At 39.7% G+C, this 72,089-nt stretch overlaps 1 long non-coding RNA gene across 1 annotated transcript; it reads right to left on the bottom strand.

Moving 5' to 3' along the window:
- Positions 1–15,092: 15,092 nt before the first annotated feature.
- On the bottom strand, positions 15,093–22,125 carry LOC135175072 (uncharacterized). Its single transcript, XR_010302204.1, has 2 exons — positions 22,088–22,125; positions 15,093–15,790 (listed from the first exon to the last, which is right to left on the bottom strand). It is a non-coding gene; the product is annotated as an uncharacterized LOC135175072 (long non-coding RNA).
- Positions 22,126–72,089: the final 49,964 nt, after the last annotated feature.

Below are 72,089 nucleotides of genomic sequence, written 5' to 3'. Positions count from 1 at the left end.
CTGGGTCCTGAAGTGTTTGCATTACAAACTTTCTGGTCTTTACAGAGTAGAAGGTAGCATGCAGAGTGCAAGCATAAGAGGAACATCACAGCTGCATGAATCAAAAGTAGTCTCCTTTTGTATTTGTTGTTTGCATCCCACAAATTTTAAGCCTAGCTGATGATTTTTGAGCTTCTACCATCTTTTGCTGATTGTGATAATTCATAATACTTGACAACACAGAAAGTTTTCTATAGTTTATCATGACTGTTGCAGTAATGATGCACAATACCCTGTATATAAGTATGCAATTTTGGATATATAGATATGTAAAATACAAGACCAGAGAGCTTAAGTATCTGTGGATTTATAGAGACTGGATGTACACACCAAGAGTGTCTCAGAAAAGTAAGGATTGTTTTCTAGTAACAGCTTCCTGCCCTGATCACAGAGCAGCTACAGAGTATGTAGGTGATTCCAGAAGTCTGTATTGAGTGAGGGCATCAATACAAAAAATCCTCAAGGACTGAAAGAAAGTTTCCTTACTCATCTACTTTTGTAGCAGAATATTACCGGGGGGGGGGGGGGGGGGGGGGGGGGGGAAGAAACCAAACCAAAACCAAAACCAAACAACAAAAGAACACCAACACCACCACCAAAAGAAACCGTAGAATGATAACGTCCAGAAAGTGCAGAGTGAAACACTTTAGCATGATTCAGTGACATCTTTAATTGTTCAAATGAGGACAAAATATAGTGATACCCTTAAAATCCTGATGCCAGTAGGAACACTTTGCTAAGGTGTTTATTGTAGAAATCTCCATAATGGTTCCCACAGAAAATTCTGCTTCATGGAAATGCTGGAAAGACTATGGTTACATTTTGCTGGCAGCAGTCAGCTGACAGCTTTATCAGGTTTGGCCACTAAGAGTACTTTCAACCAGTGGCATATCAATTGTACACTGCAGTCCAACATTACACTTATGACATCTCCCTTCCCACCAGGGTTATTTAATCCAGCCTGGTTTTACTGCACTTGTCCCACTTACTTCTCTCTTCCTCTTGTAGGTCATATTACCTATACATTGCAGCTTTGTGTTGCATCTCACTTTCCTTCTTTGGTCAGGAACATGTTTCTCAGGCACTCCAGCTAATTTTCCTTGTATTTGCCTGCTGTAACAAAGATATTTCACTCTTAAAGTACACACTAGCTGTCACTTGTATCCAGCACTCTATTCCTCTGTGGAGGACATGTCACCCATGATAGCTAAGCCAGCTGTCATTCATGCACAGCACTTCCAACTTGATATCTAGGACATGTCACTCATACACTTCAGCTGTCCCTTACACCAGATGTCCTTTAAATCTAGCACACTATTCCTCTATCTACTAGATGTTTGTGTTCATTACAGCTGTCCGTTTTCCCTATCACTTTCCTCTCCTGTTTAGTAAATGTCATTCAATTGTTCACTCCACCTTCTTTGCTAAGTAAGTAATCCCTTTTGTACCTATATGCTAGCCCCTTTTAAAATGGTATTTTACTTGTATGTTATGGCTGCCTGTTGCACCTAGCACTTGGGGGAAGATTTGAAAGAGTGATTTAGAGGCCTCAATGAATCTCTAAGCATGTAGTTTAATACTTAGTTATCATTACCATTTACAAATCCCCCAATTCAGCAGATGTCTATTACAAAGTTTTCTCTGATGAAACCCTTTAGGTATCAAGTTTTCAATAGCTGAGTATGAGCAAAATGTCTCTTGCTTAGGCAGTGCTGAATTTCTTGAAGCTCCAATTCATGCTTAGGTTCACAACAGATTCACAAATGGTGTGCTTCACCACCCTTCTTACTTGACAGATCCACCACAATGGATCTTCGATGAGAGATTGGAAAGCACAGATTTAAATCAGGCATATATACAAACTCTCCTTTCTCCTTTACCTTCTTCAATTTGTGATTTAATATGAGATCCTTCCTGCAGTGGAAGAGTATCAGAACCAAGGAACGACACTGACTTTTAATCCTGTTTAATCCTTTGTATTTTTTTAACACAAGTGATTAACTGGAAGTGATAGGGTGAGATGTGAACGTCTGACTTGCAGATAGCCTTGTGGTTGTAAGCTCAGATGAGCTAAGGTTTCTCAAGAACTTTGCCAAGGTCTCTTGGCTTCATGCCCTCATCGTCAAGTGATACTAGACTGGATTGTGTTTTGGGGTTTTTTTTGTTCCTTCATCTCTTTGTCAGAAACAAGTTGCATCATTTAAGTACTTCACTTAAATGCCGCAACTGCTGAGACAGGTCAGAACTAAGAAAATTGTGAGCAGACACCTGATAAAAAGAGACAATCCCTTTCAATTTCACTACTCTTCTTGATATTTCCTGCTATCTAGCTTCTGGTTCAGTTTCCTTCCATTGACATAAAGCATAATGTGACTCGGGGAATACAACTGTCTGGCAATTTTCTTGAAAATTAGATGTCAGAGTGTCAAGCCCTTCTTGAGAATTTAACCCTTCATCCACATTGTGAAAATCATTGCACCAGGAAGGCTAACAATAAAGAATAACAGTTTGGTGCACCATAATTTCCAGAAACTTCCTCTTCCACACTGATGAATCCTTCCCTGTATGTTTCCTTGCCCAAAACTCATAATTTGAGATGTGACTGTGGTTTGGTTCTTCTGTTCAACAAACTGGAACTTCATTTAGCAAGTTGAATGATATCATCCTGATATTCAAGCTTTCATTTCTAAAGTCCAATTTTCTCTGAGTTTTCAAATGTCTCCTCACACTCATTTTCTTCCATTTTTTATAACTTCTTTAAATATCACTTTAAAAAAATACACTGACCTTCTTTATCAGAGTACTGGTCAGAAGTTGCAGAGTTTTAACTAGGCTCAGAAGAACAACCTCTGTGGCAGCAGGCTATGAACTAACTTGTGCTGTTCACAACTGGGCCCTGGCTCAAGTGGTCCAAAACAAGTGTTAGCACTCCATAGTGTGCCAAAAATTTGTCCAGAGATTGGAGCATATGGTGTCTCTGTCAAAATGTGTTTAAGAAATACCATCTGCTGCTGTATGGAGGAAATGGAGGGTTTGCATGGAAGAAGACATTGCTGGAGACACAGGTCAAGAGGTACTCTATGAAGGAGTTGCTCTATGCCAGAGGAGGTCACCTCTGAGGGACCAAGGTACACAGGCAACTCACATAACGATGGTGAATGAGGAATTTCATCTATGGGTGGCCTGTGCTGGGGCAGAGACAGACCTGAGGGGCTGCATCTCTGGGCAGTCCATGCTGGAGCAGAGCAACGTCATTAAGAAAAAAGGATTTGCTGAATACCACCATCAAATAGAGCCTCCAACCTCCTCTACTCCAAAACACCTCACCAAAAGAACTGAGATAAACCGAACACAATTCGCAGCAAAAACAGGTGGAGCTGAGGCTGGGAAGGGAGGAAGAGAAGTGTTTGACTGAAGCTGAGCCTGCTGAAAGGGAAGGGAAAGAGTTTACTTGATTGTCTCTATTTTTTAATGGTGCCTTTTTTTCCTCAATGCCTGATTCAATAACACAAAGTCTGTGTTTCTTGTCAATAAATGAAATCAATTAAGATTCCCAGATTCAAGATAGTTTTGCTTGTGTCAAAGAGAATGACACATTTATGTGGCAAAAAAAAGTGCACAGTTAAAAGAAGAAAGTCAATACTTCCCCTTTTTAATGGGAAATATCCTTCTATGTGGTTGATTTCTAGAAAGTTACCAAAGGACTTAGCATGGCCAAGATCTGAATTTCTTTGTGCCATTTGTGATTGCAGAATGTTATATGCTTAGAAACACAAGGGCACACATGCTGTCAGATACTAAAACATCTGTATTAGTGTGGAAGGATCTTGTGTAATATTCTGACAAATGTAGATGCCCATGTTGTTCCTGAATGAAACATGGCCTTGATAGGTTCAGTTTCATGCAGCATTCTCAGTATTGCCTGCTGATATCTATAGAACCGTAACACACATGAAGGCTTTGGGATTTTCGTGTTGTCAAAACCGCCTTTGAGAGTTGGCATCTAGATTGCCATTTCTTAGCTCTGATTTTTACAAGACAAAGCTTCCCACTGCACTGTCCCAGGTTGAGACTATAGGGTTAAAAAAATCTTCTGGGAACTAGAAGATTGTTATTCAATCCCATAATTCTGCTATCTCTTTATAGACTCACAATGAGGTCAGTTTGCTCTCCTCTCCTCCTCCTCCTGCCCTGTGTGTGTGTGGCAGAAGCCACTCTATCAGGAAGAACATGTAAGCAGTAGGCATCCAGAGGCTTGTTTAGGCCTCTTTGGATGGCAGAGGCATTGGTGGGGGGAGGATTGGAGCACTGGGGAGTGTTAGATTTAGTTTTTGGGATGGGGGAGAATTCAAGGGGGGGTTGCCAGGGATGCCGTAATTGCTTTGTAATGTCTCTCTCTGTGTCTCTGTCCAAATATAATTCTGCATTTTTTTTCTCCAATTTGAGAGTTTAATTTCTGTTTGCTATCTTTAAAAACCACAACATACAAGGAAGCCAATGTCTGTCTTGGTAAGGCTTTCTTCTGATGTAAGAAGCAGTGAAAAATGTTTACACTTGCTTACTGGTTTTGGTTGAATGTGCCCCTTTGCAAATAAACCTCCACTTAGAACACAGCACAACTTATCCTACAAAAACGGCTTCAAGATTTTGCAGTGAAAGCACTTGCTGTGTAATCAGGTTCCAAAAATTCCCCAGGGAACACCTAAGAACTAGGTGGTGTCATATCTCTTAACATCCTCATAAATGGATAACATTAGAATTATTTCACTGAATATGTTTATGGAGAATAAGGTCTCTGCACCTGGGGCGGGCTCTCCGAGGTGCTGACAACACTACTGAAGCTGATTGCCTTCAAAACAAATACATATGGTTTAAGTTTATGTCTGGCTGTAACTTACCAAATACATTTACAGGCTCAGTCTTGCAACCTGCTGCGCGAATACAATTGTATCCATATGTGGGCTATGGCAAAGGAGAAAAGACAAATGATCTTCCTTAGATGGACTTCTCCCAGATATGCAGTAAGCAATTAGAGATGAAAACCCTTGCCCCTGTGTTTGTCTTTTCCTCACACTGAAGGTCATCACACTGCTGCTGATCTTTGGCTGGCTATCCCTTCCAGGGAGGAACGTGCATGCCTCACAGTGATTTTTACACTGTTCCCTCATGGGTTCCATTTGTCACCACCAGAGATTACTATCTTCCTGAAGCATGTTCCTTGTCTACCAAAACCAGAAGCGAGTTCTGCTTATGTTAGGAGCTGCTTTGACAGGCCTTATCAACAAATCACAAGGGTTGGTCACTGCCCCAAAGTTTCAGTCTTGGTTCAGTAGTTTTGTTGTTGTTGTTGTTGTGTGTTTTTTGTTGGTTGGATTTTGCATTTGGGGTTTTTATTTCTTCCTCTAAGGAAACAACCTTTTCTTGACTGTAGATTTTCCCTACCTGTCATCTCTGCCAAATTAATAAATTGGACACATGCCAACTTTTGGGGTGCACTTGAGCCTGTTAACAACTTTCATTATCTATGTTGTACTAAGCACAGCAAGGACCCTGTCCTGTCTGGGGCGAGATAATTTGAAAGGATAAAATTAGTCATAAGCCTTGTTAATATTAGTAAAAATATGCAGATTCTAATTGTAGGGCCAGTACTTGACCCTGCAAGTTGCAGATCACAGATTTTTTCTGCCTTTGATAATGGTCTTTCTTAATGTGTCTTGCAATAATTTCTCTGCTTCCTAGCTACTCTTAGACAAAATTAAGATGCACCTGAATGTTTAGAAATGGTGTGCATCTGAATATTTTAAGGAACTATCCAAAGAACTTTTCAAACTTAAGTAGATAATGTACATAAATCTAGGGATTCAGAGACTAAAAATAACCAGGAAGGAAGAACTGGGAAAATTCTGGGCAATTAATTTTACATAGATTCTGGGCATAATATTCAGGCATACATGGGAATCGATATGCGAATATTTAGGGAGATTCCAATTAATAATTAAAAGTAAGCTTATTAAAAATAGTCAAGTCTTTTTTAAAATCTAATCACTTTCTCTGTTGTAATTACTGACCCAGATATCACCATTTATCCGTGCAAATGGAGTCTTAGGTCCATATGTAATGGTACTGGAGTATAAGGGTCTCTGCATAAACAAAAGGTTCAATCAATGTGGAACAAGTCATAAAAATGAAACCTTCGTGTATAGGAGCACCATGAATATGGACTGAAGTAAGACATTACACAAAGTGCTACCTCATACAGATATACTGACTTGGAGATAAATACTCATTAAAAGTGATAGATTTCAAATAGGTTGACAAAAGCGAGAAGAAAGTAATTACTAGGGTAAGGCTTCTCAGGGGAGAGCATTATCTAGGAATGTCAGGCAGCATCACTGTGGTCACTACTGGAATCCATCTCATTTCTAATGATGACTTTGTTATCTCAGCCATGGAAAGTACAGAAGCTTCGCTAATTGTGCTTGGGCACGAAAGGCAAATTTTTTAAAGGATTAAGGGGAGTTGTCTTGTCCATTTTGCAGATGCAACAGATATTTTCAAAGTTAAAGGTGACATGCCAACAAACTGTTCTCCCTTGACACCACAGTTAAGTACCAAAGTATTTTATAAACACGTTTCTGCCAAGAGCATTTTCAAAGCATTTATTCTATGTTCTTGTGTTCAGAGAAAGTACTGATGCTGGCTAACAACTTGCTTCAATCTGTGTTTCAATTTGAAATGCATGAAACCCACGGATTTTTATTTTTTTAATGTAGGGAAGTGTGTCCTTTTGGACTTAATACTAGAGATATCATAGAATATATCATAGGATCAAACAGTTTGGAAGAGACCTCCAAGGTCATCCAGGCCAACCTAGCACCCAGCCCTAGCCAGTCAACTAGACCATGGCACTAAGTGCCTCATCCAGGCTTCTCTTGAACACCTTCAGGGATGGTGCCTCCACCACCTCCCTGGGCAGCCCATTCCAATGCCAATCACTCTCTCTGGGAAGAACTTCCTCCTAACATCCAGCCTATACTTCCCACAGCACAACTTGAGACTGTGTCCCCTTGTTCTATTGCTGGTTGCCTGTCAGAAGAGGCCACCCCCCCACCTGGCTACAACCTCCCTTCAAGTAGTTGTAGACAGCAATGAGGTCACCCCTGAGCCTCCACTTCTCCAGGCTAAACAACCCCAGCTCCCTCAGCCTCTTCTCATAGGGTTTGTGTTCCAGGCCCCTCACCAGCTTTGTCACCCTTCTCTGGACATATTCCAGTACCTCAACATCTCTCTTGAATTGAGGGGCCCAGAACTGGACACAGCACTTAAGGTGTGGCCTGACCAGTGCTGAGTACAGGGGAAGAATAACCTCCTTTGTCCTGCTGGCCACACTGTTCCTGATGCAGGCCAGGATGCCATTGGCTCTCTTGGCCACCTGAGCACACTGCTGGCTCATCTTCAGCTACTATCTATCAGTACCCCCAGGTCCCTTTCTTCCTAGCTGCTCTCCAGCCACTCTGTCCCCAGCCTGTAGCACTGCTTGGGGTTGTTGTGGCCAAAGTGCAGAACCCTGCACTTGGCCTTGTTAAATCTCATCCCATTGGCCTCTGCCCACCCATCCAGCCTGCTTGCTCTCTCCCTGCTTGCAACCTGGTATCTGTCAAAACCCCAAGCAGGTATTGGAATATAGATATTTTGGGGCAGCAGAGCACCTATTGAGATGAAAGTTATTGTCTCTCAGCAATAACAGGCAAGTATGACTGATGTATCAGGTTTCTGAAGCACACAGATTAAAAAAAAATAAAGTTATGTACCTGAAATGTGGTTTATGGAGAATTTAAACATTTACACCCAAAATGAGACCTATTAAAAATTGTTACTTCTGAAATTGATTAAACTACTATGTGTCAGTCAGAAAGTATTATAATTGTCCATGAGCAGAACTCTGTCCAGCTTGAGTGGGCTAAGTACATTAGTCCATAACGTTGATCTACAATTCTAAATTGATGAATAAATAATAAATCAGAGTCCACCAAGCTCCACATTGTCCCAGTTCAGAGTATCTCTTGAAGATATTTCAGCATAACAAAATGCACAGTGACCTTAGACATTTCCTACAAAAGTTATGGACAGCAGAGGGGAGGTGAGATCAGAGGAGCACTCGACATTATAGGCATATAAAAGTCTAATGGCTGTCCTATTGTCTGCAATCCTTCTCTCTCAAGAAATTGCTATATAAATTTGCTACTCAATTGAAAACTCTGCTTTAGAGCAGGAGGAGAATTTCAGGCTGCCAATCTCATGTAAGCCCTGGAGCCAGTGCCTAAGGTGAGAGGGTGGTGGCACTTGAGGTACGACCATATTTCATATTAGCTCCCTTGGGTTTGGGCCCTTGCATTTCTTGGCCCTCCTCTTACTTGATAGTCCTGTAGTTTTGATATAATTGTTTAGTGTCCAACTCTGAATTCAGCACCAAATGCAGACTCAAGAAACCACTTCATAGAGGGTAGGTGTATAATCATAGAATCAACCAGGTTGGAAGAGACCTCCAAGATCATCCAGACCAACCTAGCACCCAGCCCTAGCCAGTCAACTAGACCATGGCACTAAGTGCCTCATCCAGTTTTTTCTTGAAGACCTCCAAGGACGGTGACTCCACCACCTCCCTGGGCAGCCCATTCCAATGCCAATCACTCTCTCTGGGAAGAACTTCCTCCTAACATCCAGCCTAGCTAATAGGTCAATAGCTATTATGGCTTAGTTAAGTAATTGTTATACTTCAAGAATGGATTTGTGTTGATTTTTTTCCCCACCCCTTGGTACAGCTAGGATAAGTACTGCTTAACCCAAAGCCTTCAAAATGTCAGCTGTGAAGACAAAAAATGTAGCTATACAAAGGGTATGGGCTGTAAGAGTACTTGGAAGTTTTGAGGCTCCATAACTCCATGTCTAAGTTATACCCAGCTGTTGAAGAGCTTGATCAACAAAGCTCCATATATCACATCAGTGCATGTACTTGAAGATGCTTCTAAATTTAAGCGAGCATATGGGATGCTGAAAGAACAGATAGAGGGGTCCTGTGGGAATTGTTCACTAATGTTTCATGTCTGGAAAGTATCCAAATGCCATTGCAGATGTCACTCTTGGGCATCTTTCTGTTTAGCACTAGAGTTAAATCCTCACAAAAGACTGATATTCTACATTGTAGCTCATATTGTTTTAAGTACTCAGTTACTTATACTGAACTACTGGGCTCCAGGTTAAAGATGCAGAGCTTTAACACAGACTGGTGCTGACATCGCTGTAGACAATATGCTCAGTAGATAGCTCTTCTAATTTAAGAAAAATGGTAAATGGATTGCCAGGGTGTAAGATCTTCTTAGCATATCCAGCAGCCATCCTGGCATCCATGAAGAAATTCACAGGTGATAACCTCAGCAGCTTGAGCTTTAAGTGCTAACCCTTAGCAAGCAATCTGAGCATATAACTTGAGTTAGGTACCTATAGTGGCAGTTAATGCCACTGTACTTTTGTGAATAAATGCCTGAGTCTCTGAAAGAATGTTGGCCTAAGCCAAAACACATCTTCAGAGTTGTTTTCATTGGCCACTTCAGCTCTAAACATGACAATTTTCAACAACTCTATTTACCATGCAATGCAGTAGGTTTGATTGTTAAGTAACATCCACAATTTCCATCATTCAAAAAGGGGTTTGAGCATTGAAGCAGGCAGGACTGTACTTGCCTACAATCAGGGTTTAAATTACATGTAGCACAACCAAAAGTTGAAACTAAATGCACATGAGAAAAATTTAAAGTAGCAGAAGTGTCCAACTCCTTTGCAAAGCAAATGACTCTTCAATTCTAGTGAACTTTTCTTGTGCTAATTGCTGTGGAAAAATGAGTGGGATATGAACTAGGAAGTTGGAAAAGATATAACACCAAACAGCAGCAAATGGCTGAAGTCTGTTGCAAATGCCAACACAAATGCCTGAAGCAAAGTTGCATTTGAGAGAAGGGTGAATAATGTCTTCAAAGGAAATTACCAAAAAAAAAAAGTAGATGATTGCTACCTGAAAAGTAGCAAGTCTGAAAGAGAAAAAAAAAAAAAAAAAGAGGAGTGACAAATATGCATAAGAAGCATGAAAATCATTAATGAATAGGCTGGTCACAAATGGATTTGTGCCTTATCATTGATTGATTGTTATTAAATGAATTATACTAAGACTGCAGAATAAACTCAGGCCCTATTTCACCACAGAGGATCTACAAGGAAGAGGTACCATTAAGAAAAGTAGGCACCAGGAAAACCTGATGTGTGGATTTTGCCCTATAGAATACTGGGGAATCCATGTGAGAGAAACCAGTAATGCAGACAAGATTCCCTATCATCTAATAAAACTGTGCTCTCTTACTGTAGAGCTCTGTTCTCTGTGAAAATAGTGTTAGTGACTCTCAATCTTTTCTACCCAATCACTGATTTTCACCAGTCATGTAGAAATCACATTCTTCCCATGAGTCTATCCCTTTCTCAGATGTGGCCAAAACTAGAATTGCCAGCAGATTAGAGAATTACTGGAGAAGGAGCAGACAGACAAAGGAGTGAAGACACGTGGAACCTGATGGGATAACATCCATTCCTCAGAAATCCAGGTAAAATCCTGCAAGAATCAAATTATCATAACCTGTGGAGAGATTTGCCTGTTTGTGTTTTTCTCGAAGTCACTTAAGGACAGTCTCAAGTTGTGCCAGGGTAGGTATAGGCTGGATATTAGGAAGAAGTTCTTCACAGAGAGAGTGATTTCCCATTGGAATGGGCTGCCCAGGGAGGTGGTGGAGGCACCGTCCCTGGGGGTCTTCAAGAAAAGACTGGATGAGGCACTTAGTGCCATGGTCTAGTTGACTGTCTAGGGCTGGGTGTTAGGCTGGACTGGATGATCTTGGAGGTCTCTTCCAACCTGGTTGATTCCATGATTCTACGATTCTATGATTTTATGATTTACAGGAAGTATTGCACCCATTTTTAAAAGAGGTAGAAAGGAGGATCTGTCAGCCTCACCTATGTGCCTGGGAAGATCATGGAACAGATCTTCCTACAAGATCTGACAGGAAGGTGATTCCAGACAGCCAGCATGCCTTTATTAAGAGCAAGTGCTGCTTGACCAATCTAGCAGCTTTCTACAGTTGAGTGATTACATCAGTGAACAAGGGAAGACAATGGGTGTCATCTGTATGGATTTCTGCAAGGCTTTTGACATGGTCTCCCACAAAATCCCTCTCTCCAATTTTGAGAGATATAGAATTAGATAGATGGACTGTTCAATGGGTAAGGAACTGGGTGGATGGTCACACCTAGAGGGTAGTAATCAATGGCTTAATGTCTGGATGGAAGTAGGTGAGAAATGTTGCTACCTAGAAGGTAAGCAAAAATTGTCTTTAATGAAGTAGGAAACCCAAAATAATTTCATATATGAAAAAGCCCTGTGAAATAAGAGCAGCCAGAGAGGTGTCACTTAGAAGGCAAGGAGAGTTGTTTGTTTCTAGCACAGTAGTTGAAATTCCATGTCAAACTGTGGACTCTATTCAGTAAAGCTAAGTATTGGACAGACATGATGTTTTTTTCAGCAGAAGTGTATTAAGTTTGAGGTAAGATACATTGTGAAGATGAAGCCAGAGTAAATTACTTCCCATTTTAGAAGGCAAACCTGCCTAGGAGAGCATTATTCTTGTAACAAGTTAATGAACAATTACTGTAATCTTTTCCAAAGGTTTTCCTGGAAAGCAAACAAAGAACAACCACCTGAAAAAAAAGAAAACAACCCAACCAAAAGAAGCAAACAACAAAACAAAACCAAGCAAACAAACGAAAAAAAAACCCTCCCAAAAAAATCCAACTAAAACCCAACCAAAGTAACTAAGAAACTGGGATGGGAGGAGGAAAGGAGAGCGAACTGACCTTGTTGTCAGTCTATAAAGAGATAGCAGAGTTATGGGATTGAATAACAATCTTCTAGTCCCAGAAAAAAAAAATTTAACCCTGTAGCCTGAACCTGGGACAGAAACAAAACAGAAATAGTTTTCTAACATGCAAGACATAATCAGGAGCAGTTGTTTGGAAAAGTGGATTTTGTTAGCAGTTTATATCTGAAAATATTAGGAGACTCCAGACTAGGATCAAAAAAACATTCTTGGCAGACCTAAGCACTCAAGTGGGAAGACTCAAATGTGCATGCTCCAAGCTGAGACAAGAGCAAACTGTAGTTTACAAGCCATTAATTTTATCCACCTTCAGATAAATCTAGTTTCACTCCTAGAGCACGTATTCTGACTTATTTTCATTTGAATGGAATGCAGCAGATGTGCCCCTAAGCTACCCCATGGTGTCAACCCAAGTGCACTCTGCAAGGATAGATGTCAGGCTATCTTCAAATATTGGCTCTCATTTTGGACTAGAAGACTTGTGTAGGCCACAGCCTTAGAGACTTATCTTAGAAACTTGTGCTAGTTTGAAGCAGGGTAGAATGTTTCGGTGAGAAGAAGTAGATCATAGGCTGTGAAAGGAAAACAATGGTGATGTCTACTGCCCTCAGAGTCTTGCTGAGATGTATGGGAACAAGAAAGAAAAACATTAGATAAGCCATTTTTGCTGCACTCTCTGGCTGAGCTGCATCTCTCTAACCTCACCTGCCACTCACCTTTGCTTCTTAACCTCTTGGCTGAACCTCTATTCTTCCTTAGGACTGGGCTAAGGTTGAGAGGGGCAGGGGGAAGGTGCAGGGGTGGTTGAGAGCCCCTCCTGGGGACTCAGGTTTCTGGGAGGGGAGTTGTGTTTCTGTATTACCTTTTACCTTGTATATTTCTGTCTATAACTGTATATACTGTAAATGTCTGCTTGTATATTGTGCTAGCTGTAAATAAATAGCTTCATTTATATTCCCAGAACTGGCTGAGACTAGTTGGGTACTTCTAAAAGTTGGGGGGGTGGGGGGGGGGGGGGGTAACACCCAAACCATCACAAAACTTTAGATATCTAACTTTCAGGTATGTTCTCTTTAAAATATGTCATGCCAGATAAGGCAGACCAAGAGTTAAGAGACAGGAGCATGGCAGCTGTGCAGGGCAGAGTGGCTCTGGGCATGCACACTGAAGGGACACTGGCATCTAGAGAACTTTGAAACTTCAAAGGATGTACTTGGTGAGTTTAAATATCTGCAAACTACTGTGTAAGGTTTGGTTTTCTTTTAAACTGAAAAATCTGAATGTATATATTTCTTTCAATGCCATCAGAGGCATTAGACATTGATTCTGCATCTGGAGCTTAGCTGCACAATTATTTTTATTCACATCTCAGATTGGTTTATAAAACCATTTGATATCTTGTGTGTGGATAGGTTCTTAGTGATTTTAAAATCTATAATCTATTGATACTTCAGTACTCTCATAAAGCCTTTCTAATTTTCTTCAAATTGGTCTGAAAATCTTGGTTTAAATCATGTTTCCTTTCCAGAGCTGGCTTGACCCAAGAATCTTCCTGCCTTATCTATGAAAAAAGCACACTACAAGACACTCACTTAGGCAGAAGTGCATAAGCAAGTTGTTTTCATGTACATTTTTTTTTTTTTGTTGGTAAGCCTTCACAGTATCACCAAGGTTGGAAGAGACCTCACAGATCATCAAGTCCAACCCTTTACCACAGAGCTCAAGGCTAGACCATGGCACCAAGTGCCACGTCCAATCCTGCCTTGAACAGCCCCAGGGACGGCGACTCCACCACCTCCCCAGGCAGCCCATTCCAGTGTCCAATGACTCTCTCAGTGAAGAACTTTCTCCTCACCTCAAGCCTAAATCTCCCCTGGCACAGCCTGAGGCTGTGTCCTCTTGCTCTGGTGCTGGCCACCTGAGAGAAGAGAGCAACCTCCTCCTGGCCACAACCTCCCCTCAGGTAGTTGTAGACAGCAATAAGGTCACCCCTGAGCCTCCTCTTCTCCAGGCTAACCAATCCCAGCTCCCTCAGCCTCTCCTCATAGGGCTTGTGCTTGAGGCCTCTCACCAGCCTCGTCACCCTTCTCTGGACACGCTCAAGCATCTCAATGTCCCTCCTAAACTGGGGGGCCCAGAACTGAACACAGTACTCAAGGTGTGGTCTTCAGCAAGTGTACCTCTTGTTAACTAATTAGTAAAAACACTACAGCCCTGTCAGTGTCCCAAAGTTGTTGTTGACCAGCAGAAATACTGATTGAAAAGAAAGGAGGAAAAAAAAAAATCAGCTCAAGGCAATTGGTAGCCCACAGTCTTGAAAGACTGCTTGAATTCTATCTCACAACCACAAACAGTGGGTGCTAACCATGGTGGAGGCAAGCATTGGATGGCTGGAAATCTACTCAGTACCTCATATCACTGCCCGCAACACCACCCTGGGCCTGCAGAGACATGCCCTGTGGAGACATGGTACTCCAGAGAGAACTGAGTCTGATAATGGGACCCATTTCAAGGACAACTTTGTAAGCAATTGAGTAAAAGAACATGGGCTCGAGTGAGCTTACCATATCCCATACTACATACAAGCCACAGGAAGGATTGTCACAAAGGCCTGCTGAAAACCACCCTGAAAGCTAGGGGGGGAGGAACTTTCAAGAACTGGGAGAAGAACCTAGCAGAAGCCACCTGGCTTGTGGATAGCAGGGGATCGGGCAACCGCACTGGTCCTGCTCAACCTGCCCTACTGCCTATAGTTGAGAGAGATGGAGTTTCCATGATCCACAACAGGAATCTATTGGGGAAAACTGTGTGGGGTTCTCCTGCTTCTGAGGGGGGGAACAATACATTTTTTTGTATCTTGCTTCCCCTTCCCTACACCTCTTTGTAACTCCCCTACCTTACATACCTTCTATCTATTGTTAAAGTGTTTTCTCTTTTAACTTCCAAATCAAAGACAGGCTATTCTATTTGGGTTTCTTACCCTTTTCCTCTCTACATCTAATTCCTTTCTTTCCAAAGGGTGGGGGGAGAGGGGAAGGCATCTGTTGCAAAGGGAGAAATAACTCATGAGAGATGATATTTTTTCCAAAATGAATAATGTTTATTAATTTTGATATTCAGAACTCTCACCACCCCCAACCACTAATTTTAATGATATTTCAGTTCTTACAGAGTCATGGAAACATTCTATGGATAATATCTAGAAATAACCAGCAAAAAAATAAACATTAATTGAACTGGAAGATTCCTGCAGTCAAATGCCACTTGTCCACTAGATGGACTCAAGGAGCTCTGTCTGCTTATGGCAGAAAGCAATGGAGAATGACAGAAAGACATTGAAGCATTGACTCACAAATTATTATTACTAGTACTCCACTCGTGAGGGTTAGCCACAGTCCAGACAGAGCCCAAATGCTTTCAGGGGACTCTGTCCCATCAGATGTTGAGACTTAATTCTTCCCAGGGATCTGGAGAAAGGAGGCAGACAATGTTCTTGTCTCCTGGCTCCTCTGAATGACCTGTGTATGGCCAGGACTTCTAAAGAGGATTTTCAGGAGTAGAGACAAGATGCCATGCGATGTGCAGTCTCAGCACGATGTCAGGCTGACCACACAGGACGATCAGATGAAGGCATCCAGGGTCTGCTTCTGGTAACTTGCAACAGTGGGATTTACCAGCAAACACAAGGCAGTAGGCAATTGCAGCAGGCAGCAGCAGAATGGCACGTTGTTCACTTGCGCATCTCCTTTTGTCAGTGTGGTCCAACATTAATCACCCTTTGGACACAGAATAGCCAATCAGGATGGCAGTTAGCCAAACCTTGCTATATTAGGTAAAGCCACAAGCTCATTTTTACCCAAACCTGGGAAAAAGCACAGGCCCTGCACTAGGCAGGCGCAAGCTAAGTGTGTGTACCTTGTTTACCACAGGACCCTGGGCAGGCCAGACTCAGTGGCTCCAGGTTCTTTTGTGTCCTTTTCCTGCACTTAGAATCATGGAATCAAACAGGTTGGAAGAGACCTCCAAGATCATCCAGTCCAACCTAACACCCAGCCCTAGACAGTCAATTAGACCATGGCACTAAGTGCCTCATCCAGTCTTCTCTTGAACACCTCCAGGGACGGTGCCTCCACCACCTCCCTGGGCAGCCCATTCCAATGCCAATCACTCTCTCTGGGAAGAACTTCCTCCTCTATGATAGAGCAGAAAAACATGCCTAGGCAAGGCAGGACATGTATAAGCCTATTTTGGGCTTATCAGGCCTACCATGACAACATCCTATTACTGTATTGGTTCTATTAGCTATATTTTGAGTCTCTGGAAAATTTAAACTAGAACCAAGACACTTGGCAACTCCTAGTCCCCTTTCCAAGGCTCAATCAATACAATATATTCTCTCCAACCCTATACACCTTTCCTTTTTTTTTTTCCCTTTTTGATAGAATAGAACAAAGAGATTTCTATTGATAATTGGCAAGAAGGCATTTTAGGCAATCAGAGGTTTCTGAAATTATAGACTTAAAAAGGAGATCTGTATTTTAACATAAAAGCCATCTGAGGCCTTTTTGTCTGAAAAGCTTGGGAAAAATCAAAACTATCATCCTCCTTGGAAGTTTTTCCAATATCATTAAACATTTATTTCAGCATAGCAGTCCTGCAAAACAAGCGGTGATCTTGTGGTTAAAGCAGAGAAAGATACCATCTGGGTTTCATTTGCAGCTGTGCTACTGACTTCCTTTGACACCTTGAACAAGGCATTTAACATCACTATGGCTCAGCTGTAAATGATAATTAATTACACTTGTGTCCAAAAGCTCCAATCAGGATGAGACCCAAACATGTCTGCTCTCATACAAACCAGGTCTGACAGTGTCTCTGCCCTGAAGAATCTAATTTAAAACAAGATGCAGCAAGCAAATCTGACACAAAAAGAAAGAAGGGAATAGACAAGCTGAGGGTAATGAAAATAAGATAATGAGGTTACTTGGGGAGCCATTACAGGACTTGAATGTTCTAAAGCATTAATTAATCGATTAATTAATTAAAATTAGCTCTCCCTTACTGCAACATAACCTCTTCACCATGGATTTTGTGTAGATGCCATTGTAGAAGAAAATCCTCAAGAATTACGTAAATGAGGGTAGAGGTCAAGGCCTTTGGGTTAGGTCTGACAGGTTAATCTATACATCAGAGTAGTACAGAAAGAAGTGTGGAGCTGCTAAACAGAAGTTCAAGCCTGACATCCCTAGGGACAAGAAAGAGCAGAAATAATCACGTAAAAAAGGGCAATAGTTTTCTTTTTTTTTAATTTGTAAATAAAATGCTTACTACTAGAATGTATTTGCTTTTTTGTCTTGCAGCAAATGCCAAAACTGAACAGCAATAGTGCAGATGTCAGATTGAGCTTTTTTATTTCACTTGTCGAACTGTGTCATCTTCACTTCCCCAAGTAGCTGATAACAAGCAAAGATGTTAAAAAAAACCAAGCAGCAAATCACCAGCGACTTGTGCCTTTTCTTTCACATATCATTGCCATGCTTTTCCTGGCAAAAGAAATGAAAACCAAGGACTTGGCCATCAGCAATAACTTATTTTTCTTTCTTGTATGTCTGGTTTCCCTGCTATTTGAACACCATCTTCTCTTATGGGTCAGCTCATGTCACAGAAACGTTTTCCCTGTGTTCCTGTTGCCTATTTTGAATGCCATTTTATTCCTCTGAATTACTCTGACTTTACTTATTTGGCTTCAGTATTTTTATTCTGTTGTATATATTTACCATAGTTTGATCTGAGACCAGAAGATTATCTACGTTACCCAGGCATATGAAACAGGCTATATAATTTCACTACGTTTATGTCTGCAGAGGGGACCAGTGTAGCAGGCAGGTGGACAGAGCAGAGAAAGAATCCAGATGTGCCACAGTGTTAATCTGTAATAGGTAACTGGAGTCCTGCAATTTGGTGGAGCAGGAAAATCTGTAAAATAGGAAAGAGCTTTCTCCTGTCATCAGCTGCAAAACAGATACAGCAAAGTTTTCACTTTCACAAGCGTAGCTGAACAACTAGATCTGTGCTTAACATTCATATGATTGTGTGCAGCAATAGATAGGGTGGAGCAGATTTGAAAACAAGACTGCTCTTGTTCCTAAAAAAGAGGTTTAATTTATTTGAAATGTTAAAGTAGGGCAAAAAGAATTTTCAGAAACATTCACAACCTTAGATATGGGGAGCTTTATTGGAAAGGCCAAACCTGAGTGTCAATCTCCTTGATGCAGGACAGAAGTTAGTCTCAAGTTCTCCTTGGAAGCTTCATCCTATATGCAGTCATTCAGTGATATTTACAAGACTAAATACTTTCAGGGAAATAAAACTGATTTCTAATTAAGGAGGTTTTGCTTGGCTTTCCCCCTGCCCTCAAGTGGGAAAAGGCTGCTTCAATAGTTTGTGTCCCCACTCACCTAGAGATTAAGTCAATGGAAAAATTCCTCTGACTCCAATATGGCAAGATTTCAGCCTAAGAGTCTAGCTTACTGCTACCAGATAAAAAACACAGTTTGAAAGTTCTGAGAGTATCCAGCATGGGAAATTCACTTACTGGGAATCAGGTCACAAATGGGCAGAAATGTAATTTTCTTTAATTTGCTGACAGCAGTATTGTGATTTTCCCTCTCTACTCAAATCTTTTAAACAGCAACTTTAGATCTGCTCTTCTCAACTTATTCTTTTTCTGGTTGTTACTATTTCTTTAAAGGTGTTTACAACTACATGTGGGAGAGGGGAAGGAAAATTGAATAGACCTTGCAAGTTTGGAGAAATCATTTAATTATGTAAGAAACAACTTGATTGTTTATCCTAGAAAATGCAAGACTGTGGAAAAATGTCATGTGAGACTTTCATGTGATGCAGCTAATGGGAAATACCAAAAAGAAATATCAATTAAAGTGTTACCAAACATAAGAAAGAGCTCCAATTGCAAAGAAACATTTGTTCATTATGCTTTATACACAGTTTTACCACGTTGCTTAGTTTAATTAAAGCAGAAGCTAGACTGCTGCTCACTGGTTTAGCAGGTACCACCAAATGAAGTTTATTTAATTTTCTAAAGTAAGAAAAGCAGGGTAAAGTTAATTAAAAGTTAATTATAGGATGATGAATCATTCACATTCACAGTACCAGTGTTGCCCAGATGATTACTGATGTCACCCTTCTAGAGCACTCCTATGGTTGCAGGTTTTTTCCACCAACAGCATGAGGTGCCTTCTACATGCCTTTTTTTTAGTTCCACCAATATTTTAATCAACTAATTCAGAAAGAAGACTGAAAGGGGGGGGGGGTGGGGGGGGAGAAAAAGCCCTCCCTCATTTCTTCCCATTTTTTTTTATGCTTTCCTCAGGCATAATTTTCATTTAGACTTCTGATTGCCTTTTAAATTTGACAGAATATACCTATAAAATTTGTTAGTAATTGTTTCATTTCCCAGCCTGGCATGTGTAGTTAACCTTGAAAGACTGATTGGACATTGCCTGCACTGAACCCAACCTTTACTGGCACCACAAAGGTCACAGAACAACTCTCCCTGAACCTCTGCCTTTAAATATAAGGTTCTGTACATATTGGAATTACAGTGCTTTTACTGCTCATTAATTCATCATTAAAAAGATGTTAACTAATCACTTGCTGTAAGGCTTCAGTTTAAAAATCTCTCTGGCATGAAGTGCCCTGTACCTGGCACCTAAAAACCTGAAATCTTCTTGGACTAGCAGAGTATTTGTAGAAAACATGATGAATTTATCGTTTTATGCCAAAACAAAACCAAACCAAAGAGAAACAAAACAAACAAAACAAACACAGCTTGGGGGAAAAAGGTGATGATGTTTCAGTTTGGCTACACCAACAACAATATTATCATTCCACACCTACATTATGGGAACATCCCAAAACTTCACTTGCAACAACTATTTTTTCTTTTTCTAACTGTTGCCCTAAGGGAGAATTCTTTATTAAAATATCTTTAGTCTTTGCTTGATAACTTACTTACAAGTATTATTAAAATAACACAGCTCCCATCCTGAGAAACAACAGAATCAAAGCATCATGAGAAGGGCAGCAAAGCTGGTGAAGGGCCTGGAACACAAACCCTATGAGGAGAGGCTGAGGGAGCTGGGGGTGTTTAGCCTAGAGGAGGCTCAGGGGGGACCTCATTGCTGTCTACAACTACCTGAAGGGAGGTTGTAGCCAGGTGGGGGTTGGTCTCTTCTCCCAGGCAACCAGCAAGAGAACAAGGGGACACAGTCTCAACTTGTGCCAGGATAGGTATAGGCTGGATATTAAGAGGAAGTTCTTCCCAGAGAGAGTGATTGGCATTGGAATGGGCTGCCCAGGGAGGTGGTGGAGTCACCATCCCTGGAGATGTTCAAGAAAAGACTGGATGAGGCACTTAGTGCCATGGTCTAGTTGACTGGCTAGGGCTGGGTGCTAGGTTGGTCTGGATGATCTTGGAGGTCTCTTCCAACCTGGTTGATTCTATGATTATTTTGGGAAATTGAGCTCCTTGCCACATACTTTAAGGCATGAAAATAAAGGCATGATATATTGGTTATAGTGGGGAAGCTGTGATGTTTCACAGATGTGCTAAGTACTACAACACTGACAGAAACACAATCATTAATACAAAGAGCAATTTTAAAAGGCTGAACAAATATACGCATGAAGCAGAGACATATGTGTGAGATATTCCAAGTGACAGAACTTTCTAGTAGTTTTTAGAGTTGAAAACCATGTCCTAAGTGGAAGGCTCACATCCATACATATACAACACCAAAACAAGATTAAAAAGTCATTAAAATCAAACATTTTCAATCGAGGAGATATAAGAACCAGAGCTATGAGGAAAGACTTGTTCTAGCTCCTTATGTGTACAAATTTAGATATGGTCTAATTGTGAGCACAATTATTTCTTTTGCTTGCCTTGTCACTGGGGTATGAAGATAATATCTTCTAACCCATGGGCATAGATTTTGTCCATCAGACTCAGAAGTAACAGACATGATCTATTATCCATCAGGCAAATGGGTCTCTAGAGGAGGAAACAACATACATTTGTTTTGTGGTTTGCAGTTGGTCAGAAGATAGCAACGGGCTGCTGAAATTTCTACCTCACAAGGAGAATTTTGAGCTAAGTCTGAAACAGGACTTGAATACAGTTTAGTCATACACAGATGCTTAAATATATCCAGAGAAGGGCAATAAGGCTGGTGAGAGGGCTGGAGCATAAGTCCTATGAAGAACAACAGAGAGAGATGAGGTTGTTTAGCTTGGAGAAGAGAAAGCTCAGGGAGGACCTAATTGCTGTCTGCAACTACCTGAAAGGAGGTTGTAAGCAGGGAGGGGTTGGTCTGTTCTCTCAGGCAACCAGCAACAGAACAAGAGGACACAGTCTCAAGCTGTGCCAGGGCAGATTTAGGCTGGATGTTAGGAGAAAGTTATTTGCAGAAAGAGTAACTGGCCATTGGGATGGGCTGCCCAGGTAGGGGGTGAAGTTTCCATCTCTGGAAGTGTTTAAAGAGGCTGGATGTGCTGTAACTTAGTTGATTAGATAATGTTTGGTGATAACTTGGACTTGATGATCCTGAAGGTCTTTTCCAGCCTGACTGGTTCTGTGATTCTGTAGTGCTCTGACCTGGCTTAACACAGTCAGGATTTCAACTCGTACCAAATAAAGCTACTTTTAACTTACTTTGTTACAAAACAAGACAGTTTTAACCATTCTGACATAAAAGAGTGTCAAAGAGATTTGAGTTTTACTCTACTTACCTTGTTAGAAAGTCTCAGACATTTCCTCCATGCTAATTCAATGCTTCTCAAAACGTTTCACAGATTTACTTCTGGCATTTTTACACTTTCACAAGAGAGCAGAATCAAACAGCTAAACATATAGGAGCTCAACCAGCACCCATTGGTGGTATTAGAGTGATCATCAAGCCTATACCCTGCCTAACCGGGGGGCCATCACCAGGCCCCCCGGCCTTTAAGATCCCACTCCCATTCACCCGGTGCGCACCACAAGGACTCACCAGTGATGAGATGAGGAGGATCCCTCTGCCCAGTTGGGCAAGCTTAGGGCTTCTGCCTTTCCTGAGGCTGATTATAAAGGGCAGTGAGCAGGGAGAGCAAAGTGGTCACACCTGGGGTGGGAGGAGACTCCAATAGAACCCAGGTGCTCTGAGTTTGGGGGATAAAATGGCAAAATGCAGTGTGGAGTGGAAAAGGGGCAGGTGTGGTGGAAAAGGGGAGGTGGTGCTAAATGGAGGGATATGGAGAGGAAAATAGGAATATGGGGAAAAAGGAAGGATATGGAGAGGAAAGGAGGAAGATGTGGGAGAAAGGAGATTAAAAAATAATAAAAATAAAAACTAAACCAATGTTTGCACTGAAACCACTCTTTTCATGACCAACCCTTTGTCATTTCTGCTTGGAGTAGTAACCAGACATCTTCACCAGCTCACTCTGTTGGCTGAAGAAGAGCAAGTCACACCTGTCTAAGAGGAAAATAATAAGGAAATAAAGAGGAAAACTATGAAAGAAAAATTAAAAAGAACAACAAATACAAATTCTAAATAAATACAAAGCCTGAGGTCTTTCAGCAAATTCTCCATGGGAGAACAATATGTCCTTTTGGCCAAGAGGTTCAATGGCATCCTGGGGTGCATCAAGAAACTTGTGGTTTGCAAGTCTAGGAAGGTTCTTCTCCCCCTCTACTCTGCCCTACTGAGACCACATCTGGAATAGTGTCCAGTTTTGGGTTCCCCAAGTCAGTAGAGACAGGCACTTGCTGGAGAGGGTTTTTGAGCACCTTCCCTATGAACACAGACTGATGGAGCCATTTATTCTGGAGAAGAGAAGGCTGAGAGGGGATTTGATCAATGTGTATAAATATCTGAGGCATGGCAGTCAAGTGGAGGGGGCCAATCTTTTTTTTTGGTGGTCTGCAGTAGTAAAACAAGGAATGATGAATACAAACTTGAACATAGAAGGTTTCACCTCAACATAAGGACAAACTTATTTACAGTGAGGGTGACAGGCTGGAACAGGCTGCCCAGAGAGGTTGTGGAGTCTCCTTCTCTGGAGGCTTTAAAAACCCACCTGGAGGCATTCCTGTGCAGACTAACCTAGGTGATCCTGCGTTTGGCAGGGGAGGTTGGACTTGATCTCTGGAGGTCCCTTCCACATTAACATTCTGTGATTCTGTGATAGAATTGGCAGATGGTTTTGAAAAGCAGCATGAAGTGGACCATATTTCAATCTATCATATGACACATTCAGGAGCTGCTTCAAATTCTGTGACATCTCAGCTATCTGGTTTGCCAAAGCAGAGCACTGGTCCTGCTGACAAATGCAGAGGTATGAATGAAACCCTCATTTGCAGTATGTTTATTGCTACAACAATATAATAGTAGCATTTGGTGGGCTAGGCAAGATGGAACTGTTTCTTTTCCTGCCACGGATCAAGAAACTCAGACACTTCACTACCTGGATTTAGGAGGAGAGTATTATCTGTGCTGTTTGCCAACCACGACTGAAGGCTACATCTTCGTTAGAGCCATTGAGTCTTTTTCACAAACAATTGGTAGAACTAACTTTTGTTTACTTACCTTCTTTTATGCTACAAAATTGAGTCCAGTGAGAACAGGCCTAGGTCTCTGGTAACTGAAAAGTTTTTGGGACTGTTAGAGCAGTGGAAATCCTGAACTGCCATCCTTCGCTGTGTCCCTGTCTCTGAGAATGGCAAAGCCCTTTTGAACTGATGTTGCCAAGCAAATGTTTCGATCAAGTGACTTATGGCCTTAGATAACAAGCACTTGTTGCACAAAAATTAGTAGGGTGATGTGCTTCAGAAAAACAGAAATTATGCAACATCAGGCACAAACATCTTCAACATTGCCAACTAAACGGATCTGTGAAGGGAACCATAAATACAGAAGCCATTATAGCCTAGTCAATGTGCATTCTAGGTCTCTAAGCAGTAACACTGAGCAGATCAGTAACAGAATCTTTCATAATTTGCAATCTCTGCAGAAACAAAGAACTTCTGTTGTATTTATTATCAGATAGCAGCATTCCTGTCTTGAAATCAAAATACAACAAATACTTCACTGACCTGTGCAGTTATTTTGGTCATGAATAGGGGTTCTGTTTAAGATCAGCAGGAGGACACCATGCTTCTGAAAGTTAACTACAGAACTGTTGAAGCAGACTCTGTTGATGAAGATCTCCTGGCTTCAGGCTCCAAGTCTCTCCATTTGCTGTTGTATTTTTTTCTTCAGCAGAGTTAATTTAATTTATAACATATCCAGAGGGTTATTGTGTCCTCGAGTATGACAGCACACATGTAATATATAATATAGTATTACTGCTAACTTCTGCAAAAAATAATTTGCTTGGGATCACAATTTTTTTCAGATTTGGTATTTTAAATACTTATTGGTGGTGGTTACAGGTATTTGTTGCAGAAAAATCTGCCATTGCAATAAAACTGTGTACTTCTTCAATAAATGTATGAATTCAGATTGAAAATAAATAAATTAATAAGATAAATTTTAAATTAAACAGGTGATAAAATACCTTAAGTCAGATTTCTAACTCTACATGCAAATATATGCATATATAATTTTGTATACGTATGAAGAATACCTGTTAAAACCATTCAATGTAGTAAAGCATTGCAGAGATTATATTGCCATGCTCTCTTCTTTCAGGTGGCCAGCACCAGAACAAGAGGACACAGCCTCAAGCTACGCCAGGGGAAATTTAGGCTCTAGGTGAGGAGAAAGTTCTTCACTGAGAGAGTCATTGGACACTGGAATGGGCTGCCTGGGGAGGTGGTGGAGTCGCCGTCCCTGGAGCTGTTCAAGGCAGGATTGGACGTGGCACTTGGTGCCATGGTCTAGCCTTGAGCTCTGTGGTAAAGGGTTGGACTTGATGATCTATGAGGTTTCTTCCAGCCTTGGTGATACTGTGATACTGTGATACTGTATTGGAAGAAATGTGCCCAAATTATTCCACATGTTGAAAAAATTAATGCATTTGCAATACAAATATGTGGAATACATACACACTAATATCTTGGTCTACAAACATTATTTGTTTAAGGAATCTGATAGCCTTATGGTTCTAAATGAATGTGTCATGGATTGCTAACTTTGAGAAATGTGAAATTTGTCTCATGACATACATGTGAAAGCAAGAACAAAGAAATACTATATTTTCTGATAAAAGAAGCTATTTCCATTGCCCTACACATTTCATTGCTTTGTCACCACCTGAAGTATTAAAAGCTATGGATGAAGAGATGCTGTTTGTATCTACTCAGAGAGAACTACAGAGATGCATATTTCACATTTCATTTTCTTGATTTACTTTTCCTGCATATTGTCTACTTTCTATCTTGCCACACTGTACTCTAACATTCTTTCTGAGGTCTGTGTGTGAGGCATGACAGATGGTGCCCCACCTCAATGGTAGAGGTGCAAACATTCCCTAATATGCCATTGTTGTCCTGAAAGTTACCTATATTTCAATGTCGAATTCCAGACCATATTTATTGATCTATCTGTTTTAGATTTTATAGTATGTTCATTATCGTAACATCTGGGGACCCACAGATATGTTCTGGAGTGGGACTGAAGTGAGATGATGAAGGAGAAAGAAGAAAGAAGAAAATGATCTTTTTCCATCAGTTTCTCTCCTGCATAATGGAGAAAAATAATCCCCTTTAAAGCAACTAAGGTGGTGGATCAAAGCTTTTCTTTTTACTTTCCCTGCTCTTCCTTTATGATTTTATCTTTCCCTGCCTCTTTCTCTTCCCCCTTTTCCTTTCACAAATTGCATAAACTCCTACTCACAAGCTATCATTTGATTTGCATTTGTTTCCTCACAGACATTTTCTTTTCTTCCTATATTCATTTCTTCACCAAAAAAAAATCATTTGACTGTTCTGAGTCATCTTGTCCCAACATCTGCTAGCTCAGGTAATCTGAATCCCAGATCCTTTCTCTGCATTCCCAAATGTCATCATCCCCTCCTACTTCTGTATACATATCCTTCCCTGACCAGCCATTATCTGACACCTTTCCCCTGCAATGAAGATTCAGTCCATTTTCCCCATGAAGAAATTCTCTGCACATAGGCTGAAAATCTTCCATTGAGCCAGATTCTTCTTTACCCATCACCTTCATTCTATCCCAGTCTCCTCAGAACTGCTCCCACTGCCTTCATCCAAATCCTTCCACGCAAACTTCCTATCCTATCCTGTCTTGTCCTGTCCTATCCTATCCTAAACATTATGATGGGATCACCAACATAGCAATCAATCACCTTGCAGAAAGCTAAAAAGTGAGTTATATTTTTCACAAGTTCTGTTTGTTGAAGGAAGCAAGCTCATAAATATATGGGACTGGGTGGCACAGGGTACTGAAGGAGGTCATGAAAACACTCATCAAGCCATTTCCCATCACTTATCAGCAGTTCTGGCTAACTGGGGAGGTCTCAGCTGATTGGAACTTGTCAAATGTGATGCCTATCTACAATAAGGGCCCAGGAAGGAGGACCCAGGAAACTACAAAACTGTTAATCTGATTTGGTGCCAGGGAAGGTCATGGAGCAGGTCATCTTGAGTGACATTATACAGCATGTGCAGGGCAATCAGATGATCAGATGCAGTTAGCATGGGTTCATGAAGGACACATCCTGCTTAATGAACCTGATCTCCTTCTGTAGCAAGGTGACATGTTTAGCAGATGAAGACTGTGGATGTTGTTTATCTGGACTGTAATAAAGCCTTTGACATCCTTTCTCACAGCATTCTCCTGGAGAAAGTGGCTGCTTATGTTGAGGATGGGTGGGCAATTTGTTGGAATATGAACTGTCTGGATGTCTGGGCTCAAAGGGCGGTGGTGAATGGAGCTAAACCCAGATGGCAGCAAATCACTAGTAGTGTTCCCCAGGGCTGAGTTTTGCAGCCAGATCTCTTTAACATCTTTTTCAATTACCTGAATGAGGGAATTGAGTCCACCCTCAGTAAGTTTGCAGAAGACACTAAATTGGGTGGGAATGTTGATCTCTTTGAGTGTAGAAAGACACTTTGAAGAGATCTGGACAGGTTGGATCAATAGGCCAGAGTCAATTGTATGAGGTTTATAAAAGACAAGTGCAGGGTCCTATACTTGGGTCACACCAACCCCATGCAACACTACATGGTTGTGGCATAGTGGCTGGAAATTTGCCTGGTAGAAAAGGACCAGGGGATGTTAGTTGACATCTGTCTGAACGTGAGTCAGCAGTGTGCTTAGATGGCCAAGAATATCTTGGCCTGTATCAGGAATAATGTGACTTCTCAATAGAAGTTGGGAAGTCATTGTGCCCCTATACTTGGCACTGATGAGGCTGCAGCACAAATCCTGTGTTCAGTTTTGTGTCCCTCACTGCAGGAAAGAGATTGAGTTCCTGGAGCATGTTCATAGAAGGGCAACAAAACTGATGAAGGGTCTAGAGAACAAAGCTTACAAGGAGCACCTAAGGGAAGTGAGATTGTTTAACCTGGAGAAAAGGAGGATGAGGGGAGACCTCATTGCTCTTTGCAACTCCCTGAAAGGAGATTGTAGTGAAACGGGGGTTGGTCTCTTCTGTCCTGTATCAGGTAATAGGAAAAGAGGAAATGACCTGAAATTGTTCCAGGGAAAGTTTAGATTAGATACTAGGAAAATTTTCTTTATGGAAAGAGTGGCCAGGTATTGTAGTAGGTTACCTAGGGAGGTGTTCAAGAAATGTGTGGACACGGCACTTAGGGACACAGTTTATATGGCCATAGTTGTGTTAGATTGATGATCTTAGAGTTGATCTAATGATTTTAGAGTTGTTTTCCAGCTAAAACAATTCTATGATTCTACGTTGTGGAGCTTGTTCTAGTAAATTTTCTTGTTGTTTTAGAAACAAATTTCTTCTGGATCTGGAGAAGCAGAAGAGGCACACACAGGATATGCATAGATGCAATTACACAGATTCACAGAACTCTGAGATTTGTTCCCCCTAATCATAAACTTGGTCTGCTCCAATTTAATTTATTACCTGAGCCCTTCCCTGTAGATAGTCCAATCTTGTTACCTCCTCATAGCCACCGTTGCATTAGGAACTGAAACACTGCTAATAAGACTTCAGCATCCACTGTTACTCTAAATCAGCTTTTGAACTGCAGGACCCCAGCTGTCACCACATTCATTGCTCAAGGATATTTCTGAGGGAATTCTTTTCCTGTGGTAACTGTCCAGTGAGTTTTCCCCCAGATCTTCTTCCTGTCTGATTTAGAGGTTCCTAATGAGTTATGCACCACACTATTTAAGAATCTGAAAGCTCTATCTCTGCATAGACTTGTTCTGGAGAAGAAAACACAAAGCTACCTGAGCAGAACAAAAAATACAGAGAATATAAATTAAGGTACATGTGTTTCCCAATTACTTTCTTTTTGTTTCTGATGTTGATTTGTGATGGAATTACCTTAACAGTGGAATAATCTATACTAGCCTACTCTCTTTGGCACCAGAAAACATAGCTGTAGATGTTATTAATTATTTATTGATTGATTTATTTATTGACTAGAAGATAAATCACTGCAAGCTTGGAGACTATATTTCCAATAAGTATTCTTAGCCTCTCCATCACTTATTTAACTCTGTAAGTTAGCTTACAGAGTTTGGAGCTGTCACTGTGTGCTAGTTTGAAGCAAGCTAGAATGTTTTGGTAAAAGAACTAGATAACGGGCAGTGAAATGAAAACAATTGATGTCAACTTCTCTCACAGTTACGCTGAGAACTCCTGGAAGAAGAAGTAAACTTTCTCCATTTTGTCTTTCTCTTCTGCCTTTGTCTTCAGACCTGGTCACATCTCATTAACCCTGCTCCTACTAACCTTGCTCCCTAACCTCTTGGCCGCACCTCTCTTCTTCCTGAGAACTGGGGTAAGGTTGAGAGGGCCGGGGGAGGTGTTGGGGTGGTTTGAGAGCCCCTCCTGGGGACTCAGGTTTCTGGGAGGGGAGTTGTGCTTCTGTATTGTTTATCCTTTTGTATATTTCTGTATATAATTGTATATAACTGTATATATTGTAAATAGCTGCTTGTAAATTCTGCTAGCTGTAAATAAATTGCTTCATCTATATTCCCAGGGTCCATCTGAGCTAGCTGGGGCAAATACAAAGTGTGGGAGTGGTGGGGTAACCCCCAAACCATCACACACTGATTCCAGTGGAACTTCTAAGTAAAAGGATTGCAATGAAGACTTTGTAAGTACACCAGCATCATTTCTCTTATTAAAAAAAAAAAAAAAAAAAGTTCACTAGTGTTTGGGGTTTTTTTAATTAGAAGCCTTGACAATCAACCACAGGCTCATTCTCTTTTCTTTTTCTCAGACTAATAGTCAGCATCCTCCATAATTAATATATACATGGAAGATGATGAATACAAAACTTCATAAGCTATTCAAATGGTAGTTTCCTGCTATTGCCATAGAATAAGATGTACACCAAAATGTGTCAAATGATAGTTTCCTGCTATTGTCATAGAATAAAATGTACACCAAAATGTATCAAATGGTAGTTTCCTGCTATTGCCATAGAATAAGATGTACACCAAAATGTGTCAAATGATAGTTTCCTGCTATTGCCATAGAATAAGATGTACACCAAAATGTGTCAAATGATAGTTTCCTGCTATTGCCATAGAATAAGATGTACACCAAAATGTGTAGCCGCCAGTTTCTCACACGGATCTACTACACAAAATGAAACCAAATTCCTGCCCGCTGCAAGAATCGAAATGTGCAATGGTTTCCTTTGTTGCTTTTCTTGTTGTCTTTTGATGCTCTAAAGTTTTGAGATATTTCAATTTTTTAGCACTCACCAGTTCATATGTGTTTAGGAGACAGGCGAGCACTGCGTGGCTCACGGGGAAAGTGAGAGCAGAAGCACTCTTGGATTATTTATTGTGTCATGGTTTACTACATGCAGGACAAGACTCTGTGACCCATATGGTTCTTGTCATATCATACATTCCTATTCAGATAGGAAGAAAAGAAAAAAATCGCTATTTCATTTAGATTTTGTTATCTTTTGACTTTAACTCATCCTAGATAATGTTTTTTTTTCCTCTCATAAAGACTGAAGAGCAGTGATCAGATTCAGAAAAGGCAGAATTATATTGTTGCAAGACAATACCATTTGCCTCCCAGATAGCAAAGCAAATCATCTTACATCAAAAAATGCTGGGGGGTGAGGGGAAAGTTGTGCTATATTACTGCTTTGCTGCCTATTTTTAAGATCACATACATATCTAAGATATTCAAGAAGCTATGAGTACTAGCTTAACCTGATATGCAAACAGTACTTTCAGCATCTATATCATTCTGTTGTGTAATGTGATTATTTCTAATTAATTAAATGGTGTTCAATTAATGTTTGAATGGAAGATGGGAGAGTTTGCATATATTCACTTGGTAGTGATCATCACAGAGTCATATCAATGTAATATATACTGGGCACTATAACATAAGAGTCCACTGATAGTTAGCACCAGGCTATTATTTATGATGCTATTTCTGGATGCAAATGGAGATTTGAGCACTCTTGTCAAACGAGGCATTTTTTGTTTCTCAACATAGTTAACTTTGTATCCTCAGCAGTTTCAGCTCTAGTAATTATTTTTGGATGACCTACATTTTAATGAATTTTCAGTTGCCTGTGTACTCCACTTATTTGCTTGTCTCCAGTGAGAGTGCAATACTTTTACAGTCTCTTAAAATATTGAACAGGATACCAACAGGAAACTTAAGGACTTCAGTGGCTGATGAGGCATTGTGCATTTCCATTTTCAAATGTAGCATCATGATATTACTATTTGTAATTGTGGTGATTAACTGATTAAATCAATGATAACACCTTAGAAATACATCTGAGAAATTCAGATTCATCTCCTCTCCTTATATTTGTCAAACTAATTTGAAGCAATAATGGAGGGAAATATTCAAATTGATGTGAACAAAATAGTAAGCTACTGAGTATAAAAGACAGACTTATCCAGTTAATGTTTTTGGATATTTTTTGCACACTTCAGCATTCTACAGGGTTATTTAGACCACAGCTGAACCAAAGGGCATGTTATTCCAATATTCATATATGTGTCCCATAAGCACTTTCAACAGTACAATATTTAGATTTAAAAGAGACTAAGAAAGTTCATAAGTTTGAAACTGCCCCAAATTTTACATTTTTTTCCTGCTTGTAACTTTTGCCAAAGCCATTTAAAGTTAAAATGTAAATTTAAAGCTAAATTCCCAGATCCCTCAATTCTCTCTAGACAGATAGACAGCATTCACATGTAAGAAATTACTTCTGCTCTGAAGTACTCCATTGCTATTGAAATAGTGTTGCAGAAAGTAGATTTGTATATATCAAAACGGGAGAAATATGTCAAGCACAATCACAGCAAGCAGGGATATTGCAGGCACTCACTCACACATGAATATCTGTATGAAAGATAACCCAAAGGTGAAGAATACCAACTTAAACTCCATGTTCAAACTTTTTGGTCTTTAAAAACAGAAAAGCTAGCTGTGAAAAAAGATGACAAATTGCTTTACATTATTCTAATGTCTCAATCTTTAATTTTTAACTGAGAACACTGTAATTAGAATGCTCTGTAATATTTTTTTTTTTTAAACCCCAAACCTAAATAATAGACATTATTATGGGAGTTCTTCAGTTTCCCTTTTCTTTTTGATACTTAGATCAGGCCTTTGGCAGATGCCTGAAAGAAACAGCATAAGATCACTTTTTTTTCTTCTTCCTTCTCTGGATACAAAATGCCTTTCTCTCTGTTCTTTGGTTTCAGTTCCACAGAGACTTTCTGTTGTACCACGAACCAAATAGGAGAAGGAAACATGTGAAAAATAAAGCAAAGAAAGCCTGTAAGTGAGGGACAGTGATTCTAGGGTAATATCACCATATTATATATTACACTGGAACAGACTCCTTGAGAGGTGGCCAATGGCCCAAGCTTGTCAGTGTTTAAGAGGCATTTTGACAATGCTCTTAATGACATGCTTTAAGTTTACACCAGCCCTGAAGTGGTCAGGCAGATGGACTAGGTGATGGCTGTAGGTCACTTCCAAATGAACTATTTTAGTTAAATCTAATCTGTTCTGTAGAAAGGTTCCCTTTAATACCCAGACACAAAATTTCTCCTATAAATCCGTTTTTCAGCATGAAACTCTTTTAGATCCATCCAGATTTCATGCACTTGAAAGCTAGTTGGTCTTTGTCTTAGTCTTTTTGTATGTGGTCGTCGATATCCTTAAGCAGTGGGATGTGCTCTGCAGGGTCATTGTCCAAGCAGCCACAAGTGTAAAGAAGTTAAAAAGAAACTCCAAAAGATCACTTATATTTGCTTGGAAAGTCTGCATTTTGTTCATAAAGCACTGAATTTGCTAGGCAGAGTTTTAATGAAGGTCAAGGAAAGAGCCTGGAAACAGGGTTTATGAAAGTGTTGTAAGGTTCATTATTGTCATTGTGTGGAAAAGGATAATTTCCCTAAGAGAAATGGTGACATATACATAATAAAGTCCCTGTCCCTGTCATGACAGCTCAAGAGCATGCCATCGTTACCACCTATGTCACACTGCAGGTGTGCCTGCCATATGGGTGACAGCCGCTGACTTCTCTGATCAACACATAATTATCTCTGAATAAAAATGCACGTCGGAGTGGCTGGACATAATGGATTGAGGACCCAGGGCAAAATGCTCTTTGCTGCATCCCGCAGCACCACCTGGGGGTAGGAGGGGGCTGAGGGGAACTGCAGGAGCCAGGGCAACCTTGAGAAACCTGCAGCATCTGGGCCAACCCGAGGTTATCGTGTTTATCCTTCCTGTCGTCTTTTGGATAGAAGAGGTCACTTGGTTAATGGTAGGATGCCCCTGATGGAAAAGATCCTCCTGATCAGGGCTATTCTCCGCTGATCTAACCATATATCTCTCTCACAGCATCTGGATAGTTTCCATTTGCAGAGTCCCCTTCCCCCATAAGATAATAAATATCATATCACAAGGATGGCAGTGCTCCTTCATGGAACACTGACTGTTTATTAGAGGCAAAAAGTTTAAGAGAAATGCTAACAATGTTCATTAATGGCCTGCATCCAGGTTTAATGAGGCATGTCAATATGCGGACTGGGCAACATCAGTGGCATAATAGTGGTGGTAAATGGGAGTAATTGTATCCAATTGTACGGCACAGCTTCCAGGAATGAGCCCGAACTGCCAACTGACAATGACAGAGCAATTATGGGAAGGCAAGCGAGCTGTGTCAAATTAGCACTTGGTGAGAACTCATTTTTCAGAGATGTGCTTGCTCTACAACACCACAAGTGATAGCTACTTTATTGTGAGTGATAGGAAGACCAGCACTTAGACTGATGTTCTGATTTGTCAATAGCTGTATTTGAAAGCTTAGTGTCACAAATATATAGAGATATTCAGGGAGAGAGGCACACTGCTCATGATCCGGAGGATAAGAACGTCGCTGAGAAGGTCATCTGTCAGTGTGAGCTGTCAAAGAGAGATCACACTCTATGAAAAGGGAACATTCAGCCGACTTAAGTAATTACCTTTGACTGAGATTTGAAGATGTCTTCTTTTGTTGGCCTACATTGACTGCATAATTTATAATTTACTGCAATCAGTGAAGGGGTAGGAATTGTAACTAAGAAAATCCTTATTTTATTTCTCAGAATTACATTTCTTTTGGTCTCAATTACTGCCTTGGAATGAAAAAGTAGGATATTGATGATACATTTTTTAGTAACTTGCTCAAACCACCTTTGGCTTTTAACTTACCACACCAAACCTGAAAGTTGCTTTTATTTTCTTGATCACAGATATGAGCTATATCCAATGCCATATCATAAAGGACATTATGTTCCAAATATAGCATTACACTCTTTGTAGGACTACAAGTTGAAAGGGATAAAATAACAATTCCATTTTGTCTTTCTAGTGCAGAATATGGGGGGGGGGGGGGGGGGGGGGAGGAGGAGGCAGGGAGAAGACTTTTGAGTACTAAGCACCGAAATTGTAATCCACATCCTATTTGGAGATAGAGATCAGTTTGATAGAGTCTTCAGAACCACAGAGAGATAAGTATTGTAGCAAATATTTTAGAACTTTGTGGACTAATAGAATTTTCATTGCTTGGTGTCCTTTTTTCCCCAGTAATCTCATTGGATCAATGTTTGAAAAGTAATTTCTTAGCCTGTAATAATCTTAAAAACAAAAGATAATATATGACCAATTATGCTCTGGGGTATAACAAGTATTACATTTTTGGGGTTTTTTATCTTAATAGGAAAAAATATCTACTTGCATTTTATTAACTTAAAAATATAGCATGAATTGTTATCAATGTAACTGTTGAGTTTTTATTTTCCCAGTGAACAAGTCATTTTGGAAACCTTTCTCTGGTTCTCTTGGTTCTGCTCGCCACTGTGGCTGTTTGGTGCATCAAACTTTCTGCTTCAAAAGGGGAAACCTTTTACTGAGAGCAGCTGAATGATTAATGAATCGTAACAAAAAGCGACGGGGTATTAGCATGCCTTCTGGCCAAAAACTGTTGTTTAATTCCAGATGTATTGATTAACTGTATAGTTATCGACAAAAGAATTAAGTACTTTAAGGCAATGTTATTTTAGTTGAAATCTCTACCTGTAGCACAAGGAAACACCAGTGCAAACCTACTCAATATGTTGTCAAAGTACTGTCACATGAGAAAGGCTTGTATTTTAGGCAGGATTTTTATGTCATGCTAGTTTTCTAAGATTCATCAAAGAGTCATATTAAAAATTCATAATTGCAGGTTTAGTGATGTTTGCTAATTATTTAATGTTTCCTCTGAATTTTAAAGATTCTTCTAAAATATACTCTGTTTTCTGTAGCCTGAATTTCAGCACCTGACATTATTTTAAATTATATGTCTTGCTGATTCTGAAACACATTTTTAATCATTATTTTTTTATGTTTCAGAATTCTTTAGGCCATTCAATTTTCCCCATTGTTGAAAGCTGTTTAATTCACAATGCCTTGAGTACAGGCCCGTCATCTATTCTATAGTGACTATACCACTTAATAATGGAATAGTGCATCAAAGTGCCACTTAGGTCTCAAATTGTTATGTATGACTGTCAAAGCCGTGAAAAAAGCAGAAAGAAAGAAAAAAAGAAAGAAAAAAAAGAAGGGGGAAAAAAAAACCTTGATTTGTCTTTACTACTGGAACGTGAATTTGTCAGCCAGGTTTTGAAATCACAACAGCATTGCTTGCATCCCCAGCGAGATGTCGAAAACTTGACAGGTACATATTTTTTCAACTACAAGCTCTTCTATAATGAAAACTAAATACACAAATCTTATTTTTTTTGCTCTTGACAGATAGTTGTTGCCAATGGGATTTAATGTTCAGGTTTGAGTTGTCAAGAGAAATAACCAATAAGCAATCCAAGTAGTCAGTATACAGATATTCAAAAGCAAAACGCCTGGCTTATGCGATATACTGGGAAGATTTGAGTGTATAATTAACTAACTGAGGAACCAAGGACACTTAATCTTCCCTCTAATGGCAAGTTCAACCCATCACTGTCTCTCTCCAGGGGACAAACTGTAGCTTGTTTTCTGGTCACTGGGGCCTTTGGTTGTCATTTTGCTCTTTTTTATTCATCATATCCTTGAGTTCTGGCACTGTTCCTTTCATCACTACTCAGACACAGTAAGAATTAACAAGATAAAGTATGGTTCATTTCTGAAACTCTATTTATCGTCCTATTTATTTTTAAACTGGTGCTGTTTATCTGACTGCCAACTCCCTGTCATGAAGTTGCCTGCTTTTCTTTCAGAGCAAAGAAAACGAATATACGTTTGTACATTTGTGCCTGCATAAACATGAGTTTACAGTATGTACACTGGAAACAATAATCTTAACAATATCTTTTAAAATGCTCTGAGTATTCTTATACCTTCAGGCTATCCACTCATTTACATGGCACTGCATATCTCTATGTACATGCATGCATATGTATATGTGTGAGAGAGAAAAAGCAGGGTAGCGGTAAGGAGGAGGACTCAGGAAAGGGACATAGAGAAGGCCAAGTGTGTTTTCATTGCACAGCTCCCCCTCCCAAAGCCCCACTGCGGCTCTCATCTCTGAGTAGGAAGAAGGCCAGAGCTGCAGGCAGTCCCAGCAGATAAATGTTGCTGAGTTCAGATTCTGCGTAGAAGTGACCACATAGCTCTATCTAGATGTGAAAGCCCTCTTGTCTCTTTCATGCTCCCCCAGCAAGCAAAGGAGCTCTAACGCTCTAACAGAACTGGAAGCAGAAGAAACCTCTTTGCTCACAGAAAGGCAAAGACAATGGCTGCCACATAGAATTAAAAAACAAACCAAACCAACCAACCAAAGAAAAAAGTAGCTTTTAAGATGCAAGACATAAAAAAGAAGAATGTAGTATAAGAAGAGGGTCGTATGCATAGTGCTTTCTGGGCCACATGAAGGCTTGCAGAATAAGAATCATAGAATGAATCATAGAATGTCAAGGGCTGGAAGTGACCTCAAAAGGTCATCTGGTCCAGCCCCCTCCCAGAGCAGGATCACCCAGGGCAGATCACACAGGAACACATCCAGATACCTCCCTCTTGAATGTCTTCAGAGGCCCCTGGGCAGCCTGTTCTGGAGTTTCAAACTGCTTTCCCCAGCTCACTGATCTCTCTGTGTGCGCAGACGAGGGACACGGTACACAGTGCGATCCAGAAGCCTCAGGCCAGATGTATGTCCTAAATGTGCCTCTTATAAATATTCACACAGAGGAGAAGGTGATAGTGATTTTGTAAACTCATCACTACAATTATCATTCTTACTAAACTACTGATTGTTTACTCAGCAAATTTATTACTGGCCAGGAAAAAACAAAATTGCTAACACAGATTGCACACAGGGAAACCCAGAATTTGCCCTGAAAACCTGGGGATCAAGATATACATCTTGAAAAATGTAAAAGCAAAGGCTGACACAAATTCCTTACTTACTCTTCTTAAACCACTGCTGTCACTTGTGTACAGTAAATCTGTCTTAGTTCATGGATCATTGACACCACAGACCGAAACGTTTAAGGTCGCTGGTATAGACGTGGCTAGTGTGCTTATGCGTTATGGACTTGATCCTGGAAGGTGCTGGGTACCTGCCAGGCATCTTCCGATGCAGCTCAGAATGCTCAGCAGCCAGCAGGTTTGGACCTCTAGCCTGTGTGGTAAAGAGTTTTGCCATTTTGCGTGGGAAAGATTGCACCTGTGTAGTAAATTTGCTTTCTGAAGAGGAAAGCTGTGCTCTTTTTCAAGTTAAAATACTAAATTGTGATGTTCATTTTTATCTAAAAAGTCACAAATAAAAGGTTGGGCTACGCATAGCAAGAGAGCACAAAAAAATACTTGAGACCACTCTTTTTTGAGCAGTCTTTTTTTCCATATGCAGACTTAAAACATTAAAACATCCATTTTCCTCTGGTTTAGTGAAATTTTTAAAAGTTCATTAGTCCTATCCAAAGAGATGAAAGAGGATTACAATGTAATTACTGACAGCCCCTTAATACAGTGGTAGGAGTGAGTGATGTTATTATTCTAATACTGGAAAATTTAGTGTAGATGCTCTTGAGTCAAACTATAAATACTTGTCTGTTTAATGTAGGCACTTTCAAACATTAATTGTACCTGATAAAAAGCTCACACTCTGGCTGATGTACATGTTAGAGGTACTGTGTGTTGTCATCTGCAAGTCTGGATAGCTCAAGGTTATATGGCTGGGTTAATAGGATGAGATTCGTGGTTTAACACTCAGCCTTCTAACACACAGCCATAAAGATTCTGAATGAAATACAACTGCCTGTCTCCTCCTAGGAAGCAGTCTGCAAGCCTCTAGTGATTGTTTCAAAAGTTAGAGACTCTTAAACATCCTACATTTCAAAGCATCTCATTTGTACAAAGAGTTATAAGTGAAATAGCATGGAAGAGTCACCCACATGAAGGAAATCTGTGTTTAAATATTTATCTGATGGTTTTTATTTTAAAAAACATAATTTTTTGTACAAGAGAAGAAAAGATAAGAGAATTATTTTCATGAAACAACTGATCCGTATCTAATCTGTGGAGACATATTAATATCAAAAATAGACTCTCTCAAAAATCAGGCATAGCAAAGATTTCATAATATATTTGATTAATCAAAACCCAAACGGAAGGTTCTGATCTTCCCAGATGCTGATAAGGCTTACAACTTGCTTCAGGGCATTATAAACCATGCAGCACCAAATGCTTGCATATATTTCACAACACGGCGAGTTCTCAAATATTTCCGTAGAAAAGGGTCTGCCGTTCAATTCCTCCTGCTTCTTTTCCCAGGCTGTGTTGTGCAGACATAGAATCATAGAATCATAGAATCATAGAATCATAGAATCATAGAATCATAGAATCATAGAATCAACCAGGTTGGAAGAGATCTCCAAGATCATCCAGTCCAACCTAGCACCCAGCCCTAGCCAGTCAAATAGACCATGGCACTAAGTGCCTCATCCAGGCTTTTCTTGAAGACCCCCAGGGACGGTGACTCCACCACCTCCCTGGGCAGCCCATTCCAATGCCAATCACTCTCTCTGGGAAGAACTTCCTCCTAACATCCAGCCTATACCTACCCTGGCACAACTTGAGACTGTGTCCCCTTGTTCTATTGCTGGTTGCCTGGGAGAAGAGGCCACCCCCCCACCTGGCTACAATGTCCCTTCAGGTAGTTGTAGACAGCAATGAGGTCACCCCTGAGCCTCCTCTTCTCCAGGCTAAACAACCCCAGCTCCCTCAACCTCTCCTCATAGGATTTGTGCTCCAGACCCCTCACCAGCCTTGTTGCCCTTCTCTGGACATGTTCCAGCACCTCAACATCCTTCTTGAATTGAAGGGCCCAGAACTGGACACAGTACCTTGCACTCGTTCCTGTGGTGGAGGGTTGCACAGGCCTCAAATGATTACGTTTACAAACCTATTCATGCCCGGACATGTTGTCCTCACAAAGGGGGTTGCCCTGCCTAAACTTGGGGTAAACAACTTAAGGGGCACAATGGGACACAATAGACTTGGTGCCTTCCAGTCTGGGTTGCCCCCTCGAAGGTTGAGGTAAACACGTTACATAAGCTCACACGCCTAGGGTGGGGAATCCACCTGAGCCCTCTCCATATTTGGGGGTACCAGACCCTTGAACTTCACCTTATTTGGTATGTTTTGGCCTGTTGCCAAGCCCTCGTTGGACAGAATTGTGGCCCAAGGACCATCAATCCTGGAACCAAAACTCATAAAAAGGGACAATTCAGTGTCCCTGCTACCTCTCTCTCACATCTCACTCCTTGCTCCTATCCTGCCACCCTCTACCACCCACCTGCTGCTCCTAGCCGCTTCCAGCTGCTTTTGGGGACCACTGCCGCTGCCTGACTGCAGCCCACAGCACCAGCCCAGGGAACTCACCAAGGTGTTCCCGGCCAGCCGCCACTCCAGACGCCGTTCCCAGCTTGACTGTGCCCATGGAAGCTCCAGACAGCGTGCCCCAATAACCCCTGAACTATTCAAACCCACGATATTTGGGCCCATCCAAACTGACTCCAGCCAGTGAGTAACTGAGAAACTCGATCTAAGACAGCATAAACTCTCAATAGCTTACCAGTGGCACTTTCATGCCACAGACTCTCTTCCTAAATCCTTTCAAACCTTTGCTAAATTCCCAATTTGCTGTACATAGACATTCTGTAATATAATCTCAGAACCACCTACAAAGAACTTGTGTGGGGTAGTTGTAAATAAGTTTGGGGAAGGGGATTCCTTGTGTATATAATATTAAATTATTTAAACCCTTTTAAAATTTGGCCTCATATTTCATTCCCCCAAAACCCAGATGAACCTCTCCATGACAATTCCCAACGAGATACTTCTCTTTCTTTTTTTCTAATTCCTAAGTCTGCCTGTCCAGCACATGAGATACAGAGGATAGCAGGTGATGGGTTTTTTAACGACCGCAAATAAGAAACAGGAAGAAGAATCCTCAACACTGCTGACTAATCACTGAGGCCTGAGGAAAAGGATACTGATGCTTTTATTGTGTGCTGCTTCAGACTCAGATCCATTTTAGTCCAGTCTATTTTCACAGTATCACAGTATTATCAGGGTTGGAAGAGACCTCACAGATCATCAAGTCCAACCCTTTACCACAGAGCTCAAGGCTAGACCATGGCACCAAGTGCCACGTCCAACCTTGCCTTGAACAGTCCCAGGGACAGCGACTCCACCACCTCCCCGGGCAGCCCACGGACGGTATTTTACTGACTTCAATGACATTTGAGAACTATTTCACCTTGTATGAAAGACATGTCCATGCACTAGAGACTATTCTCTGAACACAAACAACAGAGAGAGGACAGAAATTATGACAAGAAATAGTGATTGTAGAGTTTGTATCCTTTGCATCACAAACTACAAGAAAAACAGAGGAGCATAGTCCAGTCTATTTTACTGACTTCAATGGCATTTGAGAACTATTTTACCTTGTATGAAAGACATGTCCATACGCCAGAGACTATTCTCTGAACACAAACAACAGAGAGAGGACAGAAATTATGAGAGAAGAAATAGTGATTGTAGAGTTTGCATCCTTTGCATCACAATCTACAAGAAAAACAGAGGAGCATAGTCCAGTCTATTTTACTGACTTCAATGACATTTGAGAACTATTTCACCTTGTATGAAAGACATGTCTATGCACTATAGACCATTCTCTGCACACAAACAACAGAGAAAGGACAGAAATTATGAGAAGAAATAGTGATTGTAGAGTTTGCATCCTTTGCATCACAATCTACAAGAAAAACAGAGGAGCATAGCAGTAAGGATGTTAATATATATTTATGCTTACAGTCAGAGTAGAAGCAGTGTTTTGTCACTGGGTGCAATAGCATGAGGTACTGAGCATCCATAATCCTCTTCTTGGAAGCTCTCATGTTTTGCTGATGTTTTGTGGCCATTTGTTACTACCTCTGCATATAATCAGAGTGGCCTAATATTTCAGTGCCATACACACACGAGTGGTAATATTTTGGGAAAGGCAGAGAAAGGGGATTATGAGCTGACCTGAACAGGACAAATCTTTCCATCATTACAACATTTAATGCCAGGAATGAAAGAAATTGCCAAAAGGACAGCCTACATTGTGAAAAAACAAAACAAAACAAAACCACCTGGGTGCTGAGCATGGTAACAAGCTATAGGTAGTGCTCCACATTAATTATCTAACGTATTGAGTCAGTCTTTTCTTAAAATTAGTAATGTAGTAGCTTAGTTTAAGTTTGATACTACTTAGGATATGTTTTGGCACTTCTTGAGAGGGTGAAGTTGCAAAGTTAACTCAGCAGAAAAATTAAAGCCAAGGCTAAGCACATTGTGTTGGATTGGATTTGCATGTTACATACATCTCAAAATTAACCTTTCTAAATATTTGACTGCTTAGACCATATTAGTCTCAGAGTGAGGGAGGGGAGGGGTGGAGCAGAGTGGAGAATTGGAGAGGAGAGGTCACGGAAGGAAGAAGGCTGGATTAAAAAATAAGGAGCTCAAGGAGTTACTCAGGCTTTCACAGACTATCTAGTTCAAACAGCATCAGAAATTGCTCACATCTTCATCAACACCAACAGCATTGCATTTGCAGTAATAAAAAATTACAGTATACACTGGAAATAGAAAACAAGACCAAGGGTGATATTTTAGCTAAAACACTTCTTTCAGATGTGGACTAATTAAAACAAATCTTGTACATTCTCTCTTGTAAGCCCCTAGAAAGCCTGATAGGCAAAACTCTGGTTCCTCTTGGTTTTTTTTCCCCATATGACTGTCTTGCTAACCCTTTCTTTCGACTCATTTTAGACAATCAAACAAACCACTACTAATTTTCAAGTTATAAGAAACATCAACAAGAGGGGCAGGACATACAGTGCCGACACTGAGAACAGGACTGACCTCTTCCATGCCAACACTATGGAAAGAGACTTAGACTTTTATAACAGTATCCAAAAGACCATGTATTTCTGAGGTCTTTCATCTGCTGGCATCTTTCACTTCCTTTCCCCACTTTTCTATCCCTCTTCCAACTACATCTGACTTCATCCACAACTGAAGAATGTGACCCTAAACTCAGTTACCCTAAATGAATAAATGAATGCAAGTCCAGTCCCTAGGGTTTATTAGTAAATCTGTAATTAACCAGTCTGTGCCGCACCATATTATTGTCATTTTTATCTCTTTCGACATACCTTTTTGTCCTTTCGTAGTCTTCCTTCCTCACAGAGTTTTTCCTTTGTTTCCAGTGACTGATCAGGCTACCTTTGGGGTATTCCAAGTTCAGAGTGAGTTTTACATTCAAACTTCAGATCTTACACACTGGAGATACAGGATTTCTGTAGCTCTCAGTAGTTTGCCTGGGAGATTAGTAAATTCATACTATGTAGACGAAGAAACCAGATTCACACTTCTAAAACCATATTTCATGCATAGCAAGATATTATTCTGATAAGAAAGTCAGAATGATCTAGTGGAAGCTAAAATTAATGTTGAAGGTAAAGATCTGACATTTAACAGGAACGAGTGTAAAGAAATACAACACAAACCTTAACTATTTTTCCCAGTGTATGAAAGGGACAATATATGCAAGCTGCTACATAAAATTGCCATTTCGAAAGGAAAGATAAGTGCAGAAGTGCCACAAAGATATGGGACATATCAGAGAATGCTGAACTGGGTCATCATTTTAAAACAGGGATATTGGAGAGAGATGCAGGAAAAAAACAGAATGCAAAAAACAACAAAAGAAAGGAATTAAATAGCAGACAAAAGAAGATTTGGTCAAAGGAATTGATTCAATTCTGAAGTATGTGGGATCAACAAAAAATGTTTCAGTCTTAAGAGGTTAGCAAAGTGTATTGCTGGCTGATTTGTTACATTTTCTTACAGGTTACTTGATTGAAAAGGGTATGCCTTCATTTTGATAACAACTGATCCAATCCAAAAGGACTTTGGATTTTGTAGACTTTGTAAAAACATTTGACTTTTTATGATGTAAGAGCCACTTCTTATTTAAACCCATCCCTAATCAGCCCCCACAGGAAAGTTTAAGGATACAATCACATAATCACAAAATTCTGGGTTGTAAGGGACCTCAAGGCTCATCTGGTCCAACCTTTCTAGGTTACAGTGTAGTTCATGTCAGACGGTCCAGCTCCCTGTCAAGCTGAGTCTTAAAACTGACCAATGTAGGAGACTTCACTCCTTCTCCTGGGAGATTATTCCAATGTCTAACTGTTCTCATTGTGAAAAAATTTCTCCTGGAATTCAGTCAGGTGGATAAGAGGATACAGTTCATTAATTCGGGTGTAGTATAGGGTTGGTGTGTTCAGCTGTCTCTTCAAATCTGCCTTCCAGTTACTCCAGTTTTTGTACAGAATTCACACGAAAGAATTGTAATGACAGACACTGTATATAAGGCATAAAAACAAAAAATGTTTTCAGACACACCAATATCTGAATAATGACAGTGGAATGTTGAAGTGTTGTGCACACTGAAGTCACAAGTCTGATACTGCAAAATGACTAAACTGAAATGTTGCGATTATGGAGACATTAGGGTCACATCCCTAGAACAGGGAACATTTTTGTGTTAAACCCAAATGATCATGTTATGGTCTCTCAAGCTCAACTGTGTTATCTTTATCTGGACTCCTTCCTTCCAAGTTCCGAGTTCCAAATTCCTTCATTCCTTCTGAATTCCTTTCTTCCAAATTCCTTCATTCCTTCTGAATTCCTTCCGAATGCCTTCCTTCCAAATTCCTTCCTTTCTTCCAAATTCCTTCCTTCCTTCTGAATTCCTTTCTTCTGAATTCCCTCCTTCCTTCCAATTTTTTTCCTTCCTTCTGAATTCCTTCCTTCCAAATTCCTTCCTTTGAATTCATTTCTTCTGGATTCCTTCCTTTCTTCCAAATTCCTTCTTTCTGAATTCCTTCCTTCCAAACTCCTTCATTTCTTCCAAATTCCCTCCAATTCCCTCCAATTCATTCTTTCCAAATTTCTTCCTTCCAAATTCTTTCCTTCCTTCCAAATTCCTTCCTTCCTTCCAAATTCCTTCCTTCCTTCCTTCCTTCCTTCCTTCCTTCCTTCCTTCCTTCCTTCCTTCCTTCCTTCCTTCCTTCCTTCCTTCCTTCCTTCCTTCCTTCTTCCTTCATTTCTTCCAAATTCCTTCCTTCTAATTCATTCTTTCCAAATTCCTTCCATCCTTCCAAATTCCTTCCTTCCTTCCTTCTTTCCTTCCTTCCTTCCAAATTCTTTCATTCCTTCCTTCCTTTCTTCCAAATTCCTTCCTTCCTTATTCCTTCCTTCTGAATTTCTGTCTTTTCTCTGCCCTTTTCTTTCTTTTCCAATGGATACTGCTTATATAGGGGTTAAAGAGATGGGAATATAAATTTAATTCCTATCATGTTTCTCTAATCAATGCTTTGCATCTGAACAAAAGTGTAAAGAAGGGCACAAATGCACTAAGCTGCGTTTCAAAAGTGACACTGTAATTGCTGGGACTGCCTATCTTACCTTGGCCTCAAGCATTTACCAGGATTCAAATTTATTTCAAACTGTTCTCCCAAGTCTACCTAATTTTCTTTTTGTCCAAATAGCAGCAACTCACAGCTAGTGAACAAAACTACAAGAATCCTTTTTTTTTTTTTTTTTTTACTTACAGCTAAATTTAACTTTACCCATCCAATAAAAAAGAAATAAGGGAGCCTTTATTATCTCCCTGGATTTCTGGGTATGATACCACATCATAGAGAAGTGGTTATTAGAGACAATGGCCTACCAAGGTGAAGTTTGTAATAAAGCCTATTATGTGGTTTCACCATTGACACTAATGGAATGTAACAGTGATTTAGAATGATTTAATGGTTCCCAGGTTGTGCTCTAATAGTGCTCTTTATATTATGATGTATATCACAAAACCTAATGTGGCTGTTGTGATATATTGACAGTATTCACGCTGCTTCATTTTTTTAGGGGAATTTTAAAAACTGTCAAAGAAGAAAAATAATAGGCTGCAACTGCTTTATTTTCAAGGAGTCTGTTCTTCAAATGGATGTGCATAAATCTCTATTTGGCGCCACGCTTAAGCTAATAAATTCATTAGAATTTTGAGTCCGAAATCAGAAAAAGTGCAATGTGTGCATTTATGTGTGTGTGTGTGCCGTGTTTGAAGCCCTCCTTTGAAAAGACTGCACTGTCATTTCAAAATCTGTTTACAAAATGTTACCAATGGTTTTAAATGCTACTGAAAGGGGAGTGCAAAGGACAAGTTTTCTTCTTCTCATAGGCTGCAAAACGACGCTAATTTAATAAAGAGGGAGACAGCAGGAGGTATGACTACAGATTCACTTCAAAAAAGCATCCAGACCCTTAGGGGTCCAGGTGGCTTTTAGAATTGCACTTAAAGTTTGAAATTTAAATAAAAACATGATCATTCTAGAACAGGCACAAAGGAAGATGCATTAGAGCTGAGATACCAGCATTTTGAAATGTTTTGTGGGCATCTCAGCAGTGCCTGACCTATTAGCTTTAAGGCATTTCTAGTTTCAAGAAGGTGGAGGAACAGAATGGATTCTTTTGCATTTTCTGAAAGTTTTCCCCTCTCCTCATGTAATTTAAAAGCATTCCTCATGAAATACCATTGCTCTAAAGATCATCATGGTGAGCGCCTCCCAGGCCCCTTGAGTGATGGGGTCAATGGACTAAGGTTATGATAGCGAGTCACCAGTAAAAATACCCACAGAATACAGGCCACCAAAAGAAGCAGCTTCGTGCTTGGTGGCATTTACAGAGTGAATGTTACAGCAAAGATCCCCAGCACTTTTTTTATGGTGTTTCCCACCCTGTTCTCACAGCTTCACCCTGAACTGTTTCTTGGGTGCTGCATTGATGTAAGTACTACTAATTAAACAGGAGAGAGACACCATAATATGGGAGGAAAAGTTATGTGAGTAGTTAGAGAGAACACAAGTAGTGCTTTAAGAGCTGCACAACCAAAAAGGGAATTTGTTCCTGTGGGACCCTACAAAGAGCCTCCTTTGCCAAAATGTAGGCTACAGACATTTAATTCACATGGCACTGACACTCACTAATTGCTCTGTTGCAGAGCAATAACATGACAATTTTGTCATATCCTGCTTCAGGTTAGCTGGCTTGTAGACTTTCTTTTTTTCCCTGTGAAAACACTAGCTTGTGATAAAACTGCCTGCAAAGGCATCTGCTGGAACTCAGCCAGCCATCTCCTGATGGGATCACAGTATGTGTTGCATGTGCTTCCACCCTCACAGCTGGAAAATTCAGTGAGCACAAAAGGACAATTTTCCTAAAACTGTCCACAAGATCATAATTTTTCAAGTGTAAAGAGTATGTACAGGCTGGGAAACGGTTATATAAATAGAACTTTACATTGAATAATGACTTTTGGGCACTGAACTGAGAGAGGACAGGCAGAATTTTGGAAAAAGCCATTTGGTTCTGATACTGAAGTTATTTCAAAGTTATAAGCAAGACATTTCTCAGGAGATGTTCTCTCTTTCTTTCTTTTCTTTTTTGTTCTGTATCACCCTGTGGAGAGCTTCATGGAAACACACAGAACAAAATTAGGAAAAGTGCCTGTTACATAACCTCCTGGTTGTCTAATAATAATGGACCATCACTTTCACCTGAGCTCCTCCCTTCCAAAAGTTTATGCACAGCACATAGAAAGCGAAGTTCAGAAAGAGTGGAGACTGTATAATGAAACATAAAGATAATTTTTACAGCAGTGCATTGAAATTAGCATAATTATTATCCCTTTTTGACTTTTTAACTTTAGAGAATCTATGTGGGTCAGTTTCCCTGTTTTAATTAGCAAAATCAAAATAACAAAAAATGGCAATTTCCTTCTTTCAAGCTCAAGTGGACTACTCAGCCTGTAGCAATAATTATATTTTTCAAATGTGAGGTACCTAATTTAAAATTCAAGATTCCCAGTAGTTGCAAAAGTTATAAGGACAAGAAGTGACAGAAGCAAGTTGAGCTTTTTGTTCTTAGTGCTTCCCCACTGAAAGTCCTCTCAGCATCTAAACTTAGTAGGAATTGTGTCACTCCCGTAAATAAATTTCTGTGTCAATATTATTTATTGTAAAGTATTTTACCCATCAGGGTAAATGAAAAGCAAGGCTTTACTAATCAGATTACCAGCATGCTTATTCTAATGTTACCTTCCATGGTTAGCCTTTAAGCCACTATTGACCTCTTATTTTTTATATTAACTGGAAACAATTCATCAACTGAGTTACTCCTCTCCTTTCAAATCCACTTGTGTTACTAAAAGGTTGAGTAAAGACCTCTGGGGAGCGAGGGCAATTTTTGACATGGATCTCAACAGATTAAACTATGCAGGGACAATATAGAATACATTGGAGCAATAACATTATCACATCATAGCCTGATTGAGAGGCATTTCCTTGCATTTTTGTCCTTTTACCATAAGCCAATAGTAGCCACAGGCATTTGACTGGAGAGCCTGGAGGATTGACAGGCCTGGCAGTCATTACACGCTGGATTGAATACTAGATTACTCCAAAGTGGCTCAGGGTCAAGGATCAGTGTGTTCCCTTTTGGCACTAAATGACTTTAATATCCTTACTGTATTAGTCAATTACTTTAAAGCTGCTGCTCTCTGAGCTCTCTCTGCCCCCCTGCAGTTTACTATGGACATTTGAATTGCTCCCATACTTAACCCACACATCTGCTTTTAGCTGTCAAAAGAATAGTGCTACCACTGGAGCTATTGACAATGCAAAATGAACAGAGATACTTGATGTCAGTGTCAAGTGGCATTTTCTTTCCATTGTTTGTTTTAAACAACTCCTAAATAACTCCACAGTGAAACTGTTCCTAACTCAGAGGAGTCTGATCACGTTTGTGCACACTACCTTTAACCAAATCTCAATCTGACCAAAGCCAGCAGCAGCAGTAAGTTATCCTGTCCTCACAGATGCTTTTGAGGAAAAAAAGAACATTGTCTAAAAAGCTGAAGTTCTGTGGTGAGACGCAAAAAGAAGGCTTATTTCATACTCTTGCTTAAATTTTGCAACAGCCACTGATACTGTAGCAAATTCCACTGCGCTTCTGAATTTATCGGCGCAACACGGCAAAGAGTTTTATATCATAGCCACTGAACATTAAAAGGTCTGACTTGGCTTAGTGTTAAACCAACATGTCTAGATTAAATATGAGCAGAACTGATCTGAATTTTAAACCTGCTTGAAAGCCAGGCCTTTAGTGTTTTAGTGAAAGTGATAACACTGCACATGAAAGAACATCTGTGCTGTGGGGCTCGACTCGTGTGTGCTGATGTCACTGGGCTAAGAAAGCAGGTCAGGAGTTCACAGCTAGATACGTATAGAAATAACTTTATTTTACAAATATACCTCTTTTGTTCTGCCTGGGAACAAAATGGGCACTGCATTTTCCTGGAAGAGATGTCAATTGCCATTTGGTGAGCCCGCTGGCACATAGGCAGGACTTGCTCATTGTTCCTCTAAAAAAACACAACCAATGTTTCACAAGGAATAGCAAGCACCCTACGTGTTGCTGCATGCATTGAACTGATTAATAGAATCATAGAATCAACCAGGTTGGAAGAGACCTCCAAGATCATCCAGTCCAACCTAGCACCCAGCTCTAGCCAGTCAAATAGACCATGGCACTAAGTGCCTCAGCCAGGCTTTTCTTGAACACCTCCAGGAATGGTGTCTCCACGACCTCCCTGGGCAGCCCATTCCAATGGCAAATCACTCTCTCTGGGAAGAACTTCCTCCTAACATCCAGCCTGTACTTACCCCGGCACAACTTGAGACTGTGTCCCCTTGTTCTATTGGTGGTTGCCTGGGAAAAGAGACCACCCCCCACCTGGCTACAACCTCCCTTCAGGTAGTTGTAGACAGCAATGAGGTCAGCCCTGAGCCTCCTCTTCTCTAGGCTAAACAACCCCAGCTCCCTCAGCCTCTCCTCATAGGGTTTGTGTTCCAGGCCCCTCACCAGCTTTGTCGCCTTTCTCTGGACATGTTCCAGCACCTCAACATCTCTCTTGAATTGAGTGCCCCAGAATTGGATACAATACTCAAGGTGTGGCCTGACCTTGTGGACAATTCAAACAGGAGCTGTGATGATCAAGGGCTTCAGAGTCTTCCTTTACTTCACACAGGAAAAAAAAAGCATATTTTGGCATACAATGTAGATGTAACACAAGTCATTACTACTGAGCATTCTAAAATGTTTCTGCCTGTGTAGGCTGCCCAATGCATTTAGGAGAGAAGTGTCCAGCCAGACCTGTTTGCTGATGACAGGGTAAAGGGAAAAACGAAACTACTGTGTACCATAAGCTTCTGGAACTCTTAGGCAGTATCAGAGTCATCCTAGCTCCCAGCTTCAACTGTTTTGCATTCCATCCAAAATTAAAGTTGCCTTGTTGGAAAGTAGATAGGCCAAAATTGTAAACAAAACGCTCAGTCTCTAAGTGCCCGTCCAGGTCATGCAGGAGAATGGTGACAGAGCAGTAACAAACACACAGTAATACCATCAGTGCTAAAATAAACACATACTCGCACGTCTTTTAACACACAAAACCATTTTATGTGATAAACTTGGAGTTTTGTCATTTCTAGGAGATATTAGCTGTGTTCCTACTCCAAGAAAGTAGACAGACATGTGGACAGCAATATATATTTCATTTGCAGTGTGCCTCAGCTCAGCAACTAAGCATAATGAATGGTGCCTTGGGGAATGCTCTGAATAATTGTGCTAATTTAAAATTTAGTCAGCAAAGGACCTTAAAAAACTTGATACCTCTTGGTAATGATGCATCATTAGCACTTTTCATTCCTTTGTATTTTGTTGTGTTTAGGGATTTGGGTATTCAGGAGAAGAAAGGTAGCCTGACAAGAGAGTGATTGAATCAGCCCCCTTGATACCTGGGAGTGACAGAAGGTGAAGTACTGTAGCTGCAGTTGACAACTACTTTAATACGAGTCACTTATAAATATTTACAATTCATGAGTCAATGATGAGCTTGTGTATAGCACATAAATAATACCATAAGTATTTGGCATATTTATTTGGGGCCTGATCATTAGTTTGGAGATAGTTTAGTGTTAAAGAGTTATGGAAACATTTTCAATGAAAAGCTTCGTTTGGAGGCTGCGGTGCAGAGATTTGAAGAAAATGATATACATGAAACAGGTACGTTTGCACTCCTAGAAAACTGCCACTCTGAAGAAACACTCTCACCTCAATCGTGAGAGTTAAACACCCAACTTCAGTGTAATAACATACATGAGTAAGATTAATAGGAACTGGCTCTCGATGATTTATTTGGCATAGATACCACAGCACTTAACATATGGCCTTTTTTGCAGTCAAACGATAAGCAATTGCAATCTAGTCGTGAACCAATGAGTCCTATTTACTGCATCATTTTGTTGGGAATATAATTCTTCTTGTTAAGTAAGCCCACTAATAAGTCGATTGTGTAGGCTAAATGAGACACTTCAGTTGCATGATTCTGATAGGACTGCAATAAAAGATCAAAATCTCACCGGGCTGACGGGTTGAAAATGAAGTAGCTATTGGCTGACAGATTTCAATGTTTTTTTGCTCGAGACAGACAATTATATGGAAGGTTTTTTGTTTGTTTCTTGTATTAAATGCTACAGCATTATACATAAGGAGGGGGGAAAAAAACAACAGCTCCTCAATCCAAAAAACTGAATTCAAATAAAATTATAAGGCATACAGAGAATACATCCATTTTTTGGAAAGGCTAAAATGTCTGTACTTTTCAGACTACTTTAAGCAGAGCAATTATCTGTAGCTCCTGTCTCTTAAATGTACGTGCAAGGTGCAATTGTGAGTGCTAAATAGATTAACCAGGAGAGAAAACTAAGTTGGAACATTATGGAGCACATGCAACAATACATAAAAATATCAAATAGTCCTCTGCACAAGTAAAACATATAATAACTTGTTATGTTTGTGCATCTAATTTTCATGTATTATGGATTTTGTCATCATGACTTTTTAATATAACAATGAGGCTTTAAATGATCATTAAGGATGGATACTCCTTTCTTTCCACCCTGGTGGATAATGAGAGAGACAACACCTCCAGCCATTATCCCTTCGAGTGCTGAGTGGGAGTGCAGTTAACTATGATAGAATAGGAGTAAGTATATATTTTTATTGCATAGGGGGGAAAAAAGTGTTGAGAATAATAACATTTTCACAGAGTAATTACACATAAAATTAGCTAACCCTCAAACTTTTTTAGCTGCTTTTTGTCCATATTAACTGAACACATACACATTTCTTCTTTAAGCAACAGAAAATTATTTTGCTGTGAAAGAAATTAAAAAAAAATCTGGGATGGTGGTATTTCAGTTTTTGCTCCTGATAATTTTAGCTTTGCTTCTCAGACTACAATTAATTTCTTTCCAAATGCTAGTGTTAAAAATTCATCTGCAATGTCTCCACCATGTTTGTACAATGCGATCGTTCGTTATCGCATTTTCGACTATCCTGAAAAGTGTCTGCTCTCTGTTTAATTTCTGTGCTCTTTTGTAATAGGGTAGTCAGTGTCTTCCTGTCATGGCTCATCCTCAGGTATGTAAACAACATATGAACTTGCTTTGAATGATAGACGGCTTCAACATTTCCTTTCATAAAGTGACACGCAAATCAACGAGCTAAAGCACGGAAAGTAACATATTTTGGTCTTGCGACTAATGGTAACCTGGTGCTATTGAATTACTGAACTGTGTCTGAGAACTAATGAGAAAAATTTCCCAGGGGAATCTTTATCCAATGCACTTGGAGAGCACCTTGGGGACTCATTCCGTGTCTGTCACCTTTCCCGTCTCATTGACACTCAGCTTCTTTACCACCATTACACTGTGCAACCATTTCACTTTACACCTCACGATTAGAATATTAAAAGGAGAGAATACTACACTACTTGCTCCAGATAGCAGAGTTGTTTTTGACACTTAAAATAGAAATTGTCACCGAAATATCACAAGGACATGACTACCTCCAGCTTCAGAGCTCTTTTAAAGCTCAGAGAGGTATTATTTTTCAACTAATTATGTCTTCGATCATATTTCTTAAACAGCTTGTTTCTTAATTTCTTAATTAACAATGAAACACTTAAGAATATGTCATGCTATGTAGACCACACAAATGATTTCTCTTAGGTAAAATTTGCTCCTGTCATAGTAGCAAGGACTGAGTCACCAGTATTGATTATATAATGAAGACTTTTTAGATGAAGGAATAGGAATGTCATTAACATTATGTGTCATTTTGCATGTGATAAATATATGTTGAAGACTCATGATGTCTGAAAACACAAGGAAACAACTTCAGTACCTATAAATGGGTTTAGTTGCATTGACTTAAAAAGAACACTGCTGATTTCCCTCAGTGAGGATTTTTCTCATATATCTTACATCTATATTTAGAAGAGGTTGGTATATCCCATTAGGGCCAAAACCTGCCTTCCCCTGAAAAGCTTCCTCGCTGAAGTGAACAGCACTACTCTCATGAGTAAGTACAGGGAGGATTTGGCCTCAGGGAATAGAGCACAGCTTCAGGAAAAAAGGGGAAAAAAAAACGTTTTGAAAAAATCCATCTAATTTTTTCTAACTTAACAAGTGCTCTAATTTCACCTGGTTGGTGATTTCAGAGAGAAGCTAATTGAAGCCAATGGAGAATTTTTGAAATTAAGAAAAAAATACAATAAAAACAAATTGAGACAGCAGGACATAAGTTTCCTAATTATATTTTATGAGGATATCTTCTGCATGTTCAGCAAAAGACTGGGTGAGGCACTTGGTGCCATGGTCTAGTTGATTGGATGGGGCTCGGTGCTAGGTTGGACTGGATGATCTTGGAGGTCTCTTCCAACCTGGTTGATTCTATTCTATTCTATTCTATTCTATGATATGATGATTTCTGCTGTGTGGCCCAGAGTGCTACACATACAGCTGCATGTAGCCATCACACAAGTGTACGGTGTTATCAAAGAGTTCTAGTTAGTCAGATGTCCATGAGAGTCACACACTAGTTTTGTGTAGAAACTAAGATGTACTGAATATATTTGATCCTATAGATTACATTTACAGTATCTCTTGCCTCCAGTTCTGTCACTCCAGTTTTGATAGTAGGTTCTCTTAAAAGTGGAGAGGTGTGGGAAAGCAAGATTACTTTTTTCTGAATATTAGGCAAAAGTAAAGCTATATGCAGAGTTTGGTTTTGTCTTCTGCCAAAGAAGATCTTTGCAGGGAACTGGAGAAAGTGTGTTCTCATCCCATCTGCTTCTTCTGAAACCAGTGGGATTTCTGCTACTGGCTCCCTGAGGACAGGCTGAATGTGGTATTATTTTCAGTAGCTGTCAGCTACTGTGTGTTAGAGTAAATCTACTATTTCTTGAAAACATCTGAGTGTACTTCTCTTGGCCTTTCATTACCAACTGCCTTTCATCAGTGACTGAGCAAATATAATTTGTTCTAAATGAAATGAAAATGCATTCTTGAAATAGTAGATTTTCTAGAGAATTCTGTTCCTCCTCATCAATCCTGAGTTTCAGAGAAGGAAGATTGACTTAAAAATTACAACATTACTTATAATGTTTAGAAAATGAAAACTACCTGGAAAACAAACTGTGACAGGAATTGTGGGTCCTCTGATGATTGATGCATAGCACTGATGGAGTGAGAAATACAGTGATGAAGATAAACAGAAAAATAGGAAGTTCTCTTCTACATTCACTCCAAACGTACCAAAGTCACAAATATTTAAAGTTTCAATTCTTTTACAGGCCTGAGTTTAATTACTTAGACCCAGGAACAGTCATGCACATCTCTGAAAAGTAAAGATGGAGCACTTCTGCTTAGATGATCTTTTTCATCTCTATTCTGCGTTCATGCTGCACAGGGGAAAATAAATGAATAAGAATCAAGGTTGTGAAGATAAAGTCTATATTACCAGCTCTAGACTGTTCACCTTTACCTTTCTTGTTTGAATTTCAAATCACTGTAGTTTATTCCAGGTTCATATCAAAATTTCCAAATCTATGCTGTTGCTTTGGCTGGTCTACCACACCATCTACTACGCAGAAACAGAATGTCAGAGGACAGTAGTTTATGATTGTTTCAGAAAAGTTTTTGCTTTTCACTTCAGTGCACATAATCTTCAAAAATAAAAGTCTGTGAATTGATTTATTAAAACTTTCCCAACTATTTGAATAAGTAGATTTGAGTCAGGGTTTTTTCAAAGCATTAACATATAGTTTGCACATTCTTGTATCCTCTTTTAAGAGGCAAACTGCAATTACTTTGAAATTTTATAGGAGCAAGACTCCATCTCCAAACTTACAACATCAGGAGACAAGTTGTGACTTTTTTTTTGTTGTTGTTGGTTTTTTTTTTCAGAAAGATAATTATGAGTGTAGCTGCTTAGACTTGGTTTTACAGGAGCTACGTGAAGCAAACACTTGCTTCAGTACCATGCTAGGGCTGCTACAGGCAGCAAGCTCTCATTGTAGTAGTTGTGATCATAGAATCATAGAATCAACCAGGTTGGAAGAGACCTCCAAGATCAGCCAGTCCAACCTAGCACCCAGCCCTAGCCAGTCAAATAGACCATGGCACTAAGTGCCTCAGCCAGGCTTTCCTTGAACACCTCCAGGGACGGTGCCTCCACCACCTCCCTGGGCAGCCCATTCCAACGCCAATCACTCTCTCTGGGAAGAACTTCCTCCTAACATCCAGCCTATACTTCCCCCGGCACAACTTGAGACTGTCCCCCCTTTTTCCGTTGGTGGTTGCCTGGAAGAAGAGGCCACCCCTTTCCTGCTCAATAAATTGTTTTTAAAACTGGCTCTTACAAGCTTCTCAGGTACAGTTTTTGATTAGGAGTTGATGAGAATGCATTGAAACTGCACAACGCTTTGGACACACAGATTCATGGTCTTCTTATGTTGCAAAACAGTGTAATTAAAACCTGAAGGCAAGTGACATGTATATAAGCAGTACAAAAATCATTAATCCCTACTAATATAGCAGAGATCTGCAGAGGCAATAAGCAAAATTAGGTATGTTTCATCATTTATCATTTTACTTTGACACCTTAGTCTTTTGGAGATGTCAAGTCCATTTAATTTCTATGTAATTGCATACATGGACAGAAAGAGAAGTGTGCCCTTCAAAATCATAGAATCATAGAATCATAGAATCAACCAGGTTGGAAGAGACCTCCAAGATCATCCAGTCCAACCTATCACCCAGCCCTATCCAATCAACTAGACCATGGCACTAAGTGCCTCATCCAGGCTTTTCTTGAACATCTCCAGGGACAGCAACTCCACCACCTCCCTGGCAAACCACCTCCAATGGAAAAATCACTCTCTCTATGAAGAATTCCTCCTAATAACAATCCTTCCTCCTGCTTGTGTCACCTCATTCTGTTTCTGGTTGCCTGGGAGAAGAGACCAACCCCACCTCGCTACAGCCTCCCTTCAGGTAGTTGTAGACAGCAATGAGGTCACCCCTGAGCCTCCTCTTCTCTAGGCTAAACAACCCCAGCTCCCTCAGCCTCTCCTCATAGGGTTTGTGGCAGAAGGCAGCTTCGTTGCCCTTCTCTGGACACGTTCCACTATCTCAACATCTCTCTTGAATTGAGGAGCACAGAACTGGACACAGTACTCAAGGTGTGGCGTAATCAGAGCTGAGTACAGGGGCAGAATAACCTCCCTTGTCCTGCTGGCCACACTATTGCTGATCCAGGCCAGGATGTCATTGGCTCTCCTGGCCACCCGGGCACACTGCTGCCTCATCTTCAGCCTACTATCTACCAGTGCCCCCAGGTCCTTTTCTGCCTGGCTGCTCTCCAGCCACTCTGTCCCCAGCCTGTAACACTGCTTGGAGTTGTTGTGGCCAAAGTGTAGAGTCCTGCACTTGGCCTTGTTAAGTCTCATCCCATTGGCCTCTGCCCACCCCTTTAGCTTGGTAAGGTCCCTGTGCAGGGCTCTCCTACCCTCCAACAGATTGACACCTGCTTCTAGTTTTGTGTCATCTGCAAACTTATTGATGCTGTGCTAAATCCCCTGGTCCAGATCATCAATAAAGATACTGAACAGAATCAGGCCCAGCACTGATCCCTGGGGGGCACTGCCAGAGACTGGCTGCCAGCTGGATGTGGCATCATTCACCACCACTCTGGGCCTAGTCCTCCAGCCACTTCTTGACCCATTCATTATATTCTAGTTTGTCACTGACATCTGAAAGTTGTGCTCCAAATGACTTCGATGGTGTAAACTTTGTTAAGGCCAAAGCAAATATAGGGCATATGTTTATAGGCTACTTTTTATAGATGTCTGTAGCAGCAGCACTATTGAAGCAAATTACTTCTCACCCACACAGAGGGTATTCCTTCAGTGTCACAGTAGAGGTCCTTGACAGGGCAATACAGAGGAGACAGCTTCCAAAGAGTGTGCTAAGTTTTCCATAATGTCCATCCAACTTTTCTTTAAACACTCTCATAAACACTCTCAAGGAAAATATATTTAACCCTTTTGTCATTAACAAAGGCGAATGCAAAACTTTTACAACCTGCAGTATTTACGTCAGGTTTGCAGGAATAACCACCAGAGTTATGACAACAGCCAGAACAATACATCGTGTCCATGTGTTAATGATCAATATTTGTGACTGTTAGACTTTTCAGTGAAGCTATCTGACTTCTTGTTGATGTTGCTATACTGACCTCTTCAGGCTTTGGAAGTTGGAAGCATTGTTTACCACAGTGACTGCTGTGACCTGGTATGCAGCTAAACCAGCCTGTAGCACAGAAATAGTTGAGGGTTAACATTTTATCTGACTCCTTTACTTCTTTTTCGTTGCAAATAATAGACTGTAAGAGAATTTATAGCAATCATTTGAATGTAAGTGTTGGTGTTGTTCAGGAAAAGATAAGTTTTGATATCAATATTTAAATGAGTACATTTAAATGAGTACTTTAAATGTAAGTGTTGGTGTTGTTCAGGAAAAGATAAGTTTTGATATCAATATTTAAATGAGTACATTTAAATGAGTACTTTAAATGTAAGTGTTGGTGTTGTTCAGGAAAAGATAAGTTTTGATATCAATATTTAAATGAGTACATTTAAATGAGTACTTTAAATGTACGTGTTGGTGTTGTTCAGGAAAAGATAAGTTTTGATATCAATATTTAAATGAGTACTTTATAGATATGGGTGTTTCTATATGACTATACAATCATTTAAGACATAAATGTATTACCAACTGTGTAATGTCTGTCTGCTAAAAAAAGGAGTTCTGCTGTGTGTTTAATTCAGTTTGATACACTCTGTTATTCCACTCCTAGATGTAGTTAAACTGAAAGTTGAAAAGATACAGTATAGATTTTATAAGTAGAAGTTTTCTCAGCTAGGACAGACACAACAGTATGAGTAGCAATACCTAAGTGATAGAAACTTCCCCATTTGTTGAGTTTTGGTGTATTAAATTAATTTCCCAAATACAGGATGATGTATGCATTAATTTAAGCTGGGTTACTGTCTGCTACATACTTACTGCCTTTCTGGAGTTAAGTGTGTTCCTTATATTTATTCATTGCAAATATCATTTTTTCAGTTAGGATCTGACACTTCTTTTATACATATATATCATTTTTGTAACTTACAGTCAAGTTTGGCCAACATACAGAGCTATACCCTCTGTCTTGTTTATGTTAAAAACAAAGACTCTCTGAACTGCAGCTCTGTTTATAACTATTTGCGGCTTAACAAATGACAAAATACAGAAGACATAAAAATCTTGGTCTGGAAAAAAAAATACCTCAGTCTGGTTTATGTTTTCATCTGCTTTCCCCACATTTATTGATTTTAACTGTTTCAGCTATCCACTGTATGCTTCTCCGACCACATCGTATTTATGTTGTGTGCAGGTAACTGACATCTGAAGAAAAACAAAACATACAGGATATAGCTCTGACTCCTCTGAAAGCTCCCATTGACTTCAGAAGGGTGCCAAGAATTTTCCTGCAGTATATTTGTCTCTCTTGCTTCATCTTCATAATTAAATACTCTCCTGGACAAAGGCAAAGTTTATTTAATGAATCTCACACTGTAACAGATGGGCTGGTTGCATTCTAAGATATATAGATACATGGACATTCCCATCTCTACAACTTATTGGGGGGAAAAAATGTTCATTTTGAGATGAATTGTCAGTCACATTGCATTAAATTTTCTGTAATTTGGTACTGGTAACTAAGAGTTGCCCAAATCTGGCTAAAACAAGGAGGTTTGGTGGGAGAAGAATATACACATGAGATGCTGTAAAATACTTCTTTAAATATCTGGCTTACTGTTCACTTGTGTGCTAGTCTGAAGCAAGCTGGGATGTTTTGGTAAAAGAACTAGATAACGGGCAGTGAAATGAAAACAATTGATGTCAACTTCTCTCACAGTCTCGCTGAGAGCTCTGGGAAGAAGAAGTAAACTTTCTCCATTTTGTCCCTCACTTTTGCTTTTGCCTTAGACCAAGACACATCTTTCTAACATCACTGCTTTCTAACCCTGCTCCCTAACCTCTTGGCTGCACCCCTCTTCTTCCTGAGAACTCGGGTAAGGTTGAGAGGGCCGGGGGAGGTGTTGGGGTGGTTTGAGAGCCCCTCCTGGGGACTCAGGTTTCTGGGAGGGGAGTTGTGCTTCTGTATTGTTTATCCTTTTGTATATTTCTGTATATAATTGTATATAAGTGTATATATTGTAAATAGCTGCTTGTAAATTCTGCTAGCTGTAAATAAATTGCTTCATCTATATTCCCAGGGTCCGTCTGAGTTAGCTGGGGCAAATACAAAGTGGGGGGGGGTGGGTAAGAGCCCAAACCATCACAACTTGGGTTTATTTTTTCCAGTTTTCAGTGTAGTCAAAACAAATTATCTGAGATAACTCGAGATTTTGTCTGAGAGAAGAAATATTTTGAGATTACTATTATCTTTAGCTAATGCCATTTGCATTAACAAGTCTCTGCACCATAAAACCCCACCTAGTCCAAGCGCTGGTCATCCTCCTGTGACAATACTGCCGTTCCCCATGGTGCTCAGAGACATGGATGAAGAGGTGAGTTTTTGTGCAATTACAGGCTTTCTAGTGGTTCTCATCCATGTAACCAATGTGGTCAGCAATAGTCTCAAGTTGTGCCAGGGTAGGTATAGGCTGGATGTTAGGAAGAAGTTCTTCACAGAGAGAGTGATTTCCCATTGGAATGGGCTGCCCAGGGAGGTGGTGGAGGCACCATCCCTGGGGGTCTTCAAGAAAAGACTGGATGAGGCACTTAGTGCTATGGTCTAGTTGATTGAATAGGGCAGGGTGATAGGTTGGACTGGATGATCTTGGAGGTCTCTTCCAACCTGGTTGATTCTATGATTCTATGATTCTATTCTATGAAAGCTTCTACAGACCAAAATTCCAGCTACTACCATTCATGTGCAGTACTTTCAAAGATTATGGAGCTTCACATGGTACCCTGAGATACACTCAGAAACACACATAATGTACTACAGACACAAAAGATCAGTCATCCATGCAATCAAACTAGGGATAATCTGAAGGGGGGAAAAAAAGTGAGGAATTTAGATCCTCAGAATCAACTGCTTTACTCTGAAGATCTGTTCCTTTCACTCCACACTATTTGCTAAGGTTAACAAAGACACATGGTCTAGCTAAGTCACGCAGAAAATGCTAAGAGAGTTTGCAACTAAGCCCCCATGTCTTAACGATTAGGAGCTAGCCATTGAGATGGAGCAAGTTTGTATAGCCTGGTAAAGTAAGAAATGGGACTGTGATGCTCCCCTTGTCCCTCCCAAAACACTAGATAATTGCAAGCAGAGGTGATTTAGCAGTAATTATGGTAATTGTCGGTCCATTCCCATACTTAACTACACTGTCTACACTGTAAACCGAAGTGCTGATGGACATGGTCTGGCTTTATGGACAGGTTTATACTGGCACCTGTTGTAGTACAGAAAGGTAAGATCTAAGCTTTGATTTCACAAGCTGTGTTATGGCTCCAGAACCCTACACCTGCTTAATACCTTCATAATAATGACTGTTCAAAGCATGTGCCTGGCACACTCTCTCTATCAAGGTATATGTTGGAGGTCCACATTGCTATGGGGTGTGTTAGAGGGCTGTCCCAGGCCAAGACTTCAAATGCAATTCCACCAAGAGGAAAACTACTCAGAGACTACAAGCAGCGTGTGTAGTGCATACTGTTAAATCTCCAGATACAAGTACAAAGCAAACTAGAAGCAGGAAATTTCTCCACAGCACACTAAATGAATAACCTGGATGCACACTAAGCACAGGCACCAGAACAGTTTACCTATGCTATTAGCATAACCAGAGGAGTTATGCTGTGACTGTTTATCAAAGACTTTCAGTGTACAATTGCCAAATTAACCTGTAATATAGGCTAGAGGACCACTGAAACGTAAGACATGATAATTATTTTTCACTACCATCTGGACCACATAGTAAATTCCAAAGCTCTGTAGAAACATAGCTCACAGTATTTGAAGTATGACTCCTTGTATGCTGATTGCAGAGTACATCACCTGGACAATTGATTTGAGGACCCACTGAAGCTTTCTCCTGACCAGACTTGATTGCTTGGTGTTCATGTCAGGCTTATACTGTAATGTGAATAATCATTCAATGCTATATTCCCACATTCTTCTGTTGTGTTGGAAATTTGGGGCAGAACCATGTCCTGATTCTGTCAATGTAAAGACCATAGTTTTGCTTTTGCCCTAGAAGTTTCTAATTTGCATTCATTTCGTGTTGGATCTCTGTGAAAGCCTCTAAGCAGGATGTCAGCTCCTCTTTATTTTTCTAAGTGCAAGCCTTGTTACATTTTGCTTAATCTTCCATCTTTATGGTGACATGTAAAACTGAATCTTGACCATTTAAGAGTTCAGCAATACCTAGCCTCCCAGCAGGCCCCTCCAGGGCACCATGTCAGATGGTATTAGCAGAAGAACCAAAATAAGTGTCCCTGCTCCACTGCTTGGACACATGTAACTGGAGCACTCTGCAATCACAGAGTACCATGTGTACAACAAACTGTAAGCTCTCTTTAGACTACAGTCCTTGCACATGTCCTTACAACCAGATTGTACTACAGTAGCTCTAAGAAGTAGCAGTAATGTAGTAAAACAGTAAAACCACATCTTTGCCTATTTTCCCTATTAAACACCACTTTTTGATAGGGATATAAAGCTGTCAGTGTAGTATCAGATATACCTCATTGTGTACTACTACTCCTACAAAATGGTGCTTTACATTCCTTTGTACTATTGAAGTGGCACAAAACAAATGTAATAGGCACTCTGCTCTACCTCCTTTTTGAAGCACCAGTGGTGCTATTTATGCAGTAGACTATATTTGGTACCTCATTACTGATATAAGCAGAAGCATCACCCATCAACTGCAATGAGATTTTGCTTTGCATATCTCAGAGGCTGAACTTGATCCAGTACTTCTGAGACATTGGGTATAAAGTGTTTTTCCACTCATGTTCTTTGATTTGCAAAAAACCCAGTATAGGATCTGTAGTGTGCAAATAGACTTTGCACTCTACTGTAACTATCAGTAATGATATGCAAGCTACAATTTAAGGAGAACTATTAGCTTTCTGAGATGTTAAATTACTGCAGAGCATGCAATAATAATATGGGAAAAGACAGCACCCTAGTGGTTTGAAACAAAGAGCACTGTGTAGCCCAATTGTACTCAGCTTCTATAACAACACTTCTTTTTTTCACACAAAAAAAAGTTCCTTCCTGGGGAGTATGGTCGCTCTGACACTGTATTCTTCTTGCAAAATGGTCTTGAAGTACCTTATTCACACATGAGTCTCCAAGCAATTGAGTGGTCTCACCTGAGTTAATACAGCTCTTCATGACCTCAAATTTAGGCTCATTCTTAAGACTTTACTTAAATGTAGCCTCTACAATTTACTCAACTTTCACATTGTCTGACACAAGGAGGTGGATCTACTTCAATTCCATTTATCTTTCCTTTTGTTTTTTTTTTTTTCCCTTTTTAACTGCTCTTACTCCAGTTTTAGATCTTCAATGCAAACTACCTAATGCAGGAGGTTTTTTAGCTTAACACTGCCGGCATCAGGATACTTTTGGTTTCTTAGCACAGTTTACAACCAAGCTGGCCACACTGAACCTACCACTGTTTGACTGAAAAGTAGAATAGAAAGAAAACTGCACTTTGTGCAATTCTCTTGTGCTTATTTAGGCTAGGGAAAAAAAAAAACAACTGAGCCTAGATAAAACCAGTTTTTAAATTAAATATTTTAACCACAAAAGAAGAGAGAGACAAATGGCATAATCTTGAAATAGACTTTCAGGTGGTCTGGCTCTTTGGTACATAATGACTCAAAATCTTGGCTGTGTTAAGCTTTTCTCTTTCATCCAAATACTGCAGGGGTCCTGTCATACTTTCTTGACTTCTGTGTCTCATTTTAACATATGAAAAAGTGAATGGTAAAAAAAAAAAGGCATTAGGAACTAGTAGTTTTTTTACAGAATGTATTGATAGAAAGTGGATGTATTTGGCAGAGGAGAAGTGAGAACTTCAGGTATCATCCTCTGAGGTAAAGGTCTCTGGCAGCTAGGTTAGAGACCCAGATAATTTCTTCTGGTTTCTGCATGAAAACAACCTCAAAGGTCCACTGCTTTGAAGGAAAAAATTGTCCATGTGGTTTTATGCCTTTGTACACACATAGAGCAAGAGAGTTCATAACACAGTGTTGTCAGCAATGGTATGGAAAAAGTTGCATCTTCCTAATAAATACTGTGTTTAGCAGAACTGTTTGTTAACAACTGTCATCTTGTTTGCATGGAAATAAATAGGGTCCATTTTTAGATCACAATATGTAGCAAACAACAGTCTGTATCTCAAGGCAGTGTACTACAGCAGTGGTTTTATCCAATTCAGTTCCCTTCTCTGAATTCTCTGGCAAACCAGTTTGTTGACTGTATCCCTCAAATACTGGCAACTTCTCAGCTGATACTGGCAAGCAGTCTGGATTATTGGTTTCATCAGAAAAAAAAAAAAAAAACACTGCTTCCAGTCTACATAAATTAGTTGGAAGAAACTTCTGGATTTGCATTCATTGGTTTTAATTCCAGCAGAATTACACACAACCAGTATTATAACCTTTGTAGACATTTCTAGCTAGCCATACCTCTCACTCTTAAGTCTGAGTAAACATGTAATGTTATGAGTGCATTTGTATTGTTATACCTTATGCAGATCAACATTGAATTAGTATTAGCTGCTAAAAGCTCTCTTTGGGTACAAAACTTTCTAATATCTTTGCCTACTAGTTTGCTTTTGTTGATCTTTTTTCAGCAAACTGAATGCTTTTTGTCAGCCTCTTTACTCCCAGACTGATGTCAATGTTGACAAAGGACCTTGACCTTTACCACAGACGATGAGAATGCTTGGAAAATATGGGACTCCCAGGATTGTGTGATTAGGTGATACTATGGGCATCACAATTGACAACACACTGTACAGAGAAATAGCAGACTACCACAATTTAACAAGAATTGTGAAAATATGCAGCTCTTAACACAATTTATGAATTAATCAAGTGCACAAGCACCTCTTATGAGGACTTCATATCAAGTAAGGAACTCGCCTAGGGACATAATACTAAAAGATCCCTACAAAACTCATTAATAGAAACTACATCTTCCAATTTCTAATTTAAATATATAATAGGGAAAAAAAAAAACAAGCTATATCAACTTTCCACTGGACTTGAATTAGAGATAATATATGATGTAGGAATTAGAAAAGTGTAAAAAAAATGTTGAATAAATACATATTTTATATTTAGATGGCATCACTGCATCAAGACACTTCAAAAAACAGTTTTGACACTGATGCAAATAATGTTTTGCTAGGCATTTATTTTTGGGTACAAAAGGCTTCGTTTTGTTGTCATTACTGACACATACTTTTCTCAGGAAGCACAATGTGCTCCAATAAAAATGAGGGAATTTTTAAGTAGGACAGGTCCGTTGTGACTCAGCTGCCTGAGCATCCAGTTCTTATACAAGAGGGGAGCAAAGAGTTTAGCTTAACCTTTGGAAGAGGAACAGAATTAGGTAAAGTTGTGTGAAGTCACTATATTTTTACCTGGCTATTATGGAAGTACTTTTAAATGCTACCAGGCAGTTCAGATAATATAAAAATCCCAATACTGCCTTCAACTCGAGTCAAGGGTACACTTAAAGAGTTATTAGCACCCAGCAAAGTGTGTTAAGTCTGACATTCATGATGTCTCAGTTATTAAATAGATACTAGTACACGTACTGATTTTCTTATAAAACTTAATAATGATAATGACCTTTCCATTTAGGATCAGGCTTTCAATGCTGAAAACACCAGTAGATTTATAGAATTTAATGCTAGATGCAAATTACAGATCATTGCCAGATTTTCACATATGCAGAACTTGAAATGTATTTTCCCCTTTTTGTCTTGAACATTCATGTGTCATAATAATCATCAAATGTATATATTTCTATGCATAGCTAGCATAATCGATGTTACACTCAATTTATCATTTGATTTAGTGCTCCTCTGCACCAGTGCATTATTCCACTGAGATGGTCTGTGCACTATAGTGCTTCTTAATGTTAAAAAATACTGCAAAATACAGTTCCAGGGACTCTCTGCTGTTACTAAACAACAGAGGACGTATTTTGTGTGGCAAAATACAGTCCTCAAACAGGCTGTTGTATAAATCAGTTTAAGCAGAGAGTGAAATGTACTGAGGCTGTTGTTTGTAGCTCTACTGCAGGGTTTTTTCTTTTCAGGTATAGTGAATAGTAATAACATAAACTCCTAAATAAAAAGCCAGACATTGCCAAATACTGAAAATAGTTTGGCTTAGAGCACTCAGCTTAGTCAAAATTGCTGCATTTTATGGACCAACTTTTCATCCACTGAAAAAATCAACATATTTTCACTGACTTCAATACAGCTGCACCAGCTTATGTGAGCCCAAGATCTAGCCCATTTCAATAATGAATGAGAATAACTCCAGTGGGGATTACAGCAGCTGAGAATTTGACCCCTGACTCTTTGTTACAGAGAGAAAAGGCATCATCTTTAGCATACTTAATATATTTTCTTATGCACGAACCAGGGGTTACTTCTAAAACAAACAAGCAAGACTCAGCATCAGCAGAGATGATTATAAGCAACAATGAATATGATGAAGGGAGATCATATTTCCTTTTTTTCTTCCCCCCCCCCCCCAACAACAACTCCTTTTCCCCAAACCTCTGTGCTATGCTTCATATACCTTAATAACCCCTGTGCTTCTGATTAGCTACCACATCCATGTCTGATTTAGTCTCAGCTATCCAAGGGGGCCAAGTTATGTAAGAAACTACTTTTGAATGCTGGTGCCGTTAAAACGTACAATTTATGTGGCTTCAAGGTTATTTACATGCAAAATAATAATTCTTACAAAGTTTACATTTCTGATAATTGCAGAAGCTCCTACTTACACTGATGATTTTGGAGCAGACTATATAACTTTAAGGAAATCATCCATGTAACTTCAGGTGAGATGTGAATTAATCGAATTTGTCCCAGGAGGCAATGGAAGGGGAGAATTCATTGCACTTGCTTTAGACCTCTACTCAGGGATAATGTTAATTGCACCCCAGAAGTGCCAATTTCCTTCCACTGACTACAAAGGATGCCAAATGGATTTGCACAGCTGTAGGTGTCAATATTTAACAAATTCCAACCTAATTTCTTCTTTCCCTGAGAAAAGGAAAATTCCCTCATCTCCCTCAGGATGACCCTTTCTTAAAGGACTGAATCCTACAGGATATTCTGCAATATTCTTTTTAACAGCATATACTCACAACTGCTTTAGGATCAAGAGTCAAAGATGAAAGATGCTTGCTATAGACTGGGCAAGATTTCTGAGGAAGAGGTAAAGAGAAAAAAGGAAAGGGTGAAAAATGTTGTCTCAGGAACTGGATAATACCACACCAGCTATTTCCTCTTGTAGAGAAGACAGAGCTTGTCATTTGGTTCCCACAGGGAGCTCTCAAAGCAAATTTTACTTGTTCTGCCTGCAAATTCTCTGAACAATGAGGACCTACTCCAGGAATTAAAGCTTGTACCTCATTCACATTGCGTAAAGTTAACACGAGAAGAAAGGAAGGTTCTAAGCAAGTGATTCTGAAAGATCTGAGTTTTTTTCTTCCCAGACACAGGCCCTCAAATGACTTTTAAGTCACCTATGATGAGGCAGTGAAATGAATGGCATCCTTCTCCTTTTTGAAAAACAACATGCTGGTGTGCTATGTTTAGCTATCATTACTCAATCCAGACAATTCGTCTATATGTGATCCTAGTCTTAAAGCAACCAGTTCACAAAAATGCTTGCAAATTACATTTCTTCAGTGTGTTAGCATAATTACACAAAAAAAAATAACAAAGTTAAGGATTTGGGGGGACAACAAAACAGCTTTACATACTAACACAGTGAATGTAAGAAGAGAAGCACAGTTAATACTTTAATTTAAAGTAACTGGAGATGTAAAAACACTGCATTTGTTATCTCTGAGGAGCCAGTTTTCCTTTGGCTTTACAAAGAAACATGTGAGTTCTCTTTTTACAGACACTGGAAACTGCTAAGCATTAACAGGCAGGAGCAGTGTACACAATGATTGATATTAGCCAGCTTTACAAAACTGTGAGAGTATTACTCGTGCTGTACTCCATTGAGTTATTGTTATCATTATACCCTGGTCGTGGTGAAATTTGGCCCCAGAATGCCAGATCTAGATTAACTGTCCCATGAAATTTATAAGGGGGGAAATATATATATATATATATTGGACTTTTGGTTAGTTAAACCCAAAATTTGATTTAGAACAAAATCTTATCTTTGAACACTGCTGGACAGGTGGGAAATTTAACTGTGGATTTTTCATGCATCAGGGTAACTGTGAATTTAGTGGCTTTACCTCTGCACTTTTGTGGAAAACACTTATGCTTAAAACCATGCTTAAATACTAACCATGTCTGAGAAACTCACATATTTATTATCAGTGAGTTTATATAGCTAACACAGGATCAATCTTTAATATTAAAGAAAGAAACTAGCCTAAACTTAGAAATTCAAAGTTAAAGATGACATTCTACATTCAATTCATCCTCTGGCACCTTGTTATTGAAGAACATTTAATGCTAACATCACACATAGATCTGAGGCTCCACTATTACCTAAGCACAACAGGGTAAGCTAACGACAGTGTGTCAGTCTTTTGTTGGTCCGTGTCACAACCTTAACATTACTTTGTGAGAAGAACTGCTGTCAGGGCATTTCAAGTTGCTTTTGAAATAGTGCCAAGAATGAGGAGATCCCACTGTCCAATTGCTTTTCCAGTATTAACAAACTATATAGGGAGGGAATAAAAAAAAAAGAAGAAATTGCTCAGTTTGCATCTCAGTTCATGAAAAATCCTAAAGTGTTGCAGGGACAATTGATTATCCAGAGGGCACCACACCATTTCTGACTGAAAAAGGCCCTTTCTGGCATCCTACTGGTTATCTATATGAACATTTCTTTTGTATTTTTCTTTCAACAACTGAGAAATGAAGAGGGGTAGAAAATGAGGTTATGGAGGAGAAAAAAAAAAGGCAAGAGAAAACAGTGGTTTTCAAGATTGTTAAGGTTTTCAGACCGTTGTCTAGCAATAACCATTTTGTCTCCTTGGTAATACCATCTACAGCAAATAGTTACATACTTCTTAATTTGTTCTTTAAAGACTCTTCAGTTGACCACATGCCCTATGCCAAAAGTTTACTGTCTGAATTAGAGAGAAGTGGCCTTAAATGTAGCTGAGATATTTTTATGGGGGTGTTAGTTATCCATCAAAAGTTCTGCAATTTCTGTTGTGATTCATGAATTAGCCACCATGAACCAGTAGCACCAAGAGAGACAATAACCATGTAACAATTTGTTCCCATGATGAGAATATTCAAGTGTCTAAAGAGCGGTTTATGGTGGCCTGAATCTTTCAGCGTGGAACTATTTACGCAGTTGAAATAGACCTTATCACTTGATTGTATCAGTTATCAGTGACCTTATCACTTGATTGTATCAGTTATCAGTGATCTCTAAGCTGTAAAAATGTTGAAGCTTTTATTTTTGTTACACAGGATCAACAATTTAAAGATGGATATAGCATCCTTTGCTTTTGTAATAGAGAAAACTCAGAAATCCAACAGTCAGTCAAACAACACAGAGATTATTCTTTACAGAGCACAATATGTGTATAGTAACTAATTCCACAATACAGAACATTCACCTATCTTCAGACCTCAGTCTCTTTTCAGAAGTGTTCAAGCTGTAACTTGGCCAAGCCAGGCAGTACCCTGTCCCTTAGTATAGACTCTATAGAGTTGTGGAAGCAGAATTTGGGCTACTGTGTTTTTTAGCAACTTAAGGAACTGTTCCAACCATTATTTTAGCAATTGTTTAATAATAGCTGCATTATACAATATAACCTAAAAGTTAAAAACTCAGTCCTCAGTGTGTGAAGCCCTTGGTGCCTATGTAGAGCTCTGTTAATTTTGTGGTGGGTATTGTCATCCATATTTCTAATACAAGAGCAGTTTAAAATAGCACTGAAATGAACAGCTGGAAACACCTCGTTCTAGGTATCAGTTCCTAGCTCTAACTTAGTCCATATCACAGCATTGTGACAATAGCAAATGTGTGAATACTTCCTATTCCCTAGATGTTTAAACAGTCAAGAAAATATTCCTTTATATCAGTCTGTATATGCAAACAAATACATACATAGCTATACATGCATGAGGAGAAAACAAAAGTAGGTGCTTCTGGAGGAGCTACATCTTATTTTCAGTCATTTCCCAGGACCAAATTCTAACTCTTTCAAAACAAATACCAAAAAATCACAGAATTCAATTGCTAAATAACACCTTTACCCTCAAAAAGGCATAAACCAGGTTGTCTCTATTGGGTAGAATAAAAGGTTGTTTGTCATGTGTAATTAATCTGGACATTTGAAGAAGTTTCATATTAGAATCCTGCAGTTTAGTTTGACAAGAGTAAAGATAAGACCACTCTAAAATCATCACAAAGTGTATCGAGTTTTCAGGGCCCAAGTATGGCACTAAGTTGCAAGTCAGTTTAATTTTGTGCTGCAGAACAAAGGGCAATTTCTGCTGAACACTTCTCAGTGGATATGTAGATGAAAGATGAGATGCAATGGTGCTGAAATACTCAGAAGCTGATACCCACTCCGAGATTCTGTGATGTAAAACTGCCTTATTTCAGTTTTGGTGTTGTTTTTTTTTTTTTCAACTTGCTCTGGGGTTTCTCTCTCAATAAATTGCCTCCTTGACTGCCAGCTTGTGGAAAATCCTTGGCTTCCCAGCTGCAGAAGCTATTCCCAGTCTCTTAGCCATAAATAAAAGGAGTTGTCTTTAGCTCAGCCTGGGCTGACTGGCATATAGTCAGTTGATTAACTGCAAATGGCACTGGGGGGACTGCCATGGAATATGTCTTTTTTTCTAAGAGATGGACTCTCTGCTTCAGGGCAGAATCATCTGTTTGGGTTGAATAGAAGGCTCCATAGGTTCATAGTAGCTGTGCAATAACAAAGTTCTTGCCTAACAATGGCAAAGAGTTCTCTGTAAGAAGAATGATTCAAAGAATGCTTCATCTTCAAGAGAAGTTTGGAAGTGGTTGTGTTGGCAGCTGCCTTCCGACTCTTCTGCTCCTTTCCTCATTTGAGTACTAGAAGGACACTTGCATGACATACATCTAAATGTAGTCAAGGATTTATCCTTTCACATTTTATGCTGGGGCACAGGTCCAATCAACATAACACCTTCTTCAGTCCACTCATCATCCTTTCTTCTCTTGTTTGAAGACTGTCATGGTTTAAGTCCACTCTACCAGCAACAGGCAGCACACAGCCACTCATTTATTCCTACCTGACTCCAGTGAGATGAGGAGGAAAAAATACAAAGGCCAGGGAGGGCTCACTCACTAATTATGGTCATGAGGAAACAAAACCAATTTAATTTAAACAATGAAACCACTACAAATTTGCCAATTGAATCAGAGTAAGGCAGTGAGACATTTTACTGGAACTTATAAAACACCTTCCTTCTGTCCTGACCATCTTCCTTGGGTCAGCTCTACTTCTCTACCTCCTCCCTCCAGCAGTGTACTGGGATGGGAAATGGAGGTTGCAATCAGTCTGTCCCATGTTGTTTCTGCTGCTCCTTCATCTTCTCCAAAATACAAGAACTGAAAACAACAACAACAAGAAAACAAACAAACAAACAAACAAAAACCCAAATCAATACTTACCCAACAATTTTTTTTCTCTCTTAAATACGTTATCACAGAGGTCCAGCCCTGACCAGAGGTGGGCCAGATTTGGGATTGGGTGAGACTCTCAAAAGTTCTTACAGGAGCAATATTGGTAGCCACCTCTCCTATTACCAAAAGCTCACCAGACAGGAACCAAACACAAAGACAAACTTAAATTAAATTAATTTTAACTTACTCTAGCTGTGTGAAAGTTAGGTATGCAATCTAAGCCATTCAACAGTTACATAATGTCTTGTGTGCTTAGATTCATAGTCAGACATTTAACTCCCAGCCTGATTTTAGTCACTTATGCATAATCAAGGGTTTCTGTCATCATTAAATTCTTAAAAATGTATCTTTTCCTTGACTCTTCTATTCTTGAATGGCAAAGGTCAAGGCCCATGGAACTAGTCCTGTCTCTCTGCACATAACCAATTGGATCAGGTCTTTACACTCTAATAGTTCGAGCTCATCTTGAAATTCAAACTAAGCATGAAAAAAAAATCAAGGTTTTGCTTCAAAATCCTGTTGCTGGATACTGTTTTGTTCATAGATTGGATGGCAGATGATTCGGGACATTCTGACTGCATCAGGGGTTGTCCTGTCCTTCCCTACACGGATGCTGGATGTATAATTCAGCGTCCTTTTGAATAGCAGATCACAGTAATTTTCTTCACTTTCCTGTTAGATGTGCAATTGAGCCAAAAATCTCCTCAGGAGTGGGTGGGACAGGTGGTAAAGTATTGGAGGACATTTCACAGGAAAGACTTGCTTTGCTGAAAATCAGAATCCTGGGGCACAAGTCCATATCAACTTTTAGTTTTTTATCCTTGCTTCCTCAAAACAGTTGTATCAGTGTTGAAGGAAACAAAAATACCAGTGCACATTTGCACTGACTTCAGAGGAGTCAAGATTTTCAAGTAAACACATATTGTGGAAGCCAGACTTAGAGAGACTATCACAAGCCTGGGTGCATTCATTTTCCTCCTAACAAGGACGCTAATCTCTTTCAAGAACCCTAATTGTTCCTACTCAGAAGCCATTAAAAATTATATATTGCATTACACTGAGAGTTCATCTAATTTAAATGTGAAAATTTTGTAAACATCAGTATTATATTACCTTCCATTCATTCACTTGATTCTCTAGCACATTAGAGCAGGGAAATATACATGCACTGCATTCTGGAGATTTTAAGGACTGCTTTAATGAATTCTTAATTACGTTACTTAAAAGATCCATTATTCAGCATTCA

Source organism: Pogoniulus pusillus, chromosome 4 (assembly GCF_015220805.1).
Source record: "Pogoniulus pusillus isolate bPogPus1 chromosome 4, bPogPus1.pri, whole genome shotgun sequence".
NCBI lineage: Eukaryota > Metazoa > Chordata > Aves > Piciformes > Lybiidae > Pogoniulus > Pogoniulus pusillus.
This window is presented reverse-complemented; position numbering and strand designations above follow the sequence as displayed.